This window comes from Lepidochelys kempii, chromosome 1, assembly GCF_965140285.1.
Source record: "Lepidochelys kempii isolate rLepKem1 chromosome 1, rLepKem1.hap1, whole genome shotgun sequence".
Taxonomy (NCBI): Eukaryota; Metazoa; Chordata; order Testudines; family Cheloniidae; genus Lepidochelys; species Lepidochelys kempii.
Window position 1 is genome coordinate 64,851,171 of NC_136380.1, and position 72,089 is coordinate 64,923,259.

Sequence of the window (72,089 nt, forward strand, 5' to 3'; positions counted from 1 at the left end):
ACAGGTCCTGAATCCAGTACAGTAACAACTACACTTAGTTCAGAGATAGAGGACTAAGTGTCAAATGGTCCTCATATCCAGCACGTTTTTGAAGTTTCTTTCTTCTCTTTTCTTTTTTAAAATTATTTTTAGGAGGAAAATTAAATTGCCCAAGACCTATATCAGTATTAGAGTCTTCACTTAGCAGATCTGCAAAAACGGAATATAACAGTAGGTGTGCTGGGTGATTGATCGTCAAAATGAGAGGTAGGTTAGCATTTCCGTCCCCTGCCAATGCATGAGTGCTCTCTTCGGTATATTTGGTGCTTTTCCTTGCCTAGTAGCTACCAATGTGTCCTGTGGTGGGATCTATGAAGAAGTTGAGGCTTTGGCTCTTGTATAACTGTGTTTCAGCAAATTCACATTGTAAATAAAAACTCCAGTTACAAAAAAAAAAAAAATTGAACTGCTCAAGCAATGGGGCTACTGCTGCCTCTCTAGAGAGAAGATTCCATTCGTACTGGGACAGATTCTCCTCTTCATTTTCATGAGTGGAAGGGAGCCCAAACAGTGGGAACACAAGTGGGAGTGCAGAGAGGAATAGTGCGGGTTATGCAGCATACTCCCTTGCTTCCTGGATTCTGCCCTGCTTGTCCCACAGAGGTCTGTGAGGTCAAGCCTCCGTGGTTATTAGGAACAGAGGCAGGGGCTGGAGCTGGAATGCAGCTGGGCCCAGATCCTCAAAAGGTATTTAAGTATATGAAATCAAATGAAGTAAGGTGCCTGAATACCTCTGAGGATCTCAGCCTTGCTCCCTGCAGCATGCCCCTCTTCTGACCCTGCAGCACTGCAGTTGGATATCTGGAGTTAATGGTGCTTCAAACAGAATTAACACACTTAACTACTCTCTGTAGCTGTAAGAGGAAGTCAGCCAAGGGCAGTATGATTTCTGCTGGAGCCCTGCTATGGGCGGGGTGGGGGGAGAGAGGGGAAGAAGCACAGATGTCCTTGGGCAATCTGCTGGTTTAAGGGGCTTGCCCATTTTCATTATGACAGGGCAGGGGCACACACTGGAGTAATGAAGAGGTAACTCTGTCTGCTGAAACTCATAGGGTTTCCTTCCCTAGACGTGAAAAACTGCATAGGAGAGAACATGACCCATGGTGGTGAAATTCTTTTCCTCGTACTCAATCTTAATTTTTCCTTGCTCATTTTCCATTCACTTCTCTTATTTAAACGGCCAGGGAAGATGAACAAGGATGAAGGGGTGGGTCCCACATAAGTAAAAATCAGGGAGTATTCTGGAAGCTTTGTAAATGGAGGATGTGTGTTTACATATCAGAAACTCATGCTTCCTCTAACTCTAATATAAATGTTAATGAAGAGATTGATTTTAAAGGGAGTTTAAGGGCTCCTCATTCCACAGACACACACATCCAAATCAGACTGCAGTGAATGAGAGCTACATCTGCCTGTCTGGGGGATGATTGGGACTCTGATTTCTGATATAGTGGGTAGGACTGCGTGGGGATAGCTGTTCGCTTCAACACTTAATCACTGCTTAAGTAAAACAATACAGTCCATGTTTCTGTCTCCAACGACAAGCCATTTTTCAAAGACATTGCATTAGTTCACTCATTCTTTTCCTCCTTTTCTTATATCCTCCAGTTATTTTTATTTTCCTTCCGTCTTCTTGCTGCCTTCTGTGTCCTCTATTTTTCATTATAGTTGCTGTACAATTCTGATTCTGAACACCGCTCTAATAATTGTACCAGCTACATCTTGCTATTAGAATTTGCGCTCTGTCTCCTCATCTGTTTCAGTAATTGACCTCTTTATTTGTCAGTTTAACATTTTCATTCCTTGCTCATTGTCATTACTCCACTGATTCAACCTCACTAATGTTTAACGCTATAACCATTATATGGAGAGTAAAGCTTGGAAACAATTTGGAAACTCTAAGTTCGTCCAAAAATGCATTAAAGCAATTATCTTCCCCCCTCCCCCAAAGGGTTGTTTTTCAAAGGTAATCAGATAATACACCAGAATGAACCACTATGTATTGTGATTTAATTGGTGGCTCTTTCCCCAATGAATCAGAAGTGAACTGTTGCGAATGTAATGTGGGAAACTAAATCACAAGTCCACCCAATTTAGGCTTAATCAATTTTCGCGTTTATTTATACAATTTCAGACAGAATCATTGTCACTTATAATGTTTGAACACATATTTATGTGAAATGATAAACAGATAAGATGGAATTGGTAGGGCGGCCCAAATTACCACATTCTGGAGCACTGGGAAATTTTCCTATACTTCGTGGTGGTCATCCATGCCTCTGAACCCTGATCTGCTCCTTCAGTCCTATTCCTTCAATTTGTGGTCCATTGTTTCTCTAATCTGGGGCCTTGTTCACTTGGGTCCTCACTACACATTTCTTTCCCTTTCTCCAATCAGCTTCCAGCATGGTAAGCATTTTTATGGAACCCTTACAATACATAGGCACAAGCTTCCATTTATTCAATTTTTGCTGTTGAAACAATTTCTCTGTCATGTTCCATGTTCCTGACTTTTCCCAGTAAAAAAGGACTTCTTGTCACCAACTTTTGCATTTGTTTACCACAAAACTTCCAGCAACTTTGTCTTGTCAGCAATAACATCATCTTAAGCAAATCAGCAAACCTATATGAAAAGGGAAGAACTGGCAACACCACACTCACGCTAGCAAGGCTGTGGGCCAAGTATTACCGTATCTAAACTCATTTACTAGTCATAATTCTAAATTATTAAATGATAACTAACAGAACTCTTAATCTTACCATTCAGCAAGTCATCATGTTTATCTTTCAATCTGATGTTAGTATATCATTACAGTATGTAATACTACCCCTTACTCTGTTTGGGGGGGAGGGGATTGTAGAACACATTATGACCCTTCAATGTCAACATTTCTTTTCCATCTGCAAACAAGGGTTTTTCAGGGGCCTTTTCTCACTCAACGTCCAAAGCCTTATATTTCTGAATACTTTGTTAGTAATCTTCCCTGTTACTATTTTGAAGTGCATGTGTTTTAAGGCCTTGATATTTAGTTGGTTTTAGTGGTACCCCAACAGAACCAATGATCCAAAATGATATCAAAGAGAATGTTCTACTGGATCTTCCATCTTTGGGTTAGAGACTAATACCATGAGCACAGCTGATCATGAAAGAGCCTGGCAGTTTACATGGGAGAAGTGGTACTAACTTTGGTGTCCCGACCAAATTCCTTTAGAAGTACATGTAATCTGCTCCCCCTTCAGTTTTAATTAGATGTTATACTTTTGCTTTCCACCTAAATTGTTGTATGCTATTAAAGAACTGCTGTGTTCCAATTCAGAGGCAGCTGCATTCTAGAGATGAATGGAATGATTCCTATAGATACATGGCCTGTCCTGCTCTCAGATCACTGGGAGTTTCCTGTGGGTACCGAAGATGGACCTGAATCTATTATTTGTAAAATACTTTGGGAATCCCAGGTACTACATACTTGTAAGATGATATTTAAAAAAAAATCTGAAAAGGTAATTTCTGCTTTTATTCCCTTAGAGCAGGCATCATCCCTATTTGTTCTGCTAGAAGCATATGGCTTTCCATGTGGCAGCCCAGTGCCTGTAACCTCTCCCTGGCTCTTCGTAGGGCTGTGCTAACAGGACTTCCCTGGCCAGTACTATATCTGCCCTCAAAACCCTTTTTATATGGATTTAGTAATTCAGAGATGGCTCCTCTCAGAAGTTCATACAGCCACTTATTTAATGGGTATCATTTAAAAATGTGTATGTTCTTCACAGCTTATAACCCATATAATAAAAACATTTGTATAGAAGCTAGAAATAGTGTTCACAATTCATTAATTTTTTTTCAGTATACATTTGACTTTTTCACTATGCAACTTTCTCAGTTATGATTACTGTTCCTGAAGCCAGTCTTTCAAGCACTCTGCACACAGAACTCCAGCTGAAGTTAACAGTAGGTCTGTACGCAGAACTCTTCCCGGTTCAAGCCCTCTCTTGAAAACTAGCTATCCTACTCTGCATGGAAACCCTGCAGATTCTGTAATATCATAAAAGCCTTACTGTGGGTTGCTTTCTGCCTGAAAACAAGATCAAAGACAGTATGCTGCAGGTTTTCCTTTTGTTTGCTGTCTAGCTGCTGTCACCTCATTCTGTTCTGACTTTCCATATATTGTATCTTGAACATAATCTCTCACAGCACTCCACAATTTGGTGCCACTCTCTCTGTGTGGTAGATGACACCTTCAAGTACTTTTCCCTATCAGTATATCACACTTACTCAGCTCAGCTAACCAAGACAGGTCACAGTTCTTCATTCATTACAACTGTCTTTTTCCCCAAAAAACTTCACTTATGAAAAAAGTATGATTCCATACTTCCTCAAGGGTAAATTCAGTTTTTTTTCTAATTGATATATTTGTGATCATTTGCGAGAGTAAACTTCGTTACCTTTTTCCCTGGACAGAAAATATAATTTTGTCTTCATGGGTATTATCAAAATTGCCTTGAGTTGCCTGTAATATGGATGAGAAACTTTTTGTCTGTTTTGAAAGTAACTAAAAATCTGTTTTGTGAATCAAACAATAAATGCTTCACTGAAACTGTTCAGGAAATTTTAATTATTTCCAAAAAGTTCCAACGTGATGGATCTTAGACAATGTTGATTTTTTAATCCACAGATTTTAGACAATGTTAATTTTTTAAACATGCTAAGCAGATAAGTGCAATAAAAACTATGTTGAGCTGAGAAACCTTTCTGAACACCAAATTCCACTAGAATTATACTCTCAGTTCCATACAACTCCAGTAACATAATTGAATCTTTTCAGCCAAATAGCATAAGCAGATGTTTTTCAAAAGAGCTACCCTTGCTTCCTCCATGTCTGAATTTAGACCATTGTCTTCAATGCTGCATTGGAGTAGCTGAGGGAAGAATTTAGCACAAGATTAATTTATTTTTAAAGTATTGATGGAGTTGCAGCTGCTTACAGCAGGGCTGAATTTGCTTCTTTCGGAGAGAATCATTCTGACCAAAGACCAAGTTGACAAGCCAGGTCAGATAATAAAAATATTCAATCAAAAGTACAATATTGAATCTACTTTCATCTTAAAGCAACTTACAATTTGCGCTTTTACTTATATTTTTAATACATGGTATTTATTCACCTCTAGCACAGATGACTAATAGAGCAATAATAGGTAGAGGAAATCTTTATTCTGATTAGAAAAGAACCCGTTCATGAAATAGCCTAAAGAAAACTTTTATTAAAATTACAATGTGGGCCAAATTCTGCTTACGATTACATTTGGACATTCTGGGGTCACTATGTTGCACAGGGGTAACAGAGAGCACAATTTCTCCCCAAGCATCTTAATTTTTCACTGATTAAAAACAATGAAACTAGGAATTAATATTGACACTGCCTTTTTAAAATGTCTCTGTGCTTAGGCAATGAGAGTCAGGGTTAAAACCCTATGAGGGGAGCAGAGGTATTCTGCTGATTCAGCTTGGTAACCAGATCAGATGGGTCTCATAAGTGCTCTCTCAGCGAGATAAAGGGAAAGTGCTCTCTCAGCAAGTCTCCATTGCTTTACATTTGTTCAAAGGTGTGGAATGCCACTACTAGTGTGACTGGATGAGTTTGATTTAACAGTATTGTATACTCACTTTGATCAAATGTGAGTGACTACATGAGGTGCACAGAAGTGGAGAATCAGATCCTGAGAATCCATCTCCCTAAGTGAATAACTTGCCTTGGAGAAAACTGGGACTAAAGTTGATGCTGAGCTGTTTGTAAGTGGAGTCCTGCCTCAGGGCTTTGTTGCTGAATTTAAGCCTTTTACGCAACAGAACAAAAGTAGACCCCAATAGGAGGGTGAATTTGAACAAGAATCCAGATAGCAAGTCAATGATGTGTGGGGGATGAAACAGGTGGGTGTGTTAGTTTACGCACTGTGGTAAACCCAGGACAAACAGCTACAAAAGGGGGATAGTAATTAGTCCCACGGGATTAAAAGACCCCTCCCTATCCACTGAGGAGAGAGAACCAGGGGGCAATAAGGTTCAGCTGGAAAAGGGGTTGCTGGGGAACCAATTAGGTTCAGCTGACTCCAACTACTTGGGACCTTTTAAAACCCTCCCCTGGGTGGTAGGAGAGGGAGGGAGAGGAGTAGAGAAGTTGTCAGTAGGCTGTTTGCAGCAAGACACTAGACCTTCCCAGAAGGGAAGGAAAACAAGCACAAGGGACTGACAGAGAAGAGGAGTAGCAGGACCCTGTGCTATCTATAAGGATTTGCCTTGCCCCAAACCTGAGTCTCTAAGGCTAAAAAGGACTGAGCCTACTGAAGTGAACAAGGTATTTTGCCACTGCACACATTACTAAGAAATGCCAACTCTGTGCCCCATAAGGATTCCCCTCTGTTAAGCAAATCCTTGGCTGCCCATGTAGGGTAATTTTCTGCCTGCTTTGTGCTGTATCAGCTTCTTTAAGCCACTGTAATGCTCCCCAAACACTTGAGCTATGGGAGTCTGCTCAGAACCATGGTGTTTTGGAGAACCCTATGCTCTGTCTGGCTGCAAAGGCCTCCTGTGGCCTGTCAGTCACCCAGAGAGCCAGAACACAGCTATCAAACCTCCTCTTGCCCCTCCCTATCCTCCCAGGATATCTCTATGCTGTGATGGTGTGTGGCATAGAGCCTATTGCAGAAGATATGCCACACAGGGAACCCTTTCATGCTGGGAGTATTCTCTGGAGGCCATTTCTGACCTCTTTGTGCTGCTGCAGTGATATAGGGGGGGTGGAGGCAGAAAGGGGAATTGGATTCCTGTGTTCCTGTTATTGTACTTGTTGAAAGGAGCAGCTGGATTAAGACACCTCCTTCTCTTTTGAACTCGTCTTATCCTTACTGAAATCACCCAGGCTGTACTACGCTGGATATCTGAGAACTTCAGAATAGATGTGCTATTTCATTCTTTTATTTTGTTATAATGCATGCGACCTTCAATTGCTTTCACATACTTTGTACTCTGTCAAGAAAATACTGTGTTGTATGGCTTAGCTGTGACTACAATAAAAAACAAACCAACACAAAGACTGTTTGGGACAAAAGGAGCAGAGCTGGCAATAACACCCAGAAGTGTTAGATGTAAATCTGACTGCACAAAGCACAATTCAGTTAATGTCACTGCCAAAACCCATAAGTATGTTCTCTATACAATTAAGTTAGAATAAACCTAAATAGAGTTAGTGAGCCCCACCGGTGGGTCTATATCCCTAGTTATGTGTGTTAAGTGAATAGTCACCTATTATGCAGGTACAGACATTTATCAGATGCATAAGACTTCTCCAGATGTGGCCATGGGCCAGGATCTCAGCTGGTGTAAATGCTGATTTGCATCTGCTGAGGATCTGGGCCATTGTCTGTGCACAGTTCTGTTGCGAATTAGTCAGACCTCCATTCTTTACCTGTTTGTGAATTTGTTTGACTGTTTCCAGTTTAAAATAAACATGGGGGGGAAAATAAATAATTTTCTTTAGTTTAGTTATAAGAGTTTGTTTCCTCATATTTATCTGGTCTGCCATCTCCATTTTGTTTTCATTCAGATTAGGTTTAATCCTGCATACTGCTGCTATGATTAGCTGGGTGTAAATGGGGATTTCATCCTTCATTGAGGGAGGCCGGGGAGCAAGGGTCTCCTGATTAGCACCAGGAGCAAGGCAGGAATGCAGAACTGAATGCCTTGTTTGCATGCTGTGGATCATGCTGCATGCAGCTCATGACTTGAAAACATGCTCATTCTCCACTGACATCCCACCAGTGTGGTTGCATTTTAAAAAATGTTTTTTTCTTATATTTATTGTTGTGTTTCTTTTCAAATTTCCTAGTTTTTCTATTAAAAATGGACTATTTATGTATTTTGTATTTGACACATCAGAAGCTGAAAAATGCTTGGGTTCTGTTCTTTCATTGAAAATAATGGAAAAATTGTAAATAAGTTAAACACACACACGATTCTTTCCTAAGAAATATCTGATAAGGTCTAGTGAGCAGGAAGCTCACTACTGAGTAGAGAGACTTATTTTGATACAGGTGACGCTGCCCAGAACTTAACTTTACCTTTACCCTTGCGTGTTCTCTGCTCATACTTGCTCTTGAGGGCAACTTAATTGCCCCCTGCTGTGCACCGTGCGTGGATTTTCAGAATTGCGGCCTTTGTGTGCGACACTTCATGTGGAACATTTGGCAGACTCCTATCATGCCGCCCTTTTTGTCTGCACAAATAGACAGTCAAAGGAGCTGGCCCTTGTCTGATCCGTTTCTTGCATTTATAAAAGCAGAGATACAGAAAGGTTTTAATCATGTTGTGGGTTTAATACTGGCAGAGAAGGATGCATTAAAATGTCACACTCTCTGCAATAGTCATATAGGGGGGTTAGGGGACTTGTGGTCACTATTCCAGTCAACTTCATTCCTGCTTATTTCCCTGCACAAAGCCCACATAACTTACAGTGCAAGGGATAATTTTTCCCAATGTGGAATGCATGAGATTGAGGAAGAATATGGTAAAAAGCAGCAATCATTCAAAAAATAAGCGTTTAACAATAAGAAGGTATTGAAATACGTTTTCCAGGTATAACTCTGCAGCTGGAAATGAATATTTATTCCTAAAATGTTATGTTAAACCATTCTTCCTTAATATGTATTTATATATTTCTTCCACAAGAAGCCTGCCTTCAAAAGCAGCAAGAACTGACACACTGTCTTGCAACAAATGTGACGCCTCGTCAGATGCTTGGAAGGAATTTATACTAGACTTTGTGATGTGCCTAACAAATAGCAGGCATTCTACTGAGGAAGGCATCAGCATTTCAAGATGTAGAGGTAAATCTGTTCAGTTCGAAAGAGTCAAAAATGATTTTTTTTAAAATGTAGACTCATAGTCTAATGTTTCTGTTGGATCCCTCTAGCTAACAAATGATTTGTTTATAACCTTTCTAACTGGAGGCCCATATAGCTCAGATTAAATCTCAGACACATGTAAGTTTTATTTATAAAAGTAAAGTAACGAAATTATGAGCATTTTTTCTGCATAACTCTATTGACACCAAAGGATGCCAATGATAAATCCCTTCTTAAAAACAGCCAACAGGCTTACAGCTCAAAGAGTGAATACATGAATATTTGCTCCCAGCCTCATTCCATGCCCAGATGTCCAGCCTCATACCATGCCTCCCCAGCTCTGCTCCATGCGGATAGAGCTAGAGCCATGCACAAAAGTCCCATCCATCCAATCGCACAATATCAAATGCACCACTTTAACTCTCACCATATAGTTTTTGCTTTAATAAGCTACAATGCTGACACTACCAATACAAACCTCTCCATCTCTGAAACACGTTGTCTTCAATCTTTCATCTAATTTTTTACACTTATCTTTTTACACATTTGCTATAAGCAAACAGTCTATTAATTTCTATTAAAACAGAGCTCATTATTTGCTTCCTGTTCAAAATACTTCCTATCTCTTGTATGGAATTTGAAATAGATATTTCCCAGAAATCGGAGGACTTCAAGGTTGGAGTTGAGGTTGTGCTTTTGAGAAACAAGATGTGTGGATGTTGGATAGGTGTCAACTTTTATTGGAAAGGAAAACAATTGTGGTGTAGGATGAGAACATGGATATATACTTTTGTGTGAAACTGTGAAGACAAGAACTGTGTGGATGCTTTGGATGAGAACATTTCCTTACATAGGGATTTCCTAGGTTTTTGAGTGTGTTGATGGGAAAGTAATTGTGCAACCTTAAGTGTAAGTTAGAAAAGTTCCCAGTTGGGATAAAACGTTATAAATATAAAACCCTCTTCAGCTGGAAAAATATTAAGAACACATTGCACAAGCGCTCTGTATTAGGCCTGGTCAAACATTATTTATCAAATATTGTAATTTATTCCTGGAGTTTTGCAATTTGTTTGACAACATATTCTTTGCAGTATTTAGCAGGCTTTGCTCTACATACCCCACTGACTTCCAGTTTGATTCTGGTGTTCTTCATCTTTAAGGTCTTGATGTCTTAGGATCCAAATACACCCAAGACAACAGTACTTCTCTGTTGCCCAGGGCAAAGGTTGCAAGAACCAGATCTAAAGATCCAGGTCAAGGACAAAACCCCAGCCTAACAATTTTCAGAGCACACTGTGAAACTAGCCATTTTGCAAAAGCCTTCCTGCAGTACTGGTGACAAGGAGCCTAATACCAACCTGTCCTTGCTGAGATTTTTGACTAGATAATCTCTAATGTAGCAAGAGCGGCCATGCTAAAGTAAATACTACCAAAGATCCCAGATGTAGATCCTGTCTACATTAGAGAAACTTGCATCCATATAACTCTGTCAATGCAATAACACTGGTGCCTCTTACCCTTGATGTGGATGGTCTGCACTAACATAAAGTTGGGTTTACACCAAGGCAACTTACTCAAGTAAATTACTTTGATGCACCCACTTTCCTATGGTGCAGCCCTGTTGATGACTGCAGTTAGTGAGCCTTGATGTAGTTACATCAATGTAAATCTCTCTAATGCAGACAAGCTGTAAAAACAACTTGTTTTCTGAATACTTGATTGAACTGAAAAAAAAAAAAGTGATAGAGAACCTGCAAGCAATATGTAAAACTATAGAGGCTCAATATATAGTGGCCACTGGATCAACATCAGCTGGTTTTGACTGCTATTTTCTGGTGGTGCTATGGACTTCAGACCCGGTGCTGTTCAAAAGTTAGCTGTTTGTTGAAAAAGGACTTGGTGAATCTATCCCTTTGTGGTGTTAATTAGCTGTGAAAAACTAGAAAGAATACTGGAACAATGGGCCTGAATTCAAGGCAGTTCAGCTGTTTGATTCAGAACAAAGGACTTGTCTACACTTATAACACTGCGGCTGTGGTGCTTAGTGAAGACACTACCTATGCTGATGGGAGAACTTCTCCTGTTGGTGCAGGTACGCCTCCTCCCCAAGAGGTGGTAGCTATGTCAACAGGAGAAGCCCTCCTGTCTACATAGTGCTGTCTACAACAGGGGTTAGGTCGGTATAGCTATGTCAGTCAGGATCACCCCCTGAGTGACGTAGTTATTCCGACATAAGTTGATAGTTTAGACCAAGCCCAAGTTATTTGTTGAATAAACAGAAGGAGCAATATGTGGAATGCCATCCTGGACTGTCCAAAGTTTTCAAACGTGACCAGTGCTGTGAATGATAATGTGCAAGTACTAGGTTGCAGTAAAGGATGATGCAAATGATCAGAACTGAGGGAGGCACAGAATTGCCCAAAGTTTCCTTACTCGCTAGAATGGTGGTCTGGTTAACAGTGAGCACTGCTCATGCTAAAGAGGTATTCTCTGTGTTTGCAGATTTGCTATGGACAGATTATAGGAAAAGTCTCAGAGAACCTGACGCAAAGCTATTATGGATGCTCTAACACAACAAAGATTTTGAACATGAAAAGAAAATACTAAAAGGATTTTTATACTTGACAGTTCATTTCATTGTATCCTCTTTTTATAGTTAATAATTAAATAGAAAGCTATCATTGTGCATAGTTTTTGATGCTTTCCCCCCAATTAAGCTGTATTGGAGAAGTTAAACATTTCCCAACAAAGTCTTCAAAATGCCCTACAAATTTAAGATCTTTTTTCCCTGAAAATTTTTATTGGTCTCCCCCTTTAACAATCTACTGTCCCCTCAACAAATGAAGTTTCTTTATTATTATTTGTTTAGCACTAACACTGGTGCGCATAATACATATGGTTCACAATCTAATTTAGCCACTTGATCCCGCTCAGGTTTTTTTAGGAAGTGCCTCGCGCCATGGTAAGGAAGTGCCGATACCTCAACTTTATGCCACAGTTTAAAGACCAGGGAGTTTTGCCATTGAATTCAGTGGAGCCAGGATTTCAGCTGAGGTCCTTTCTCCCCAAAAGGTTTACCATTAAAAACAAGAAGGAAAGAAACATCTGATTGCAATTAATTAAACCCCTCTATCTCATTCCAGTTCCAGAAGGTGTTTGGAGAAGCTAAAAGTAAAGGTCCAGATTTTTAAAGGTACTTAAGCATTGCTCCACTCGGCACTGCAATGCTTAACTGATTTAGAAAGCTAATCTCATTTTCAAAAGTGATGTAGGCATTAAAATCAATATTTATAAAGGTATTTAGGGGCCTTCTTCCCACTGGAACCAATGGGAGTTAGGAACCTAAATTCTTTTAAAAATCTTGAGTTTAGGAGCATAAGTTCCCTTGACTTTCAATGAGACATAGGCTCCTAAGTGCCTATTTCACTTTTTAAAATAGATTTAGGCTCCTAAATCAGTTAGGCAATGCAATGCTGAGAAGAGCAATACCTTTTAAAACAATTGGGCTGAACTGACCAGATTACGTAGCCAATCTATCAGGACAAGCAGCCCTAATAGGGAAACCTTACAGTGATGCATAGTGCTGGGGTATCTGTTTTCCAAGATTTATTTTTAATATATAATCTGGAACTTGGGGGTAGAAATGTGTTATACAAGAAAGCGTTCACATAGGTATCCACACACTCTTTAGAAGGTAAGCTGCTATATAATTCTAATCAACCCAAGTTACCATGTGATCTTATTGTTGTAAATATTGTCCTCTCTTCCCACTCTGCTGTCACTTATTGTCTTATGTCTAAATGCAGACTGGAAGTTTTGCAAAGGAGGGCTCAGAACTTTCATTTGACTCTAAGGTGCCCTGCTCTATTATGGCCCTATAATAATATGCAAGGACTAGAATACAGCTGAAATCTGCTAACAAATATTCTAAATTCTTTGTATGAAATCTGCATAGTTTCCTCTTGTACTGGCTGTTTTCCATTTCACACAGATCTTCAATCTTAGCATGGCTCTAAGCAGAACCAAAAGGACCTCATTTTAAGTTTAGCTTTTCTTCTGATGGCATTCAGGATAATAGCTGCATCTTCTGTTTACACCTGTACAAATCCTTGGGGTCTCGGAAGAATTGCTAGCCTATCAAAAAAAAATCTGGAAAGGTTGGACATTATTGTAGCTCACAACATGAAGTGTTCTCCCTGCAGGTCACTGCTCTCAAGATCACAATAGAGATTTTGGAGTCTGTAGAAACTATATTATTTTTCCAGGGAATAAGGAAATTACAAGATCTCAATCAAAATCCCGACTGTCTTATGTGAGAAGTATTGCTAACTTCATTGGGAATTACATGACTAAGATGAGCAGAATTTGTCCCTTATTTTTGTAATTAAACCACCTGCACTATAACTACCAAGAAGGAATATTATTATTGGCATCCTAGTAGAGAAGCCAATGTGCATAAAGACTGAATTCACTTCTCACTTCTAGACATCACCCCTCCACAACTCTGTTGCTGTACATTGGAGAGGCGATGTGCAAGCCCTTTTATTGATGTTTTTACTCTGGGACTGTTTCTGCAATCTTTGCTTAGACCGAGTAGCTCTATATTCTGTCGAAATTGGGGGAACAGCCACTGAGCAAATGCCTACTCCATAGAAGTTATGGGGGCAGAACTGGATCTTCTCTAGGGATAAATGCTAGGAAGATCACTTTGGCATACTTTCACAGCATCCTTTGGTATCCCTTCACTATGTTGCACTTTGGAAAGCAAAAGCCATGAATGTTTGCACAATTCTGCAGCTAACTGCAAGAGGTGATTTGCTCCAAGAAGTTGTCCTTTTTTTTATTGATAAGATTTGGTTTTTAAAGCTTTTCTGGGGGAGGGATGCAGGGAAGGGATTAGAGAGAGCATCCCTGCTATATTTACTACAGCTATTTTTTCTTTTAAAAAAATCCTAGTTTCTTTGGTAAACAGTTAATATGTCTGAAAAGAGATTCAAACACTTTTTCAGCTTAATATTTTCCAGGAAAACTGAGTAGTGAGGAAGGTGCAATTTTTTTTACACACCCATCTGGGTGGGTATTAGTTGAATCTATATTTATTATTTTATTCTGAAATCTGTATTAACTTCTTATTTAGCCAAACCTCCCATTGAAGCCAATGGGAGACTTGCCTGGGTAAGAAGTTGGGAAAAATTGAATAAGACCTTCAGGATCTGACATGCTAATAATTATAATTTAGCACTTGTATACTGCTTTCCAGCTTCAAAGTGCTCCATGAACATTAACCAGTCTAATTAATTTCATTTAGAGATGTTCTTATTGCATCTCATCCTCTGCTGAACATTGTGATACACTTACTACTGTATTGTAATTCAAAGGCTGTTATGGTAAAGATTTTGACAAGAGCAGAGAATCCCTTGTGAAAATCTGCAATTGTGCTAATTACATCAGAGGTGGGATGTCAAGATTATTCCTGGAAGCAAGCCTAGTACCTCTGAACATACTGTAGGTCTACCAAGTCTACTCAGTGGAAGTTTTATGCTTATAAGAATCACACAGGATCTTTCTCAGGGGAAAAGGCAACACACCACTTTTGTTGAAGATATAACAATTAGCATATGCATTCAATCACACCACACACTGTCCCACCAGTCGATGTTATAGTTACCAGTCCAGAGTCCGGATCAACCTAATGGCCAGCTAGATTGGTCACGATAGGGAGGAGCTGGGTTCCGTCGGTCGCAACACGATGCTCTGGGGAAGTCTTGGCAGGATGAACCCAAAGTTTCATGGCAAGGCACCCTGTTTACATAGTAATTTTCCTTCATTGGAATCAATGAGTTTTGCACCATTATGCTGTAATAAACTGTTGTTTGACGAGTGCTTGTTTTCTTAAATTGTCCTTCTCATTCTTTATCACGGTTATCTCATTGATGGGTGCCTGTCTCATCTTTAGAGTTGTCAATCTGCCCTCCTCTGATGCTTCAATAGGGGTGTGTTGCAGCCTCTTGGCGCCTTTGCCTCTGTTTCTGGTTCCTCCCTCCTACATCTGGTTCAGCCATGGCCTTCACACTTTTCTCTTTACACACACATTCCTCATTTACACACAAAACAGAATTAATTTACACAGAACATTTTGAACAGGAACATCAAGTTGCAATGCAAAAGAAAAACAATCATGGCATTCTTTTACTGATTTTAAAATGCTAAGCCTTCAATAAAATAGTGACCTTAAAACATCTGTTACTGCCTTGAAATCAGCCCAGACACAGATTCCAGCAGATGCATCTTTACCAAATGGCCCATTAGGCCATTCCTTTCTGCTATTCAAAAAGAGTGGCTGGCCGGATATGATCGAATCATACACCAATTCATTTAATACAGGCTATGTTATTATCTGATTTATTCTTTATCCTTCATTCTAAATCATACAAATACAAACATAAAATCCTACTACTACAGAAGGGCAGGATTTGCCTACATACCATTGCTTCTGGTAGTTTTCAACAATGGGGAACACAGATTTTATAAAATTGCCAGGGAAAGTAGAAGTCATGTTCTAAAAATTCACATGAAGGAACAAAGCTGACTTTGAACTTACATGGCAATTATACCACAACCTCACTCATTGCTAGCTTGTCACAGGTATTGCTCATTCTTCACAGAATGAGATGACGAGGGAGGAGTCTGTTTCACAATCTACTTACCCCAAGAGACATTTATTCATCTGTTATATGTTTAGGTGTTTTTTAAACTGGTACCACCAGAGACATTGACACAGAGAAGCATCAATAGCTCGGGCACTGTAGGAGACATGTTCAAAATGCAGGCGTAGCCAAATCACTCGCAGCTACTGGCAGGTGGACATTTGCATGCACCAACTGGCATTTGTGTGTGGAACTTAGTGGTGCAATTAGTATATCTAGGGATGAAAAGTCTGGATTTTGCAGGTGCAGTTGGTGTGTGTGCATTCAGCAATGCACCCTTTTATGTGTAGCTTTGGAAACTTTGACTTTATTATTAAAGAAGGATGGGTGATTGTCATGGGGGCTGGCCCTCTGAGGGGTCAGGCATCCAGCCTCCCGGTGACAGGCTCTGCTAAGGGGAAAGAGCCAACCCAGATCCACTTGTGGATAACTGGATAAGTAGCTGGGTGGTGGTGAATTAATTAAGGAAAACGTGGGCCATTTCAGTCAGGGAGACCTGGAAAATACCATGAGTTAGTAGGGTAGAGAGAGCAGAGCTTCAGGCAGTGAAAAAGTTCAGGGACTTGCAGCAGAAGGAGGTTTGCTTACATACAACGTTTGGTGGTTGATTAAATAAACTAGACCACTGAAGGGGCATTGTTCACTGTATACAAGCCTCACTGAATTTCCTACTAGGAGAAAATGAGGCACAGTTCCATACTAGCTTACCAGGAGGCACTCTAAGTGTGAGTGCCTGCCGTTACCATGATAACATAGCAAAGGTGGGAAAGTGGGCTCAGACTGTGTGGTAGCTGTGGGAATCCACAGAAATGAGTGGGGATGTTTAATGAGCTAATTCTCTCTCTTTCATTCAGGCTCCCATGGAAACTTGCCCATGTATTACACTGAGAATTGTAAGTAATATCCAATGTTCCCTCTAATTTTTTCCATCCACGTGCGGAATGAATTTTGTTATGTGCACCACTATCGAGGTAATGTGTGGATGTGTGCCACCAGTAGAAACAAAAACCCTAGATATAATGTATTTTTAAAAAGTTCCCATAGGGATAATTACTCCAGCCAGGACAGGTTAGACATTTTAGATCTCACTACTCGAAGCACTAAATTTAAGTGTAAGAGAAAAATAAAAATTATGAAGTGCACAGACCAGTCAAAAACTCAGATAACAGCACTTTGAAAGAATAAAATTACAGAAAATATATGTGCATTGCAGGAAGTATCAAGAAGTAACAAAAACTACAAGTATGTATTGGGAGGTGAGTGTGAAAGACTGTGTGTATGAGAGACAGAGACACATACTGTGTGTGTGTGAGAGAGAGATGTGCTGCCCCTTTAAGTAGATCAGCACTCACTAGTCTGAAGCTTGCTTGTTCGGACACAGCAGCAGCTACCAGCAAGCTCCACCACCCCCAGCTCTGTGGAGATGAAGTACAGGGGAGGGGAGAAGGGGGACACCCTGACATCAGCATCTCCCCTCCCCCCCCCCATGCTGCACAGCAAGCAGGAGGCTCCCAGGAGCAGCTGCCCAGGGACTCCAAGGCAGAGGGCAGGAGCAGTGCGGCAGTGGAGGGAAGGGCACCTGAAGTGCATGGCACTTGATAGACTGCTGGGTGGCCACACGGCCACGCAACTTAGAGGGAACTTAGTTAAACACTGATAAAAATGCTATTGATTTCAGTGGTGTTGCACTGATATATAATTAGAGTAATACCATGGAGAATCAGTCCCTAGGCATTTTTCTTTGTACCCAGGATACCAGATATTTAGTAGCCTATAGCTTTAATTCATAGATGGTCCTTCATCTGTCTCTATTTTTCTTTTGAAGAAGAAGTAAGGGAGTTTTCTAGGATCCCCAGAGAAAAAACTGCTGCTGAATTTAACAGACAAATCACAACCTTGCTATTTTTTTTAATCTTCCTGTAGTAAGAAACTATCCCTGCTATGGATGGTCCAAAATAAGGAATAACTTATTTCATTTTATTATTTCCTTAATCATTATTCAATTATACTGACTTTTTGAATAATTCCTACAGAAGTCTATTATATTTCTATAGAACCTGATTAATTTAATCTGTGAAGTGCAGAGAATTTCTCTCTTTACTTGTTCATCCCCATTAAAGTCCCCGACTAACAGTGACCATTCTGGTCACGGAATTTTAGACAATCCTTTCTGGAGCCAGTCAATGCTCTCTTTGCTTCTGATTAAACAACACAATGGATGTTCCTTCTCCTTTTATATTAATGATTCTCAGTCTGTAGTTTGTGACTAAAATGCTGGTGTGGATCTGCATTTATATAAACATATTGGTATATCAGCTCTTCTCTGTCTACTCCAAAGAGGGGGCTGCACAGTACAACTGCTGTAAAAGTGCTGGCAACCTCATATGGAGAGTTTAAAGAGGGCTTTGAATAATAATGTGTAGGTCTTCCATATACAAGCCAGTTAACAAACAGTATCTAATACAGGGGCGGCCAAATTTACTGACCCTCTGAGCCACATACAAAATCTTCAGAAGTTCAAGAGGTGGGGTGTGCCTGCGGGGGCTCAGGGCTTCAGCCCTGCAGGAGATGCCTGCCAAGGCTTGGGGTTTCAGCTCCACTCCTGTTGAAGCCCCAAGAACCTCCGCACCACTGGGCAGAAGCCCCTACGCCACCACTCCGCTGCAAGGCAGAGGTCCTGAGACACCCTGTCCCACCCAACGCTGGTCTGGTAGGTGGAGAATGGGGTGGGGGGGGCCATGAGCCACACTTTAACAGTAAAAGAGCCACATGAGCCACAGTTTGGCCACCCTGTTCTAATCAATGCACACTGGAGGGAAAAAAAAGCCCAACTGTACATACCAAATGACGGGCTAAATTAACGATGACATTCAAGATGACATCTTGGAGTCATTGTGGATAGTTCTCTGAAAACATCTTCCCACTATGCAGTGGCAGCCAGAAAAGCTAACAGCATGGTAAGAACCATTAAGAAAGGGAGAGATAAGACTTTGAAAATATCATAATGCCACTACATAAATCCATAGTTTGGCCCCCCAATCTCAACAAAGATATATTAGAATTGAAAAAAGTACAGAGAAGGGCTATACAGATGATTAGGGGTGTGGAACAGCTTCCATACGAGGAGAGATTAAAAAGACTGGGACTGATCTGCTGTGACTAAAAGGTCTATAAAATCATGAATGGTGTGGACAAAGTGAAGAAGGGTTATTAACCCCTTCAAATAATACAAGAACCAGGGGTTACCCAGTGAAATTAATATGTAGCAGGTTTAAAACAAATTTAAGGAACTACTTCTTCATACAATATACAGAAAAACTGTGGAACTCATTGCCAGTGGATGTTGTGAAGGCCAAAAGTGTAAATGGGTTAAAAAAAGTTACTTAAGTTCATAGAGGATAGGTCCATCAATGGCTATTAGCCAAGATGTTCAGAGATGCAACCTAGTGCTCTGAGTGTCCCTAACCTCTGAGTACCAGAAGCTAGAACTGGATGCCAGGGGAGGGATCACTCAATAATTGCCTTGTCCTGTTCACTCCCCTGAGGCATCTGTCACTGGCCACAGTCAGGAGAAAGGATGCAGGGCTAGATGGACCATAGATCTGACCCAGTATAACCATTCTTATGTTCTTATCCTCACAGCCTTCTGATCCAGGTAACTATCCACATTTTCCTCTGTGGTAACAGAGGTTAAAGGCTAGATCCACAAATTGATTTAAAAATCTAATTGCTACTGTAGGCTCCTAAGTCCAAAATTTAGATCCTCAAATGCTATGCTTAGATGCGGCCTTACCTTCTAGGCATCTAAATTCCCTAGGTGATTACGTTTCTGCAGGTAAAGTCTCCAAGGAGCCTACATTTCCTTTGGTGGATGTACGCACAGCCCCTTAAGTTCTGAACCTTGTGCCTAAGCCCCAGTGGAATTCTCAAAATAAGTGTTCCCCATTCTATCTCACCAGATCTGACTGGAGTTCTCAAGGCTGCCTTAGATCATGCCTACCAAATTGGGGCCTGCGCAAAACACAGCTGAGGAGAAGATGGTGGTGGTGTCCCTACTCTATTTCTCCTGTGAAACTTTTGCATTTTGTATGAAATACTTAAATTTTCATTTCAGCCAGAGAAAGAAAGAGAGGAATTGACTCAATAGGCCAGGGGTTAAGGTGCTCACCTGGGATATAGGAGACCAATTTCAAATCCCTACTCCAATGAATATTTAAGTACAAAGTAGAACAGCTTCAATAGGAGGCAGTGAGAGATACCCTGATACAGAATGCCCTGTGGCTAGGGGACTCCCATGGGAAACCTGAATTCATGTCTCCTCTTTGAATCAGGCATATTCCTACATCCCAAGTATATGTACTAATCACTGGGCTACTGGGCATATCTGACTGAGATGCCTAACTCTAGGAAAGGGTTCACAGCTATGAATCCAGAGTGGTTGGAGGTGCCTCCCTCCAGCCCAGACTTCAGCACGGAACTTACTTTTAGGGGCAGGGCTTAGACCCCAGAACTCCTCTCTGCATTTTCTACAGGCTAGCTTAGCTGGTCCCCTTCTCAGCTTGCTGGCTACTGTGAATCCCATTCTTAGGCACCTAATTGTTCCCAGGCATTGTATAAGTAACCTGGGTGCCTAAATTAGGGCTGTGGATTGCAATGGATGGCAGAGTGCCTACAGTTGCAATACTGAGACGAAGTCCCTTTGTGGATCTAGTCCTAATTGACTTGCTCAAGGTTACAGAGGAAGTCAACATAGGACACTAACTCAGGGCTGAGATCTGAAATCCAGAAGGTTCAGCACAAATGGAGTTGGGAATGAAGATGTCTACAAGCCACCTTTATATACTTGGGATCCTGGGACACTCTGGATGTTAGTGCTCTGGTGAAAATTAGAGCAGCCTGGGGTAGCAGCGACAGTTCAGAGCAGTCTAAAATACCCGTATCGCTGTGGGTCTGCCCTCTAGCAGTCCCCTCTTTACTGTGCCCCCTATCATGCTTCCTGCACAGAGGCTGGTGGAAAGTGGAGGCCAACATAGGACCATCTACAGAAGTCCATCAAATTGCTTGTGCCAGGGAAATTCTCCCCTCCTTGAGGGCTGTTTATGAACCCTATATGACACTATCCCTCATGGGAGTCATCAGTCCAGGGTTGCTACCACCTCTCTTCCTCTTCCCCAGTGGGTTGGCATTTTAATGTTTTGCACTGACTCCTCTCTGATATAATGATTTAGTACAGTGGTTCTCAAACTTTTTTTTTGTGGACCACTTGAAAATCGTGGAGGGTCTCGGCAGACCACTTAATGATCTTTCCAAATGTTGTTTGTACCGTTAGCTAACTATTGTAAAGTGCTTTGATAAAATATAAATAATATAAAAAAACCTTAATATAATTAACTTTTTTTGTTCTACAAATAAAAGCACACAACTCATATTTTAATATCAGTAGCTTTACCTTTCTAATGTGATGGATGTGCCCTCTCTCCCCTGCCTTAGCAGCCCCCAAGCTGGGGCTGGGAAGGAGGGGGAGTCTCACCCCCACCACAGCAGCCACAGAGCTGAGGCTGGGAAGGAGGGCCATCTCTCCCTGGCAACCGCAGCCCTAGAGCTGGGGAAAGTAGCCCTACACTTCCCAAATTCTCCCCACCCCTTCTTCTCACCCCACTGCCCCCTCCCACCTACCTCCTATTCCCCCTGACATGTGCATCTTCTTCAGAGTCCAGGAGCCGGCACAGCTCCACTAATTAGGTGGGTGGCCCTTCATTCTCTTGTGTGCAGCCGCCCAGGTGCACACTTTAGAGGGAACTATCCGTGGACCACCAGAATGGAGCTCACGGACCACTAGTAGTCTGCAGACCACAGTTTGAGAACCTCTGATTTAGTATATAGAAAATGTAGGGGAAAAGTATTGTAAAATTAAAAAAAGGTGTTTACTGGACTTGGATCTGGAGGATGGTGTGGATTGCACCCTCAGCAAGTTTGCAGATGACACTAAACTTGGAGGAGAGGTAGATACGCTGGAGGGTAGGGATGGGATACAGAGGGACCTAGACAAATTAGAGGATTGGGCCAAAAGAAATCTGATGAGGTTCAATAAGGACAAGTGCAGAGGCCTGCATTAGGATGGAAGAATTCCATGCACCGCTACAGACTAGGGACCGAATGGCTAGGCAGCAGTTCTGCAGAAAAGGACTTAGGGCTTACAGTGGACGAGAAGCTGGATATGAGTCAACAGTGTGCCCTTGTTGCCAAGAAGGCCAATGGCATTTTGGGATGTATAAGTAGGGGCATTGCCAGCAGATCGAGGGACGTGATCGTTCCCCTCTATTCGACATTGGTGAGGCCTCATCTGGAGTACTGTGTCCAGTTTTGGGCCCCACACTACAAGAAGGATGTGGAAAAATTGGAAAACGTCCAGCGGAGGGCAACAAAAATGATTAGGGGACTGGAACACATGACTTATGAGGAGAGGCTGAGGGAACTGGGATTGTTTAGTCTGCGGAAGAGAAGAATGAGGGTGGATTTGATAGCTGCTTTCAACTATCTGAAAGGGGGTTCCAGAGAGGATGGATCCAGACTGTTCTCAGTGGTAGCTGATGACAGAACAAGGAGTAATGGTCTCAAGTTGCAGTGGGGGAGGTTTAGGTTGGATATTAGGAAAAACTTTTTCACTAGGAGGGTGGTGAAACACTGGAATGCGTTACCTAGGGAGGTGGTGGAGTCTCCTTCCTTAGATATTTTTAAGGTCAGGATTGACAAAGCCCTGGCTGGGATGATTTAGTTGGGGATTGGCCCTGCTTTGAGTAGGGGGTTGGACTAGATGACCTCCTGAGGTCCCTTCCAACCCTGATATTCTATGACTTGTCATAAGTCATTCTCTTAAGCTGTTATGGAGTATTAACGAGATATGATAATATCATCATATATAGTTCATATACCTTTTTAACCATGTAAGATGTGTTATAATTATTTTATAGCTGTGTAACTGGTTAGGCTTGATAATTAAGGTGGTAATTAAGGTGGTAAGGTGCTCGTGGTAAGGAGATGTGCTGTTACTATGACTAGTTGGAATAGACAGAGTAGCTTCAATTTAAGCTGTTAATTATCCACAAAACTAATCAAGTGGCAAACATACAGCTTTTCCCCCACTCACCCACAGGAAGCAAACATTAAGACAAAACTGTTTCACAGTTTCTGGACTTGTTTATTGCTTTGCCTCTCCAGGCATATGGATTAGATTCCTGCAATGCACTCTATTTAGGGGCTATATTTTAAATCCATTCAGAAGCTGTAGCTGGTGCAGAATGTTGCAGTTAGATGGTGTTACTTTGCCTTGAGCATAATAAATTGGTGGCTCATAATCTGCACTGCCAGCCTGTTTGTTTCAGGGTGGTAGTTACGGTGTTGGTTCTGACCTAGAAAGCCCCGAGGGCCAGATTTTCAAGAGTATTCAGGTGTCCAAAGATAAAAAAACAATAAGAGTTAGGCATCCTAGGCATTTCTGAAAATCCCATTAGGGCCCAGATCCTCAAAGGTATTTAGACACCTAGTTCCAGATCCACAAAAGGGACTTACTTAGGTGTTGCAACATCTAACTTTTAAGCGTCTAGAAAAATCAGAGGAACAACGCTGTGATCTACAAAGTTAGGCCTGTAGGCTCCTTATACAGTGACTGGGGAGAGATCGGTGCTTTAGAATTCCATATGTCAAAGCCGCATGCTAGGTGGGGAGCCGCCTAACCTAGCCAATGAGAGGTGCTGGCAAGAAGGCTGCGCCTTTCCTAGAGTTCAGCACCTATCTCTGCTAACAATCCATGAGCTGGAGAAAGATAAAATTTTGGCTGCCAAAGTTGTGCGTGGGGCTGATCCAATGGGTGTGCTCAGATGCCTCTTAACTCCACAAAATGCGGGCGGAGGGAGGAGGACTTCCCTCATAACTTTTAGCCCAGTGATTAGGGTACTCACAAGGATTTGCCACATCCCAGGTATAAATCCCTTCCTCAGGCAGAGGGGGGACTAAATACCTTTAAAAATCTAGGCTTAGACACTTACGCACCTTTGTGGATGCTGTCCCTAATTCCCAATGAAAATCCGGCCCTAAATGGCATAGGACCTGCCTATGTGAAGGGCCACCTGTCTTCCAGTGTTGTTCTGCTGCACTTGCACTTGATCTGGAATTCCCTTGACAGATAAGCAAGGGCGTGGGCTGGCCTGGCCTTCTCTGGGAGAGTTCCTTAACTGTAGCACTCACTCCTTACTCTATCCCTCTGGTTCAAAATTGTCAGGATTGAGCACCAAGTGGATAAGCAGCTTCCAAGTGGATTAATGAGCTCAGCTGGGTTGTGATAGGACTGCCTTATTGGGCTGAAGAGAGCTAGCAGGCCTGCTTTTAAGCTGAGCAGCCATAGCAGGTCACTGGCTGCTCAACAGGTGGCCTGCAGCTATGATCACTGTTTTAGTCTTGTTCTTGCTCTGTTCTAGTCATTCCTGGCTACAGCTCTGACCCTTGGCTCTGACTCCTGTCTTTGGTTCTGACCCTAGGCCCCCAGCTCTAGTGCCTGGCCCCCTTCAGTCTGGTTCTAATCACTGAGGTAGACTTAGATTCATAGAAGATTAGGGTTGGAAGAGACCTCAGGAGATTATCTAGTCCAACCCTCTGCTCAAAGCAGGACCAACCTCATCTAAATCATCCCAGCCAGGGCTTTGTCAAGCCGGGCCTTAAAGGATGGCAATTCCATCCACCTCCCAAAGTAACCCATTCCAGTGCTTGCTGGTGCCTGGGCCCTTGACAAAAATAGCCTGATATTGTTGACCTCCAGGGCATGCTGTAGGGCTATTTGGGGGAAAGGCGCTTTTAGAGAGAATAGGATCTTTCCCCTCACTCTTTCTTTTGCTGTAAGATCTAAGTGGTGGCTGCTGTCTAGGGTGGAGGTCACTCTTGGTTTTGACTTTATGCTTAATTGTGATTTTAAATAATCATGAAGGTTGTCTAGCATTTAGAATAGGCATCTATTTTGGTCTGCTGTGATCAGTCTAAGTAAATAACAGCTGGTAAGTGAAAAATTGGGGACAACACACTCTTAGGATAAAAACCTATCCTCAGACACTCAGCTCTATGCCACTATGTTCTGTAACTGACAGAAGGCTCATGCCCTTCAATCTAATGATTTCTTTCTGCGACAGGCTGTTCTTTTTGCTTAGATCTTGTTTTTTTTTTGTTTTTTTTTTTTAAAAGAGCAAGTTTTGTCCTGAATTTCTCATATGAAACCCTATCAAAGTCACTAGGGAAAATCAGGACAGAATTTTGACCAAACGCTTTAAAAATGAAGGCCAGAAAACACGCATACTATTCTTCAGGAAAAACAAGGTGGGTGAGGCAATGTCTTTTATTGGACCAACTTTTGTTGGTAAGTGAGAAAAGTTTTCAAGCTCTTCTTCAGCCCTGTGTAAGCTCAGAAGCTTGTCTACCTCTGAACAAAATTGGTCCAATAAAAGATATTACCTCACCCACCTCGTCTCTAATAGCCTGGGATCAACACAGCTTCAAGAACACTGCATTCTTCAGGAAAAAAAACAACACATTGGGTTACATTTATCCATGGTGTAACTCATTAACTTCCTAAGCATTACATGTGGGATAACTTTGACACCTTTCTCTTTAAACTGATTGAAGAGTTGCACCCATGATTAAAGAAGGAGGGGGGAGCTCTCACCATACCAGCCATGGAGGCATGGGCATTGCAGGGGAGTGCTGCTTATCCAAGCCAGGGAGAGGAGGTGGGAGCTCCGTCCTGCTTTTAGCAGAGGAAAAGGAGATGAGCTGTCACCTCACACCCCCTTTCATTAGCCGCTAGGTTACATTGTTGAATACCTTGGATTGAAAAGTAACATTCTTGCCTGTGAACAAACAGATGAGACTTTAGAATTTGAAGGTAATTAGGAATTAGATGTATCCATATGAATAAACTCTGTCATTAGCTTCTCCCCTTCCTGTGTCTTAATCCCAGAAACATCCATACAGGGCAAATCCCCCTGCATGGTGGCAGGTGCTCATCAGCAGAGCCTATATGGTTCTGCTACACTAGGATGGGGCATGGGCTGGCTTTGGGGACAGGGTGCATACCCTCTGCACAATGACAGGTTTCAGAGTAGCAGCCGTGTTAGTTTGTATTCGTAAAAAAAAGGAGTACTTGTGGCACCTTAGAGACTAACCCATTTATTTGACCATAAGCTTTCGTGAGCTACAGCTCACTTCATCGGATGCATAAAGTGGAAAATACAGTGAGGAGATTTATATACACACAGACCATGAAAAAATACACACTGTAAGGAGAGTGATCACTTAAGATGAGCTATTACAGCAGGAGAGTGGGGTGGGGGGGAGAGAAAAACTTTTGAAGTGATAATCAAGGTGGGCCATTTCCAGGAGTTAACAAGAACGCCTGAGGAACAGTGGGGTGTTTGGGGGGGGGGAAGCAGGGGAGGAATAAACAAGGGGAAATAGTTTTACTTAGTATAATGACTCAACCACTCCCAGTCTCTATTCAAGCCTCAGTTAATCGTATCCAATTTGCAAATTAATTCCAATTCAGCAGTCTCTCATTGGAGTCTGTTTTCAAAGTTTTTTTGTTGAAGAATAGTCGCTTTTAGATCAGAAATCGAGTGACCAGAGAGATTGGAGTACCACCCTATACCGGAAACCTACTGACTGCTATTCCTACCTACATGCCTCCAGCTTTCACCCAGACCACACCACACGATCCATCGTCTACAGCCAAGCTCTACGGTACAACCGCATTTGCTCCAACCTCTCAGACAGAGACAAACACCTACAAGATCTCTATCAAGCATTCTTACAACTACAATACCCACCTGCTGAAGTGAAGAAACAGATTGACAGAGCCAGAAGAGTACCCAGAAGTCACCTACTACAGGACAGGCCCAACAAAGAAAATAACAGAACACCACTAGCCGTCACCTTCAGCCCCCAACTAAAACCTCTCTAACGCATTATCAAGGATCTACAACGTATCCTGAAGGGTGACCCATCACTCTCACAAATCTTGGGAGACAGGCCAGTCCTTGCCTACAGACAGCCCCCTAACCTGAAACAAATACTCACACACCACACAACAGAACCACTAACCCAGGAACCTATCCTTGCAACAAAGCCCGTTGCCAACTGTGCCCACGTATCTATTCAGGGGGCACCATCATAGGGCCTAATCACATCAGCCACGCTATCAGAGGCTCGTTCATCTGCACATCCACCAATGTGATATATGCCATCATGTGCCAGCAATGCCCCTCTGCCATGTACATTGGTCAAACTGGACAGTCTCTACGTAAAAGAATAAATGGACACAAATCAGATGTCAAGAATTATAACATTCATAAACCAGTCGGAGAACACTTCAATCTCTCTGGTCACGCGATTACAGACCTAAAAGTGGCAATTCTTCCACAAAAAAACTTTGAAAACAGACTCCAACGAGAGACTGCTGAATTGGAATTAATTTGCAAATTGGATACAAGTAGCTTAGGCTTGAATAGAGACTGGGAGTGGTTGAGTCATTTTACTAAGTAAAACTATTTCCCCTTGTTCATTCCCACCCCCCACTGTTCCTCAGACGTTCTTGTTAACTCCTGGAAATGTGCTGGAAATGGCCCACCTTGATTATCACTTCAAAAGGTTTTCTCTCCCCCGCCCACCCCACTCTCCTGCTGGTAATAGCTCATCTTAAGTGATCACTCTCCTTACAATGTGTATTTTTTCATGGTCTGTGTGTATATAAATCTTCTCACTGCATTTTCCACTTTATGCATCCGATGAAGTGAGCTGTAGCTCACGAAAGCTTATGGTCAAATAAATGAGTTAGTCTCTAAGGTGCCACAAGTCCTCCTTTTCTTTCCTCTGCACGATGTGAAACCACATTCGCAGGGCTCTAGGGTGAGTTTTATGGGCACTGGAGGCACAATCCCTTATACCACATTGGAATGATCTTGGGAAAGCTCTGTGAGAGGGCATCCCTATGGAGTTATCTATCTGCTACCCGCTCATTGGCACCCCCCACTTGCCCCTAAGCCACCTCTTGGGTCCCAGTCATTACTTTAGCAGGATGTAATTTCTATATGGCTGATAAATCTGCCAGTTATAGCTATCTAAGTGAATAATTAATATTGTTTACATTAAGTTATTCAAAAATATCATGAAGTAAAGGAGTTAATTTGTTTTGGCACAAAAGGTTTTAGAAGCCTTTTCTATTCTTCTTATTATTTTCATAGATCTGGTTTCTGGAAATCTCTGAGAAACCAATATACTTAGAATTATTCCTGCACTGATTCTGTGCCTTCAGCCACCACCAGTATTTTTATTGTAATCAGAAACCACCGGGTCTTTAAAAATATGTTTCCCTCCTGAGTTGTGTTTGTTCTGCAATATGTATTTATTGCAGAACATTTGGTTTATTAAGGGACAATTTTTGTTGTTGTTGTATAATATTTTTGAGACTATACAGTAGCTGGAGCTAACATTTAGCTGTTTTTAAATCTTCTTAATATTTCTGTCAAACCTTTATTTACTTTCCTGAGATGCACATTGAAGCCCCTGGGTGGTTTTGTAACGTGCAAGAAAGCAGACATCCACTTCTTTCTTCTTCTTTAGCTACAGTCCTTCTACAGAAATTCTCCTGTACTAAATATATAAATTGTACTTGTCTTTTATGATACATTCAAAGGCTGTAGTGACAGTGCAGATGCAGGAAAATCAAAGTCAACAAAACACAAGGCCGGATCCTGCTGTCACAGTAGTGTAAATCTGAAGAGCTCCATTGGCTTTAATGAGAAGATTCCAGATTTAGATCTTGCTTCTGCACTGTACTCAATGCAGCGGGGACCCTGTAGTCAAGAAGAGCCCAGTTAAAATCAGTGAGGCTCTAGACAGCTATGGAAGTCGGCTCATGTGGAATTCAGTGCAGAATAGGTGGGCTAAGAAAGATGTAACTAGAAGAAGAATTCAGCCTAAAGACTCAAATTGCTGATGATTTTAGAAGAATCTTTTCACATGTTGTTCCTGTCATCTGTGAACAATGAACCTAGTTCTGTTCTTTGTAACACTGGTGTAAATCTAATGTAACTCAAGTGAAGTCAGTGGGACTCTGCAAAATAGTGGAGAGACAAGGTCAAGAGTGGAAGATGGCAGCATTTTGTGGGATTTGCAGCCCACACAAGGAGTTACACAGAAATGTGATAAAATGGTAAATGTCCATTTGTGTGGGACGTAATGTTCTACACCAGGCCCTGAACAGAGCAGAAGAAATGGAATGTCAACATCATGACCAGAATAGTTGTATCTAACTCTCAGGCAGTGTTGATGAGATTATACAAATCTTCCGCAAGCATTCACTTAGAATACAGGGTTTAGCACTGTTACCTTGTCATAAAATTGGATGTCTGAATATAAAGTACAGAGCGGAGCAATATAGCTGATCCTGGGACTAAAAGGTGAAAACTAGAGCAGGTGAAAGATTGGAATCCATCTAGGCACAAAGCTGATAGTTAAGAGGGAATTTATTGAAGCTTATAAAATCTTCAACTTGCACACATAATGCCACTGTAGCTTATGATTTCCCTTAATGTAAACTAAAGAGTGACAAATTCGGAACAGATGGTGAGAAACACATTTTCCATACAGAGTATCATAAGTGGATGTTCTGCAGGAAGACCATTGATGAGTTGTCAGAAACCATTTCTAGGGGACTACAACATTCTAGTCTCTTATCCACCCATGAAAGTTACAGATGGAAAGTTGTGGGTTAGGAAAATTTGCTCTTGTTTCTGAGAGGTGAAGGCCTGCCTCAGTTTCTTAAATCATTTGAAATAATTCAGTAATGCCAGCTGGAGAGAAGATCATTCTAGAAGTACTTCATCACTGAGTTGTTTGTGCAACTTTGAAGGCTGAGGTATTTCAAGTCTCTCAATCAAGTCAATGGGAAGTGCACTGTGGTGGATCCAGTCTTAAGTGCAGACTTTTAAAGTCCATTCTTTCTGTTCTTTCTTCAATTATGAATTCAGGTTTTCGTTAACACCTCTGTAACTTATCCTACAATGTGTCTGGAATTCCTCTCTCACAACTCCCTACAACTTTCTTCATAGGTGCAGAGCAGTGGTTGTACTGGTCTATTGAATGTCTAACATGGAATTCCCCAAGCCATGGAATGCTAGCTCTGAACTACCTATCCAGCCATCAGTCTTTCCCTCATTTAAAATCCCTCCTCAAGACCCACTTCTACTGTGCATTCAGCACGGAGGTCTACTTAAAAATCAATTATTTTATGGCCTTTGATCACAAAGGGACAAATCTTGAGCTCATTTACATTGAAGTCACTCCAGATTTACAGCAGAAAGGAGGCCAATTAATGTGTAATTGCCATAAAGGTTAATGATCTAACTCTGCTCTCAGTTATGCCAGAGTCATTCCATAATGATTCTGAGGGCATTACTTTGGATTTGTAAAGGTTTGGGGGAGTAGAATCGTATATTTCAGAAGTTGGTGTTATATTTTCTTTTAATAAATAAGAGGACGAAGGAAGGCATTCCACAGTCGTTTGGTTTGCAGTAATGGCACATCACTGTTTCTGGATCATTTTTTCGATAGTGTTGGAAATATGAAGAATATGCTGATGCTTTTATTAATCTGAAAAATAAACATAGACATTTATTTATTGCATTACTGCTGTGCTCCAAATATGTCATGTGCTGTACACTCATGTAAAAGGAGACAGCTCCTGCCCCAAAGAGCTTGCAATCTATTAAGGCAAGCAACAGACAAAGAGTGGGAAGAGGGATAAAAATGTACAATCATTAAAAATATATATCAACTCTCCTTTTACATAACCATTCTTAAATGGGTGATTTCTTCTTCTTTATTATTTGTACTGCAGTAGTACCTAGGACTCCAGTCATAGACCAAAGTCCCATTGTGCTTGGCACTGTAGAAACAGAACACAGACAGTCCCTGCTGCAAAGAGCTTACAGTCCAAATAGAAGACCAGAGACAGCAGATATAACAGATAGGGGGAGCATAAGGTAACAATGAGACAAAATTGCTAAGCATGAAAAATAGCAGTCTCCACACACCATCTGCATAACCGTTCCTGTCGGCATTATGGAAGAAAGTGATCTTGAGGATGTATTTGAAGGATGAGAAAGCAATAGAATTATGGGCCATGCACTAGCGTGAAAAAGCTGAAAATGCGTTATTTTTCTCTATAGCAGTTGTCCAGTGTTTTTCCCTTAATGCTATCTCCATTTACTTCCATGATATAATCCTCTTTCTTGTCCCACTCTCTCTATTTATTAGCTAGATAATCCATCTTTACCATACTGCCAGTGTCATGATTACAAATCCTGTAGGTTCTCAAACTGACTATAAAGCAAAACTCTTTTAAGAGCCTCAGGATGGTGACTGCTTGCATAAAGCAGATTATTCCTGTCCGGGGTTTCCAGAAAATTGTTGTATTCTACTTATTACCTGCCCTGGAAATGAAAACATCAAGATAGTTTATCTCTGAAATACTACACTTTACAGTATATGAGTCCAAAAACTTAATAGTATCATGAATTTCATATAAAATAACAATACATTTTATCCAAGAGAGCTTTCTCCCTATTCCACATCATGAAAACATAGTCAATAAACCTATACACCATTGCACCATATAAACTTATTAAAATCCTTGATTGACTGAACTAATCTTTTTTCAATATAGCCTAGAAATAAGTAAGCACGGCATAGGAAGGCACCACATAGGGAACCATGTCTATGTCCCCCTTCTGAAGAGATAAGCCAGTTGGTCTTTTATAGCTATTGACCAGCTTTGGCTGTCCTTTATATCTATGCAATTGCATGGACTACTGGGGAAGAATTACATGATGTATTATTTTAATCAACAAAAGAAGGTCTCCCCTAGAGATCATCGTAAGAGCCAATGGTTAGATTTAATCCATACCTTTAACTATATATATATATATATATAAAATTTTATATATGTGTATGTATATGTATGACCTGAAGACTTCTGTACGTATGCTGGGGTAAATAAGGAATAACTATATTGAAGTCAATGGATTTACATGGAGTTAAAACACATGTGAGTGAGAGGAAAAATTGGTCCATAGATTTTTTTTTTTTTACATGCTAAATGTAACTAATGAAGTCTCATGGTTTATGCTCTATGGCTTATTCATGATCTTTATTTTTAAATGCTGGTTCAGAGTGTCCTCAGCTACAGTGGGGTTGCACAGCGTAAAACAGAGCAGAAAATGACCCACTTGCTTTAACATACTAATTTAGTTTATCCAAAAATTATCCATTAGCATTGTCATAATGCCCTCCTTCAAGTCCCTCTGACAGTTCACTTCTTCAGGCAACCCTTGTATCTCTAACCATGCCCCCTTGACTTCACACCTCATCTCACTAACTCAGCTCATATTGTAATGTAAGCAAAATTTAGAACAACATCCAATACTTCCCATACAACAAAAATAAAGAGTGAAATCCTGACCCTGTTGCAGTCAATAGCCAAACTCCAGTTGACTTCACTGAGGCCAGGATTTTGCCCAGAGACCTCACAACAAACTGATTCCCTACTGTTATTTTGCATCCCTTCTGCACTCTGCCTGCTTAGAGTGTAAGCTTTTTCAGGTAAGGATCTTGCTTGTTATCACAGAATAATAGAATATCTGGGTTGGAAGGGACCTCGGGAGGTCATCTAGTCCAACCCCCTCCTCAAAGCAGGGCCAGTCCCCAACTAAATCATCACTGCCGGGGCTATGTCAAGCTTGATCTTAAAAACTTCTAAGGAAGGAGATTCTACCACCTCCCTAGGTAACGCAGTGTTTCACCACTCTCCTAGTGAAAAAGTTTTTCCTAATATCCAATCTAAACCTCCCCCACTGCAACTTGAGACCATTACTCCTTATTCTGTCATCTGCCACCACTGAGAACAGTCTAGATCCATCCTCTTTGGTAGTTGAAAGCAGCTATCAAATCCCCCCTCATTCTTCTCTTCCTCAGACTAAACAATCCCAGTTCCCTCAGCCTCTCCTCATAAGTCATGTGTTCCAGTCCCCTAATCATTTTTGTTGCCCTCCGCTGGATGTTTTCCAATTTTTCCACATCCTTCTTGTAGTGTGGGGCCCAAAACTGGACACAGTACTCCAGATGAGGCCTCACCAATGTCAAATAGAGGGGAACGATCACGTCCCTCGATCTGCTGGCAATGCCCCTACTTATACATCCCAAAATGCCATTGGTCTTCTTGGCAACAAGGGCACATTGTTGACTCATATCCAGCTTCTCGTCCACTGTAAGCCCTAGGTCCTTTTCTGCAGAACTGCTGCCTAGCCATTCGGTCCCTAGTCTGTAGCAGTGCATGGGATTCTTCCATCCTAAGTGCAGGCCTCTGCACTTGTCCTTGTTGAACCTCATCAGATTTCTTTTGGCCCAATCCTCCAATTTGTCTAGGTCCCTCTGTATCCGATCCCTACCCTCCAGCGTATCTACCTCTCCTCCCAGTTTAGTGTCATCTGCAAACTTGCTGAGGGTGCAATCCATACCATCCTCCAGATCATTAATGAAGATATTGAACAAAACCGGTCCGAGGACCGACCCTTGGGGCACTCCACTTGATAGCAGCTGCCAACTAGAAATGGAGCCATTGATCACTACCCATTGAGCCCGACAATCTAGCCAACTTTCTACCCACCTTATAGTGCATTCATCCAGCCCATGCTTCTTTAACTTGCTGGCAAGAATACTGTGGGAGACCGTGTCAAAAGCTTTGCTAAAGTCAAGGAACAACACATCCACTGCTTTCCCCTCATCCACAGAGCCAGTTATCTCATCATAGAAGGCAATTAGATTAATCAGGCATGACTTGCCCTTGGTGAATCCATGCTGACTGTTCCTGATCACTTTCCTCTCCTCTAAGTGCTTCAGAACTGATTTTTTGAGGACCTGCTCCATGATTTTTCCAAGGACTGAGGGGAGGCTGACTGGCCTGCGGTTCCCAGGATATAGTTATAGCTGTATAGCACCAAGTAGACATAGGTGTAATAATAATAATAATAATTAATAATGACAAATCATGGGTCCAATCTAGAGATGCTGAACACCTGCCACTGCCACTGATGTCAGCCGTCATCAGGAACTGACTAATAATAAATAATACCATGAAAATAATATCACAATCTGTTTTTTTCGTTACTGTAATTGTCATTCTACTGCAGTACTTCTTTCCCTTTACTTATTACATGCATATGATTCAAAATGTGTTAGGTATTCACATATGATATATATGTACAATCAGAATCATTCACATCTCTTACTGTTCTACACAAGTTTTGGGTCACTTTCTTCAGGAACTCAAGAATTTTAGAATTCCTCCACTTGACAATAATGCAGTCAGGTGACCAAGAATGTAGGTGTCCCTCAAAATATTAATGTGAAAAATAACAAGAAAGCATATTGCCAATTTTATAAGGTTATTTTAATCTTGATTTGTGGCCTATGTGTAATGAGTTAGTGGTTTCATTTAATTGTTAAATGGCCCAGTATCCACATCACAACTAATATTATCTTCTCACCCCTGGAGGTTCATAGAATCATAGATTTTAAGGCCATAAGGCACAATGATAATCTAGAGTGACCTCTTGCATCACACAAGTTATAGAACCTCACCAGGTAATTGCTGCATCTGGTCCCTCCAGATCAGATTTGAGGCCCAAGTGAGAGGGGGGAGGGGTGGGGGAGGGAAGAGAAGGGAGTTTGCGCCACCATTGTCCATGGTGAACCTTCTCTGTGGATACTTCATTTTCCAAGGCTGTAAATCAGGCCTTTCACAAACACAACATTTACTTTTGTAAAAACTGGGTGATAACCCCATGATTATCTGCCTTTGCTAACTGCTATTTCTCTGAGTCCCTCATGTGAAGTTATTACATCACAGTCAATTGAAAGAAATTAAATTGCAATAACTTGGTTTTTAACATTGTTGGAAGCTCAAAGGACTGTGTTACTTGGAGTTACAGCATTTTTCTTTAGTTTGTTTGGAATCTTAGGAGACAGTGCTTTCACTGATACCCATGGTTTATCTGTCTGTAGAATAACTTCACTTCTTCAGCCCATCAATTTCAGTAATTCTAGCCAATAAAAAAACAAAACAGAGAAACTGCACAATAGCTCCCCTGCCATGTAGCAAGATGTGTTTTTTTTCGATTGCTGAGAACTAGTGAATTCCTAGGGGATTCATGTATAAGTGTTTACAAAGATGTGTCAATGAACTCATTGTTGCCTGAATTATTAACAGAGCTGGTATTGTTCTAACATGAGGATAATGAGCACAATTAAGAAAGGAAAATAGAGAGGTGTATGAATATACTAACAGGGTAAAAGAAATATGAACACTTGTTTTAGGACTTGTTTAATACTGTTTCATTTTTGCCAAGGCCCCTAAAATAATAATGTTAAGGAAGAAACAATGACATTACTTGAAATACAGTAGGGGAAATAGAATGGGACTTCGGCAACAATGCAAAATTCCCTCAGAATGTATTCATTTGGGAATCAGGGGAACTTTCCTGTGTACAGTGCTATTAGCTTAGCAACTAAATACTTCTAGGTAAAAATGGAGGGAGATTCTAACTATGTGCCCATGTTTTAGTGAATCTTTTGGAAAGATTTTGGCACCCAGACTTCAATTGCATGGACCTGATTGTGATCTCACCCTCATATTCCTCTGGTATACATATTGCTACCTTTTCCTAGAGGTAAGGAGAGTGTAGAGAAACATGTTTTTATTTGTGTCACATTACTATTATGAAGCCAATTAGGTTGGCTAAATCTGTAAAGGTTTAGCACATGCTTAACTTTACTCACTGCAGGTAGTGCCACAGACACATGTGTAAGTCCTTTCAGAATTAGAGCCTAAAATATGCTCTCAAACTTACAGGGCTGTCCCTGGGGGCTGCATGGCCTGAGACAAATCAGCCTCCTCACTAGTCTCCTCGCTGTCCACCTGGCGAGCCCAGCTGCCACTTGCCTCCTCAGCCCCCTCCCCCGCCCACCCACCCTCCGCTCTCCTCCTCGCTGGCCGCCTGCCCGCCTGCTGCTCGCCTCCCCGCTAGTCTCTTCGCCATCTGTCCGGTGAGCCCCTTCCCCCCCGTCTGCCCGACCACCGCTCTCCTCCTCACTGTCGGCCTGCCTGCCGCTCACCTCCCCATTCGCCTCCTCACCCCGCTCGCCCACCCGCCTCACCTCCCCGCCTGCCTCCTCACTGGAAGATCGGGACAGATAGCTTCCCAATAGTACATCAGTCGGGATGTGGGACAAACATCGGGACAGTCCCAATTTTTATCAAAGTGTGGGGCCCAGGGTGGTCGCCCCAATTCGCTGTACCCAAGGGATGGCTCTGAAAACTTCTTATAGTGAGAGTGGACTTTGGCCTGTGGTTTTTTGGTTTTGTTATTCCTGAGAAGGACAATGCTGAAGTATGCAACATTGTTGTAGCTGTGCTGGTCCCTGGATACCAGAGAGACAAGGTGGGTGAGGTAATATCTTTTATTGGACCAACTTCTGTTGGTGAGAGAGACCAGCTTTACACTCTGTAAGCTTGAAAGTTTGTCTCTCTTACCTATAGAAGTTGGTCCAATAAAAGATATTACCTCTTTCCCCTTGTCTCTCTGCTGTTGCAAGAGGAAACTTCTGTTAATTATGTTTTAGTTCCTGAAATGATTTACTTGTAATATCATTCTTGGATAAGAGGGGGGCTTGGGTATGTCTACACATCCAGTGTCAGTGAGCCTCCAAGCCTGGGTTGATAGACTCGGCTTTGCCCTATTGCATTAAAAATAGCTGTGTAGACCCTGTTCTAACATTGCAGTGCAGGTTCCAATTCAAGCTACAGCACCCACACAACTGGTTTTTGCACAGTCGTGCAAGCCCGAGTCTGTTGCCTTGGGTTCGGAAGGGCGCTGCCCAAGCTGTGTAGATATACCTTTAAGAGTTTTCAGAAATATTATCAGAATCACAGCAGATACTAAAAAACCCCACAGAAATGTTAGTTTACAGTTTTTTTCTTTTTAAAAGATTTAGTGTTAGTAGCCCCTAATTGCTGACTCTAGCTATGCTCTGTGGTTGATGTGTACAATATATTTGAAATGAAGTTGAGCAATGAAAGAAAACTGGCAAAGCTAACACAAAGAACACTCTCTTATATTTCAATATTTAGGAAGCTAAGGCTATACTGAGCAAAATATTCAAACATTTGTACCTAAAGTTAGGCATGTTTGAAGAACAGGTTGCTTATCTAGGTGCTTAAATGTGGATTCATATACTGGGTTTACTTGCATTTCGTTCCTGATTCAGCAAAGCACTTAAATATGTGCTTAAGTTCTTTGTTGGATCAGGACCTATATACAAGTAAAGACTGATTTTATTGAAGGGCCAGAGCAAGAAGTTCTTACACAGGCTGGTGAACACTCTGAGCCAATCTGAGCTTTCTTCAGAATACTTCAGTACGCCTCCACTGACGTTGGCTCTATATGTTGTGTATGGTCCTGAACATGAGTGTGATGCTGATATGCTTCTTTCAGACTGTGCTTATCAAATTATGGGCTTTGTAACAGAGTGGCTTGCCCCTTTAAGGGCTGGAGGCCTGAGGCCAGCCAAAGCTAGTTACTAACTGGAACACCTGAGCAGGGATCAGGTTATTCCTCTCTAAAGAGCTGCAGAGAGTTAGAAGGCTCCTGATGGCTGCAGGAGAGTTTGGGAGACAAGGAGGAATTAGACTCCAGCCAGGGAGGGCTGGATGTGCCCTGCTAAAAACAGGTTTACCTAAAGTTAGGCATGTTTAGGGCATTGAGTTGGACTTTGTGGAGTTTATTTTGGGACTTGGAGTTTTGTTTGCACCATTGCTAGTCAACTCAGTCCCTAAGGATGGGTGTTTGTACAGAGAGAAGCTGTGTGGAGTTCATTACGGAGCCAAGAAAGAAGACAAAGTGAGGCAGGGTGCCACAGAGCCACTCTGGCCATAAGGGCGAATGCAGATGGCGGCTGATCCTATAACAGTCTTGAACCAGCAAACTTACATGAGGGACAGTGTGTCTGAGGCAATAGGACTGCTGGCTTGCGACTCAGAAGACATGGGGTCTCTTCTTGCATCTGCTACCTGCTTGCCAGGTGACCTGGGACAAATCACTTCTATTCCCTATGCCTATTTGCTTATCTCTAAAATGGGGATAATAATGAGATTGAGCTATAGAAAAAATGATGTAAGAGTGCACAACTACTTTTGTGAGGAAGCTTGCAGCAGTCAGCCCCATGCTATGAAACGCAAACAGCAATCAAGTATTCTTTTTGATTATTTTAGCTGGACTGCAAATCATATAACTCCTACAGAATCAAATTCAAGGAAGCCACCATAAACATTAAATAAAAGCACTTAAACAGTTTGCTTGAAACTCTTTGGGCCAGATTCTCTACATGATCATGGGACCTTTCTGCTACTCTTGTTGTGCAAATGGATCATACTCATTGGTGTATCTGGGGTGGGGAAGGGAGGGAGCTGCATGATATACAGGACCGGCTCTAGGCACCAGCAAAGCAAGCACGTGCTTGAGGCGGCGCAATTCCAGCGGCGGCATTCTGGCCGCCCTCTTTGCTTGGGCAGTTGCGCTCTCAGAGCTTGGGGTGGCAAATTTTTTGCTTGGGGTGGCAAAAAACCTAGAGCCGGATCTGATGATATAGAAAGGGATGGTCTCATGGTAAGGGTGCTAGCTTGCGATGAGAGAGACTTCCGATTCCCTGTTCTGGCACAACCTTCCTGGCTGACCTTTGGCAGGTCATTTAGTCTCTGCACCTCAGTTCCCAATCTCCAAAATGGGGATAATACATAGTGAGGATTAATACATTGAAGACTGAGCTGCTACAGAATGGGAGTGGGGGCACAAACATACCTGAGACAGAGAGTGTGTAGGGTTACAGACAGTTCATGTTGGAGTTCCACTATACCTATCCTCCACTGATATAGGGAACATTATGATCCCAATGCTAGTAGCGTAAACTAGAACAGCCCAGTGCTGTTGGGGTTTGAGCCTGCTCTGAGAATCAGGGAGCTTTAAATGGTCCCTTGATGTCCCTCCCTGCCTTTCTTCTGTAATTAGCAGAGGAAAAGTTAGCCCAATCTGGAGGAGAATCTAGCTCTTTACCTTTTCTCAATAATCAGACAATCCCTTCTTCAAATCTTTTTTTAAAACACATCTTTTTTCATGAAATATTTCAACAATGACCACTGCAGTATGTCTCCATCACCTTCAGCTTGCACCATCTCCCAAAGTATGACGTGTGTCTGAACTGTTTCTCTGTGTTTGAGCTAGATCCCATAAGCCTACAGGCAAGAGCACTGAGTTTTTAAATGTTTGTGCAGAGCCAGACATGCCATTGGCGCTGATTACATACTGAATGATGAGAATAGTTGTCCTCTAACTGAGATCCTAATTATACTTCAGTTACACAAGAAAAATTAAGTCAGCTCTTCTTTGTATGGGCTTGGATAAGTCCTAGAAAACTCTCAACCTAGATCTTCTGGAGTGTTGCCTTTCACACTCAGCTGATGACTTTATACTCTGAATTTCTTCTAGAGAATCTCAACATTGTAGAGCATCCTTGAAGATATCAGTCCCTCGGGCTTCCCAAGCTACAAGGTTATGCAGCACACCAGTTTTTTTTGAAATGTTAGTTTTATAGTTATTTTATTGCACTTATGACAGTTTGTGAGGGGTTATAGTATTCACTTTACGAGAAGAATAGCTTCCTGCCTCCAGCAAATACTGTCAATAGACACCGCATGAAAATATACAATGAACATCACTGTAGTGTCTCCAGAAATGATGATGGAGAGCTGGCTTACCAGCGTGAGGGTATTTTAGTGAATAGTCACAGGTTCTGGTGAGTGGTTTATAATTTACTCTGCAAAATCAGTCCATTAAAAAAATCCACTACAGTATTCTATGCTACTGATGGGAATTATGGGGGGGGTAGTGAAAAGGGGGGACATTGAAATACTACTCAATTATATAATCTAAAAATGGAAGGAGATTCTAAATGTGTGCCCATGTTTTAGTAAACCTTTTGGAAAGATTTTGGCACCCAGACTTCAATTGGCTGGCAGATTGTGATATCACTCTCATTTTCCTTTGCTGTAACACTAACGTGAGAGGAAGAATATAGGCTTGTGTGTGTCAGTCAAAGGTACCCAGCTACCTGACAATAATTTGTGAAAATAATGGGCCAAACTGCAATTTAGGAAAAGAAAAACCAACAAAACCTATGCTGGTACAATGCCTCTTCAAGTGGCCCAATGTTCAGATGGACTCTTCAGATATACCATATTAAACATGATTGTTTTTTGAAGAAAAAGTGGGAGGTGTGTCAGTTGTCTCAGGAAATTTTTTAAGGGTGCAGGCGTTGTCAAAACTGTATTGTAAAACCCTAGTCACTTGAATTTCAAGCACTATCCCGTGTTGTACGCAGTGTTATTGTATCCGTGTTGGTCCCAAAATATTAGAGAGACAAGATATTACCTCACCCACCTTATCTCTCTCTAAGCACTATCCAGGTTTGTTAGCTGAAATATGGGACCCACAAGATAAAGGAATGTTGCAAAAACAATACTTTTTAAGCAGTAAGTTCTTGTCCTTGCAAAGAAATGGCCTTGAGAGTCTGGCAGTGGGGCTGAGTAAAAAATCCTAGTCTGAGGAATAATGTTGAGTTACGTTTTGATGTTTGCCAGTTGGTTTCTGTGACCAAAAGATAAAGTTCTACCTGGAAAAAGGGATTTGACTGGCAGACCCCAATGTTTTTGTGCTACACCAGCTGTCACACCCAGTCCTGCCAAATTTTACTCACACAGTACGTCAGTGTGTAAATTGTGTGCCTGTGGACTAGTTGCATGAGGTAAGAGCAACCAGGATCAAATGCTTTACAATATTTCGCTCTTGTTACATTGCTGAATTCTGAGTGATGGAGAAGCGCAACAAATAATGGCATAAAGTAATTACTGCTTAAGTGCAACCATCATTTGAAAGCATACACTGCTGTAGTTATGGCAGAAGACTCAGCTGACAAGTTGTCCTTAGACGACAGAAAAATGGAAAGTTTAACACAAAAGGATTGAGTCGTTGACCCAGCTTGATCCCTGTTTCAAAGGCAAATCTGAAAGCATTCTTCAGTGGGCTTCCCACATTGATCGCTACAAGGAAGCTCCCATGAATGACACTGCCCCACCCATGTCATTGTCCTCTCTTACTTTTCCTTTCCACCATTCCTCTTCTGCTCTGCTTCTAGATACAAGCCAGTAATTTAGTCATCTAAAATAGATACTCAAAATCTGCACAAGTTCCTCAAGAAATATATACATTGTAGTGGGACTATTTCTTTCTTTAAACTTTATTAGATTTTTACAGAGTAAATATAAAGAAGAGAAGTAGAAAAAATATGTGTATACACCCCCAAACGTTCCTTGCAAAATTTAAATGAAATCATACCGCTTCACAAACAATCCAAACTCTCCATTTATGATTCTTGTGGGAGTGATGCTGATTTTATCATGAAAGAAAAGAAGAATAATGGTACAATATTGTACTCAGTCAAAAATATACTTGTCTTAAGCATGGCTGAGTGAGTACAATTTTACATGGTGATTTTACATATAGGAAATTTAGGATAATTGTGGAGTATTATCAAAGTTTTAATGGCATGGAGGTGGATTGGTAATATTACTCACAGAGCCACAACTGAAGTACATAGGTCAACCTACATGAATGCTGATAAAACTTTTATACCACACCATGCCTTTGTGTATTATGGATATCCCACTTACATTACAGAAAAACTAAGGCCTGGGAGTTTTTTTGGGGGGTGAGGAATATTTAGTATTCTCCAAATAGAGTATTGTATGCTACAATAATAACTATAAAGCCATGTGCCTTAGTTACCAGAAGTTCCATTCTACAGGGCTGAGAGAGAGAAATTAAAACTAAAAAATGTAAAATGCCTCCTGAAAATGAACTATAGAACTGGTCAAAAATTTTCATCTGTGGGAAATGTTTGTCTTCAACATATTTTTTTTTTTTCAATTTTTGGTTATTCAATGAAAATCCAAAGTTTTTTGTAGAAACAGTTCTATGAAAATGAAAATTGTCTTTATGGTCAACATTTTTCATGGGGAAAATAAATCCTTGACTCACTCAGCCAAATAGCTCTGTTTATTACATAAAAATGGTATAAATTAAAGTTCTTTATCCTGTCGCCCTTCCAGGCCTTGAATCAAGTGCATGTTCCATTTGGGAAGCTGGGAATCCCTTCTTCTCAGAGGTATACAGCTCTGTTTCTAGCCCTGAAGAGCTGTAGGATTTGAAAGTTGTGAGATTTCTATGCATTTCATTTCATTTGGTTTATTACTGACATGAGAAATTAAGGTATTTATTTCAGTCATTATTAAAATATTGCTATTAATTTATCCCTGATCGGCTAGAACTTGCTAGCCTGTCTGTGTATTTAAAATGCCTTTGTATCTTATTCTTATCTCGTAGGCATGCAATTTAACGTATGTACAGTGCTTTGAAGATGTACATTGATATATACATATTATGAGTGCCAAATTAAGGCTTACACAGGTGAAGCCATGGGACTGCAGATAGGAGCGTCAATACACAGGTAGCAGTACTTGCAGGTATTATTCCTGCAGAAGCTAGGAGCAGGGATAATACCTCCAGAGTTACTGAGAGGACCCTGAAAAACATAGCCAGCCATTTAAATAGTGCCTGGTTTTTATCATAACCCAGAGCTGAGGAATCTCAATCTTGACACTGTTCTGTGTGCTGGTTCTCCATAAGTAATATGGAATGGAATATTTTCATGTTGACATCAGCATGCAAGTATGTAGGTTCTACTAAGGCTGTAGAAGCTTGAGTCATCCTAGGAAGGGAGAAGAAATACACCACTGGGGGCATTATACCTCAAAATTTAGGCCCCTTTGCTTACACACATGAATAACTTCATGCACATAAATTCACTGAACCCACTACATTTATGTTAGTAAAGTTAAGCACATCTGTATTTGCCAGCTCAGGGCCTTTATTAGGTCATTAAGAAGCTGGATTGAATCATCTTGTTCAGCAAAATTTTGAGTACCATCATAGCTGTTCAATAACGAAATACCAAGTAAAGCAGGGCCAAATTCTGCCTTTACATGTGTCAGTCTAAACTAGCATATGGCCCTTAATTATAATCAGTAGACTTCTGCTGGTACCACCAAACAAACAGAAGTTTAGATCGATGACCTCAACTCTGATGCTTTCTTAGATTATGCAAATCCACTGACCGTTAAGAGAAATACATTATACAGATTTGGGATCCATTACTCGGCCAGGTCTCCTTGTATTTTACTAACAACTTTTGTACCATTAGAAATTACTCCCAAACTTCTATTAATTTCCCCCACTTTTCATGTTTACATATAAGAGAAAAAAGACTCTGGACACAATTCACATCAACTCATCATTTTTAATCGTACTCTTATGTCCAGTTTTACAGTATATTTGAAAAATTGGTTCCATCCAATTTCTATATATTTAAAACATTATATTTCCACTCTAACAACCCATTCTAGATGTCAGATGCCAATTCTTATTCTGCTAGTGAAATCTGTATCCAATGCCTGGATTTGTTCTATGATTTTGGCCTTCATGCAGTGGCAGCCAGACCTTAATATGGAATACATTTGGTTCAAAAGCAGCCCAGCTTTACCAGCTGATCCAAAAAGATACCACACTCTGGCTGAGCAGTAGGGGCAGCGCTAAGCTTATCTCAGCTGGAGATCATTCTTTGCAGATTTGATACTTGTCTTAATTCTTGTTACCTGGTATGGGGACATCCTTCTCATATGTTTTTTTTATCTTGCATTTAGGGGAAAAAATCAATAGTGCTCAGTAAATCAGCACATTTATCTTTCTGACTGACATGTTCACTTCTGACTTGCTTCATCTGGCACGTTTATATTATTCACAACTGGATCTCTGTTATAAAGTGGATGAATGCTACTGTTCATTCAGAACAGATGCACTTTAAATGACAGCCTCTGAATCATTGCCTTTTATACATCAAGCAATTCAGTACAAAGTTGGCTGTCAGTTGACACAGTTACATCAGTCACTGTACAAAGGATTAGTATCCTTCAGTACCAATAATAACTTCTTAATTTTTTTTATAAGAACAGGTTTAAAAATTTTATTAAGATGATGTTAAATTAAAAAGAAAACGGTACAGAGTTTAAGCATAGATACTATATCTGTTGCCAGACTACTCTGTTTTTGCTTTTTGTTTTTAGGGGCATCAGACAAGTACAACTCATTAGCAGCTCACTTAGGCCTGGTCAACAGTACGCGATTATATAGAAATTAGCTGCGTTATATCAAATTAAAACTAAATCCGTCCACACAACCAACCCGGTTTTGTCAACTTTAAGGTCTCTTAAAACCGGTTTCTATACTCCACCTCGGCAAGGGGAGTAGTGCTAAAATCGACATTGCTGTTCCAGATTTGAGGTACTGTGGACGCAATTCAATGGTATTAGCCTCCGAGAGCTATCCCAGAATGCTCCGTTGTGACCGCTCTGCACAACACTTTCAAGTCAGATGCACTAGCCAGGTAGTCAGGAAAAGCCCTGGGAACTTTTGAATTTCATTTCCTGTTTGGCCAGTGTGGCGACCTGATTAGCACAGGTGACCATGCAGAGCTCACCAGCACAGGTGACCATGCAGTCCCAGATGCGCAAACAAGCTCCAACATGGACCGAGCGGGAGGTATTGGATCTCATCATTGTTTGGGGAGAAGAATCTGTTCAGGCAGAACTCCGTTCCAAAAAAAAGGAACGCAAACATATTTGCGAAAATCTCCCGGGGCATGACGGACAGAGGTTATTCCAGGGATACACAGCAATGCCGTATGAAAATCAAGAAGCTGAGGCAAGCCTACCAAAAGACTAGAGAGGCAAACGGGTGCTCCAGGTCACTGCCCCATACACGCTGCTTCTACGATGAGCTGCATGCAATTCTGGGGGGAGGGGAATGCCACCACTACCCAACTACTGTCCATGGACATGAGCAAGGGGGGATGCTCACGGAGCGGGGAGGATGATTTTTTGGAGGAGGAAGTGGAGGAGGAGGAGGACAGTGCACAGGCAGCAAGTGTTGAATCCGTTCTCCTCAGCAGCCAGGAACTCTTCATCACCCTGGAGCCAATACCCTCCACCCCCTCCCAAGGCAGGCTCTGGGATCATGATGCTGGAGAAGGCACTTCTGGTGAGTGTACCTTTGTAAATACGATACAGGGTTTAAAAGAAAGTGTGTTTACGGATTCATTTGCCCTGAAGATTTGGGATGCTTTCGTGTCCAGTACAGCTGCAAGAAAAGTTTGTTCACATTTGGCTTAAAGGGTCAGAGCCCCGCGGTGGGGGTAGGGGGAAAGCCGTCCATGCTGGCCTGTTGGTGTTTGGCCTAAAGGGCGCTGTGTGGTGTGTGTGTGTGAAGCGATCATCCCAGAGAGACCACAGGCCCTCCTTTTCAATGGCCAACCCACCAGGCATTGCTTGGTATGAGAAAGAAGGGCGCTGCATTTCGAAAGCATTGTAAGTACTGTGGAAGAAGGAGAACCCTGCATGCCTGTAGGGCTTACCATGACTGCCTGAAAGCTGAATGCTGTTGCCCAGCCACGTGTGATGCAGTCACACCAAACTGGCAGGCACTCAGTATAAAAGGCAAAATGCGACCTGGTACAGAAATAACATGTGCTAGGTACTATGAATTGCTTGTTTCACTGAGAAACAATCTCCTCTTTGTTCTCTAAAATGTATCTTTTAAACTTCTACCCTCCCTTTTTCTCCTCTCGCAGGCACAAATGGTTCAACGCACCCCTTATCAACTCTGTCCCAGAGGTTGGCCCAGATTAGAAGGCGGAAAAAACACACTCGGGATGACATGTTTGCAGAGCTTATGCAGTCCTCCTACACTGATAGGGCACAGCTGAATGCATGGAGGAAACAATGTCAGAGTCCCGGAAAGTGTTCAATGACTGCAATGAGAGGAGGGAGGATGCCATGCTCAAGCTGATGGGGGAGCAAACTGACATGCTCCGCTGTCTGGTGGATCTTATGAGGGAAAGGCAGCAAGAGCACAGACAGCCGCTGCAGCCTCTGTATAACCACTCTCCCTCCTCCCCAAGTTCAATAGCCTCCTCACCCAGACACCCAAGAACACGGAGTGGGAGGGAGGCTCCGGGGACCCACCCACTCCACCCCAGAGGATTGCCCAAGCAGCAGAAGGCTGGCATAGCCTAAATTTTGATTTGTAGTGTGGCCTTGTCCTTCTCTCCTCCCTCCCTGCCCCACCCCACCCGGGCTACCTTGTGATTTATCTCCCTGTGTTTTTAATCAACTAATAAAGAATACATGGTTTTGAAATAATAGTGACTTTATTTCCTTTGCAAGCTGTGATCAAAGGGGAGGAGGGTGGTTGGCTTACAGGCAATAAGAGTGAAGAAAGGGGGAGGATAACATCAAGGAGAAACAAATACAACTGTCACACCGTAGCCTGGCCAGTCATGAAACTGGTTTTCAAAGCTTCTGAGATGCGCAGCACACCCTGCTGTGCTCTTCTAATTGCACTGGCATCTGGCTACATGAAATTGGCCACCAGGTAATTTGCCTTGACCTTCCATCCCACCATAAACATCTCCCCCTTACTCTCACAGATATTATGGAGCACACAGCAAGCAGCAATTACAATTGGAATATTGGTTTTGCTGAGATCTAACCTAGTCAGGAAACTGCACCAGCGCGCTTTTAAATGGCCAAATGCACACTCTACAACCATTCTACACTTGCTCAGCCTATAGTTGAACTGCTCCTTACTACTGTCCAGGCTGCCTGTGTACGGTTTCATGAGTCATGGCATTAAGGGGTAGGCTGGGTCCGTGAGGATAACTATAGACATTTCAACATCCCCATCCCCAAAGGCGTCATGCACCTTTCCTTGCCATACCATGTTGATGTCGGTGAAATGTCCCTTGTGATCCACTAGTGCTTGCAGCACCATCAAGAAGTATCCCTTGCAGTTTATGTTCTGGCAGCCCTGGTGGTCCGGTCCCAAGATAGGGATATGTGTTCTGTCTATAGCCCCACCACACTTAGGGAACCCCATTGCAGCAAAGCCATCCACAATGGCCTGCACATTTCCCAGAGTCACTACCCTTGATAGCACCTGGTCAATGATTGCGTTGGCTACTTGGATCACAGCAGCCCCCACAGTAGATTTGCCCACCCCAAATTGATTCGCGACTGACCGGTAGCTGTCAGGCATTGCAAGCTTCCAGAGGGCTATCGCCACTCGCTTCTCAACTACGAGGGCTGCTCTCATTTTGGTATCTTTGTGCTTCAGGGCAGGGGACAGCAAGTCACAAAGTTCCATGAAAGTGGCCTTACGCATGCGAAAGATTTGCAGCCGCTGGGAATCATCCCACACCCGCAACACTATGTGGTCCCACCAGTCTGTGCTTGTTTCCCGGGTCCATAATCGGCGTTCCACAGCATGAACCTAGCTCAACGCCACCACGATGTCCCAATCACCACATGCTGTGCTTCTAGGAATGTCTGTGTCCATGTCCTCATCACTATTGTAATGGCGCTGTAGTCGCTTTCTTGCCTGGTTTTGCAGGTTCTGCACATACTGCTGGATAATGCACAAGGTATTTATAATGGTCACAACCGAAGTGGTGAGCTGAATGGGCTCCATGCTTGCCGTGCTATGGCACCTGCATGGGTAATCCAGGAAAAAAGGCGTGAAACAAAGGAAAGCAGGAGAGCAGAGTTGCAGCGGAAGTGGAGGTGTATGGTTTATGATGGCATACTGCATGAGTTTCAGGACAGCAGAGTTTTGCAGACCTACTGCACTGTCTGCTGTAGGAAAGCAGAAGAGCAGAGTGGCAGCAGAAGCGGAGGTGTACGGTTTACAGTGGCTTTCAGGCCTTCTGTATGAGTTGCAGGACAGCAGAGTTTTGCAGACCTACTGAATCGTTTGCTGCAGGAAAGCAGGAGAGCAGAGTGGCAGTGGAAGCGGTAGTGTATGGTTGACGATGGCAGAAAAAAGGCGTGAAACGATTGTCTGCCGTAGCTTGCACGGAGGGAGGGGCGACTGATGACATGCACCCAGAAACATGGCGGAGACTGCGGGAACTGTGGGATAGCTCCCACGAGTTGATGCTAGCCTCGGTACTGTGGATGCACCCCTTGGACTTCATGTGCTTAGTGGGGACACACACGATTGATTGTATAAAATCTCTTCTGAAAAATCGACTTATGTAAATTTGATATAATTTCATACTGTAGACGTACCCTTAGACTGGAGCACTATATATCTCTATACATTTCCCTTGCTGATAAAAGGTGGACAGATAATGATCTTTTTTCATAAAGGTGTGAAAAGCTCTAGAACAGGCAGGCTCCCAGTTTTTACTTTCATTCTAATTACCCTGAGAAAATAATGTATAGACTTTAGCTCCCTCCCATCCAAGAGATGTTTAATTTCCCAAATTCAGTCTTTATAATTTGTAGGCTCCTAGGCCAGAAGGGACCATTGTGATCAGCTAGTCTGACCTCCTGTATAACACAGGCCATAGAACTTCCCCAGAATAATTCCTAGAGCACATCTTTTAGACAAACATCCAATCTTGATTTAAAAATTGTCAGTGATGGAGAATCCACCACAGCCTTTGGTAAATTGTCCCAATGGTTAATTACTCTCACTGTCAAAAATTTACGCCTTATTTCAAACCTGAATTTTTCTAGCTTCAGCTTACAGATATTAAACAGTGTTCTACCTTTCTCTGCTAGAGTAAAGATCCCATTATGGTTGTCAGGGTTCCCTCCCCACTCTGAACTCTAGGGTACAGATGTGGGGACCCACATGAAAGACCCCCTAAGATTATTTTTACCAGATTAGGTTAAAAACTTCCCCAAGGCACAAATCCTTCCTTGTCCTTGGATGGGTACTGCTGCCACCACCAAGTCAGTTAGACAAAGATTCAGGAAAAGGACCACTTGGAGTTCCTTGGAGTTTCCCTAAAATATCCCCCCAAGCCCCTTCACCCCCTTTTCTGGGGAGGCTTGAGAATAATATACCAACCAAATAGGTAAACCAAATTCTTAAAAAACAGAACTTTATTATAAAGAAAAAAAATGTAAAAGAACCACCTCTGTAAAATCAGGATGGAAGGTAACTTTACAGGGTAATCAGATTCAAAACACAGAGGGTTACCCTCTAGGCAAAACTTTAAAGTTACAAAAAACAGGAATAAACCTCCCTCTTACCACAGGGAAAATTCACAAGCTAAAACAAAAGATAATCTAATGCCTTTCCTTGCTTTACTTACAATTTTTGTAATCCTAGATCTTATTTCAGGCAGGGTTTTAAGAGATGGTTTTTCCTGCCCCTGGTCCCTCTCTGGCTCCGAGAGAACCCACATAAAGAGACAAAGCAAAAACCTTCCTCCACAGATTTGAAAGTATCTTCTCCCCTTATTGGTCCTTTTGGTCAGCTGCCAACCAGGTTATTTGAGCTTCTTAACCCTTTACAGGTAAAGGAGGGATTTTATGCTACCCTTAGCTGAATGTTTATGACAAGGGTATATTTGTTGCCCAAGTAGGTACTTATAAACAGTGATCAATTCACCCCGTAACCTTCTCTTTGTTAAGCAGAATAAATTGAGCTTCTTGAGTCTATCACTATAATGCATGTTTTCTAATCCTTTAATCATTCTTGTGACTCTTTTCTGAACCCTTTCCAATTTATCAACATCCTTCTTGAATTGTGGCTACCAGAACTAGACACAGAATTCCAGCCATGGTTTCACCAATGCCAAATACAGAAATAAAATAACCTTTTTACTCATACTCGAGATTCCCCTGTTTATCCATCCCAGGATTGCATTAGCCCTTTTGGCCCCATTATCACACTGGGAGTTCATGGTTAGCTGATTATACATCACAACCAGAAATATTTTTTCAGAGTCACTGCTTTCTGGAATAGAATCTCCCATCCTGAAAGTATGGCCCATATTCTTTGTTCATAGATGCATAGCACCCCCTAACACAGAGGGGGGACCATGGAATGGGATAAGCTGGTCAGATGGTGGGCTGAGAGCCAGCAGCAGTAGCAGGTCGCACAGCTTCAGCAACAGCAACAACTGCTGCAGTAGCTAGGGACCAAGCAACAACTCATTTGGGAGTTGGGGACCCAATAACAGGAGCAACAGTGGCAGTATGCTCAGGTGTGATACCGGTACTGGCTCCCAGTCTGCTGCTCTGACTCACCAAGATGGGGTCGGGGGATGACCCTGAAGCGTTCCTGATTACTTTTGAATGTGTTGCCTCTGTGGCTGGGTGGGACTCGGCTCCAAGGGCCACTCTCTTGGCTCCCTACTTGACAGGGGCCACCCAAGCGGCCTACCGTACCCTCCTAGATGAAGGGGCCTGGGACTACCGGATGGTGAAGACCGCCATTCTGGATGCACTAGATATTATCCCGGAGACATTTCAATGGTGTTTTTTGGGGAAAACGTACCCACCAGTTATGGGTGTTACACGAGTGGTTACACAGGAACTGAAAGACGCCCGTTGGTGCTGGTTACAGCTGGACTGATGCTCCTCTGCCGAAGTCGCGGAGCAGATAGTGCTCAAGAAGTTCCTGCACATTCTCCCATCCCAAGGCCGAATGTGGGTGATGAGGCATCGCCCTACCAACTTGAATGCCGCTGTGCAGTTGATGGAGGACTTCACGGCAGCAGAGAACTCAGTGATCCCTGGAGTGACCCCAGTGGTTCAAAGTTCTGTCTGTGCCATGTGACCATCGAGCCCCTGGACAGACTCTACCCAGCGAGGAGGGCCAGATACACAAGTCTCTTCCAGGATCCACCCCAAGAATTCCCAGGCCACCCCCACAGTCAGGAGGTTGGGGGGTGGATGACAGGACCCGAGGCAAGAACCTCTCAGGCCCCAGTGCCACAAGGAGGCCCGATAAGGCCCTACTGAAGTAGGGCTCTGTTATGCCTGCGTCCAATTCGGGCATTTCCAGAGACAGTGCCCCAAGATGGACTGTTCCTATGATCAGGTATGCAGTGACTTCTATTCTTTCTTATTTACCACTGCCCCCAAGATTTGTGTCATCTGCAAACTTTATCAGTGATGATTTTATGTTTTCTTCCAGGTTCTTGATAGAAATATTAAATAGCATAGGTCCAAGAACTGATCCCTGTGGGACCCCACTAGAAACACACCGACTTGATGTTGATTCCCTGTCTATAATTGCATTTTGAGACTTATCGGCCGGTTTTTAATCCATTTAATGTGTGCCATATTAATTGTATAACGTTCTAGTTTTTTAATCAAAATGTTGCAGTACCAAGTCAAATGACTTACAGAAGTCTAAGTATATTACATCAACACTACTTGTAGCGTCATAAAAAGAGATATTTCTAATCTCATAAAAAAGATATCCAGTTAGTTTGACAGGATCTATTTTCCACAAAACTATGTTGATTTTTATTAATTACATTACTCTCCTCTAATTATTAATTGAGACTCAAATCAGCTGTTCCATTATCTTGCCTGGGATTGATGTCAGAATGATAGGCCTGTTATTATTTGGGTCATCCCATTTACCATTTTTAAATATTTTCCAGTCTTGCAAGTTGCAAGTCTTATTGAAAATCAACATTAATGGTCCAGCAAGCTCCTCAGCCTGTTCTTTTAAAACTCTTGGATGCAAGTTATCTGGACCTGTTGATTTAAAAATGTTTAACTTTAGTAGCTGTATGTAATGTCCTCATGAGATACTAGTGGAATACAATCATCATAAGATATGACTACATCATCTGTTTTTCTCCGAGTACAGAATAGAAATATTTATTGAACACTTCTGCCTTTCCTGCATTGTTGTTCATAATTCTACCATTTCCATCTAGTAATGTACCCATATCATTTTAGGACTCTTTTTGTTCTTAATATACTTTTAAAAGTGCTTCTTATTGTCCTCAACTCTGTTGGCCAGAAATTTTTCCTTGTGTCTCTTTGCTTCGCTTATGATTTATATTCATTACTATCACCTTCCCTGTTCTTCCATTAGTTATATATACATTTTGTATAGCTGCCTTCACTTCCTGTGTAAACCATGTCAGTTTTTTATCCAGTACAGCCTTCTTTTTTGACTGTGGCCTTTTGGGCGTATAGTAAAGTTCTTAAACAATTCCCAATTTTTCTTCACATTTTTATGATTAAATTCTTTCTCCCAGATGATTTGACTTACAGTTGTCTTCAGCTTTGTGCCACTGGCCTGTTTAAAGAACTAAGTGTATATACATTACTGGCTTGGACTTGTTCGCACAAAATGTGATCAAGTCATGATCACTTGTACCTAAACTACCAGTAATTTTTAATTCTTTGATCAATTCTTCTTTATCTGTCAAGACAAGGTCTAATATAAAATTCCCCCTCTTGGATGCAATGCTTTTTGAATTAGGAAATTGTCACCTATAATATCTGGAGATTCTGACAGAATGAGATCTCCAGCACACGTCACTCAGATTGAAGTCCCCCATGATCACACAGCTTTTCCCACCTACACTTTATAGTTAGGTGCTTAAGGAGCAGTTTATCCTATTCCCCACTGTGCTTTGGTGGTCTATAGCATACACAAGAAATACCCCATCTTGGGCTTTATCTGTTAGGACAGTGTTTCCCAAACTTGGGATGCCACTTGTTCAGGGAAAGCCCCTGGCAGTCCCAGCTGGTTTGTTTACCTGCTGTGTCCGTAGGTTTGGCCGATTGCAGCTCCCACTGGCTGCGGTTTGCTGTGCCCGGCCAATGGGGGCTGCGGGAAGTGGCGGCCAGTACGTCAAAATATTCATTTTTCCAAAGCAACAGAACAACAAAATATTTCTCGAATTGCAGTCAATGATGACAGCCGGGAAAGTGAGTTTGTGGAAAAGCCCACTTCTAGAATCATATATTTCTTTTTATTTCTGCTTCAGTATATCTTATGTAGATGAGTCTATATACATAATCTCACTTTCCAAAGAGGTTTAAGTGAAAATAAGGAGATGCAAGACGTGTTCATATCAGCAAAAAGTATAGATTTTTCTAAAAGAAATTCATATCATATTCATGTCATATCAATATCATGTCATATGCATGTCAAATCAATGTAGCGAGGAGGCATGACTCCCATAGAGATGGAAGCGGAGGGAATGCTGCAAGCCACTTGGTGGGCGGAGCCAGGGAGGACCACATCCTGAATGCTGGAAGCAGAAGGGTGGGACAGGTAGTGGAAGTATAAAAGGCTGGCCCAACAGCTCAGTTGGGAGGGAGCTGCTGAAGGAAACAGATGTTTCTTCCCTGCTGCTGGAGTGGGATGCTAAGGAGAACTGCTGCTGCCCCAGGGATCAGCCCCAGCCTCTAGAGAGCCCTGCAATGCCTGAGGAGCTGCTACCATGACCCTTGGCAGTGTATCCCAGGAAGACTGAGGATGATTCTTGGATGCAGGTACATCCTATGAGGAGAGTAGGAAGCAGCATAGTGGAACTGGGCAACAGTCTGGTTGGGAGCTGGCCTGAAACAAGGTTAGCGTGTTGTGGGTGAATCCCTGCTGACACAGTGGCAGACCACTCTGCTGCTGCTAGGGCATTGAGCTAGGATGTGGTGGAGTTGGGAGGGCCCACCTCCCTCCTGCCACGCCACCCCTGAGGTGGCAGTACTCCCCTTCCTTAGGCTAGGAGGCCTGTGCTCCTTGGGCATCCCTACCTGAGCCCCATATTCTGTGGCTGGTGCTCACCCCTGCTGGAGCCCTGCTTAAAGGTGGGGTGAATAAACTGCTACAGCTCTGCCCAACAGCAGGCGAGAGCCCTGCTTAACAGCTGGCCAAATAGACTGCTATTGCTCTGCATAGTTGCAGGCCAGAGCCCAGACTGTTTAGGGCCCTGCCCAGCTTGAAGACTGGGGCCCCCTGAGAACCGCTAATTCCCCCCTTTTTTTCTTTGCTTGGAAAAGACTCTAACAGACCAAACTGTAAGGAGGCATGGCCTCCCTCAGAGATGGAAGCAGAGCGACGGCCATGCCAGCTTACAGTCTGCTATTACAAAACTCTGCATTGCTGTTACTTATAGGCTAAAATTTGTCTCTGGAGGTTTAGAGCATTCAGATTTTCAATTTTGTGTTTGTAGAAATAAACACCAAAAGCATGTATATGATATAAAGGTAATTCATTGATATACCCCCCCCCCCCCCCCATTCATCATAGATAGTAGAATAACTGATGATTACCAATTTTAAATTTATTGGGGCAATTTCACCCCTGGTATAACTAAATTGACTTTTGGCTCCACTGTGTATTACTCATAGGTAGTCAAATAAGACTGAACAAAGACCTAGTAAATTTACTCTCGGGAAAACTCTTACATTAGCAGTGTGATGGACTATTATTTATTAGTTATTTAAGTGCTGCTAATGTGATAAATATGACTACTAGGTCATGTGGGGTTTCTAATGGTGGGAAAAGAGGTCAAAGGAAGCCTACAAAAGGAAGTCCCAAAAACCTACAAAAGGCTCAGTCAGAATATGACTTTTAGCACTCCTCAGATAAAATCCTAGTTTCACTGATGTCTGTGGGAGCTTTGCCATTCACTTTAGTGGATCCTTTAGAGGGCTGAGTGCAATGCAGGGCAGCTAGTGAAATTAATAATGGTCTGTGTCCCAGAAATGGCAGGTCCAGCTTGGTTGGAAGAGTGGTCATCTCTGCATCTGCTAGAGTTTTGCTGGAAGCACAAAGGAGTGCATATTACTCCTTTTAAAAGGCCCAAGGCTTATAGCAGACCAGCATAGTTCCTCAATTTATCTAAATTCCCCTCTCTACAAGTAAACTAAACAATTAAATGACATTCACTTATTTTCCATGCACTGGACATATGAGTTTTTCATTGCATTGCAATTCACATCATTTAAGACTTCATCGACTGTCTAATGTGAACTTTATTTTCTGCATGTTCTTTTGCTTTACACATCTCATGAGGGGGAGCATTTTTCAAGCGTTTCCTCACCATTGTTCTCCTTCCAAGTATTGCTATTCTTCTTTGAAAGGACTAAAGGTAAAATAAAAGTGGTGTGGGTGGGAGAGCGGGGAATCAACAACCTGAAAAGAATATTTCTGGTAACATGTTACCAGTGTGCTGTAAACCAGGCCTAATGAAATACTTTAAATATAAGAGTTTCCAATAATTTTTGCACCGTCTTTTTTTTTTTTTTTTTTAAACAAGCACTCCACTTTCAGCATAGATGGAGCCTGGGTAACAAAAGTATTTTGCTCCAAGTAACAGCACAGTTCTCTGAGGTTATTCTTTCAATCCAGGATCAAAGTGACAAGCTCAAAAGAGCTTATTAAAGACAGAGTTGGAGCAGATAGAGTGGTGGTGGCATGGCTGTTTCAGGTAAAAAGGCAAGATTTGTCAGAGGTTCCTCAGAAGGTGGATAATAAACTATTGGGGAGCTATCCCCATAGTGCCCAGCTGCCTAACTCAGATCTATTGCAGCAGTTCAAGGATGAAATGTAGTGTGACCTGACCTGATTAAACCTTGACAGTGCCCTTGTATGAACAATGCACATCTAAGCACTGCCCTCATTCACAAGAATGCTTGAGTGCTGTTAATATCTTGGGCTGTGTTTACAAAGTCATTCAGACAGCATGATGTTGGACAGTGGCAGGAACAGTCTATTCCAATCTGTGGCACAAAAAGACTGTCACACAGGAGGAGAAAGATTACATTTAGTTGCAGTGTAGCAGCAAAAGTGGACTATTAACTTCTAATGGAACCCTTTTTTCTCCTGAAAAGCTAGAGAGAGAGATGGCATTAAATTGCTACTGCCAGAGAAAGAGTGAGCGGGGCAGATTGGCTAGGTCTCAGGTCAGGATGTTATGCTACCAGCACAGGCCTCCTTCTAGACCAGGCCTACAGACCATATAATGCAAGTACTGTAGAGGCTTCTCTCATGCAGGCAAACACCTATTTTAAATCCTGGATGCAAGTGAATAGTGGTAATGGAAGGAGGTTGGGAGAGGGCAGGAACTGTAGCTACTGCAAGTGAGTGGTGGTGGTACTTATGGTGAGGCTATGGCACTGGCGTTGGGCCTTGGAGATCAGACATTTTACTTTCTGCGCCTCAGTTTGGAACTACGGCATGTGGTAAATTGGGCAGCCTCAGAACGACAAGTTATAGACTTTCTGTGCTGAAGTATTAATGTGTTTTTAAAAAAAGTGTAATAAATTATGCAAAAAGACTCTCTTTTAAACTCATCTAAAACATTTTACAATAAAGAAGTCCCTGTACTCTCTGTGTGTGAGTGTGTGGGGGGGAGGGTGTGAAGGGGAGTGGTGGGTAGAGTGGAAGTCTCTCTAATCTGACTGCTGAAAGAGAAATATTTCTGAGGAATGCTTCTTTCGACAAAACTCCTGGTAACTCTCCCTCCCTGACCTCCCAAGATGAGGCTTAGCAAAGGAAATCAAAACCCAAACAGCCCACCAGTGAACTGACCCCTAGTACTACTTCACTCAAATTAGGCCTAACAAGATCCCTTATAAAACTGGATGCAGCTGCTGTGTTAGTTCCTTGGGCTCAGAGGTGGCAGCTTTGTTACCAGGGATCAGTGTTTAGAAAAAGTTGACTATTGCTGAAACCTTTTGCACTGGTCTCCCAAAGCTTCTCTATCCTGGCAAAGTCACAAAAGAGAGGGCTTTGAAGTGCGAGTGTCATTGATCTGTATTTAATTGGTTATGTTGCCGGCACCCAGTGCCGAGAGGCTGAACAACAGCTGGAGTGGTTCGTTACCCGGTGTGCTACACCCAATAATTACAACGGGGTGGAGAAGCAGAAAAGTTTATTTGCAGCTGCAAAAAGGTACAGGGAGAATAAAATCTCAAATCCTGCACAACAGAGCAGGAAGTTACACAGGCTTTTATACAACCTTTTTTCCAGCATACTTATCCAATAGCAAGCTGCTCCAAGTATCCATATAGCCAGCCAATCCACTTTCCAGCTAGTTCCCTGATTCTCTGGATCATTTGTTAAACTATACATAAAGCTGCTTTATTTAGCATTGTTCTTCCATATCTCCCCTGTTTGGCCTTGCTTAGTTTCAGGCAGTCTGACTCTGCAACATACTGTTGCAGATTCTCAGCATAACTGCTGCGAGTGCCTCCAGGCAGGGGGGCCAAGGACACTTGGGCCTAGCACACAGAGCTGCTGCGAGTGCCTCCAGGCAGGAGGGGGAGGGGCCAGGACACAGGGGCCTAGTGCGAGGGGGCTTCATTGACACTTGTGGTCTTCCATCCCCTCGAGTTACCTAGTGGCCATGCCCCAGTGTTCCCAACAGTTATCTTTGCTGATTTTTGGATGTTAATAATGTCAAACTTCAACAGTTTGATAAAAAGAAAAGTTAGTATTTGCCCTTCAAATGGCTTCCGCTTCCATTTCTTATTTGGTACATAGCATTGGCTGAAGCTTTAACTCTTGAGACAGAGGTCACTAAATGGTCAAATCAAAAACATCCTAAATGTTGTGTTATAGGGGTGAGCAAATTCAAAGGTTCAAGGCTTAGTTCAGTGGTGCCTGAACCTGTTACAGGGATATATAAGTGATGACAACACTGTGAGATGAATGTCCTCTGGCTTGCCCAGGAAAGCCTGCTTTTCAGGTAGTAGGAGAAGGCCTGCCACAGGGGTAAACTACTGGGATTCTCCTTTATTCTGCTTTCCTGGTGGACAGGATTGCAAAGCACAGGCCATCCAAGGGTGGATTGGAGTCTCCTGAACTGGAACTCATGATCATGATCTGCTTTAGTTTGACTTTTCTTGCAATGCCAATATGCACCAATTACTGAAAAGCATCTTAACAAATTTTTGGAGTTTGCTTATATTGGCAATGGCCTCTTTATTTTTGTTAAATACTAGTTGTTCTTATATAAGGGCTTTTGGTGTTTAAACATAGACTCTTACTCTCATCTGAACCTAATTAAGTCCAAGGAGACTGTCTGTCTGCTCTGGGGAAAGTCATTATGCACATTGGAGCAATCCAAGGGAGCCTGGGTGTTTAATCTAGGGCTGTAGCAAATTATTTCCTATTTTGGTAATATTTACAGTACCACCCGGAGATTAGAGCCTGATTGTGGTAAATGATGTACATAAATGGAGTCAGACAGTCTCTGCCTCAAAGAACTTGCAATTCAAATAGATGAGATGGGAAAAAAGTATTATTGTTGCCATTTTAAGGTTAAATGACTTGTCCAAGGAAGTCTCTAGGAACTGAATCCAGATCTTCTGAGTCCAGGGCCATAGTTCCTCACTAGTAGAAAGAAGATACACCTCTGATCATACTTGTAAAGTCACTGGTGCTCCTCCGCTATCTTCCAGATAAAAGGCAAACCTTAACAAAGCCAATATTTCAATATGATTCAGCTGTTCAGGGTTGAGAGAGAGTTTTCAGATTAATTAACACTTCTTACCTCTGACACTTTCAGGTATACCTAGGCACTGTGTTTCAACCTTATCTGGAATAGTTGCTATGCTATTACCATCATTAAAGTTCAGGTGACAGCTTACCATTCATGCAAATATTTGGTAACGGGTTCCCATAATGTTGTATTGCTCACAAAGGGCGGGCGGGGCAGGAGGGGGAATTCTACAAGTGCATTTGGGATGGGGAGAGGAAGCTTGGGAAAGCTTCCTCCCAGCTAGCGCAACAGCTGGCTAAGATTTCACTCTACCACAGCCTGGAGTAATCTCTGTACCTTGAGATTTTTGTGACTGACCAGGATGGTGTGATTTCTCCCACCTACCATGGTGTTCCCCAGGTGTAACCCAGGGCAGAATTTGTGCTGTAGCATATTTATTACTGGTAATGATGCTGGAAAGAATACGGCTTGGCTTTCTGATCCCAGGTTGAATTAGCAGACTGGCAATCAACCAAAAAAGCCCCATCTTATTTTATGTGTAAAATGAGCAAATTTCCTCTCAAGTGTCTGAGGGACAATTAACATGGAACCCCCTGCATTCTGATGCAATTTTTATAGTCCCTTTTAGAGCAATACCACACTTTAACCCCAAACTGATATAAAAGTCCATGCCAAATTACACATACACTATCTGAATATGGAAGTTGTACTCTAAGTGTTGGATGTAAGCTTGACTGGCTCTGAATTAACAGTTAAAGTTGTATTCATTAATCTGAACAGGGAAGAGCAGGCAGACTGTCACAACATACCTCAGTTCAGTAGTCATGTGGAGCAGGTGAGAGAACATTGGCCATTTACAAAGTGCAGCAGCTGATCTCCATCAGTCCCTATCACCCAAGGATAGAGAAAAAAAGCAACCAGCTGCAATATCCAAAAAAGATTTATGATTTTTCTAAAATTCCATGGTCGCAATGAGCAAGATACAACCACACAGAATGATTAAACTTAAAGCTTTTAAATGCTTTACCACCTCAAGTCCTGCTTAGGACACAATTCGTAAATATATTATAATTTATGGTCCATTTGCTATACGTACAGCTGCTGGAAAAATGTTTCCTTTGGGAAATAAGCATGAAGTTCATTACTTTTGAACAAAATATTCGGCATGGGAAAAACAATTCAGATAAAACACAAAATGACCTGAAACCAGAGATGGGACAAAGTCAGAGGCCAATTTTCGCAAAGCTGAGAGAGGTTATAGAAATTATTTGGGTCCAGAATTTTGGTTTGGGCCCACTCTCATCTGAAATCTATGCCAAATTGAGCCAAAACTTTTTTGAGATTAAACAAATTGTTATTACTAAGGTATCTGAATATTTTATCATATGGGTCATTCTTTTGGTTCTCTCTCCCACTCATGTAAACATATATATGGTGGTATTGTTGCATGTGTACCACAAGCATTTAAGGCCTTGATGTCGGTCTCTCTCCCAGTTGCTTAACGTAAACATTGAAAAGACTGGGGACTTTGAGAACTTCACAGATGAGAAATCTGTGTATTAAAGTGAATTTTTCAGTAAAATTCTCTGAGGTAGCTCTCAGAGGGAGCAAATTAGCAAATCCTACCATTAATTCTCTGAAGTGAACCAGCAACATCTCATGAAAGATGGTGTTACATGTGGAGAGGTCTAATAGAATGAGTATGGATGTTTGCCTCTTGTCTATGTCTAACAGAAGACTGCTGAGCAGCACAACTAGCACGATTTCTCTGACATATCCTTGTGTGTGTTCACCTGAAAAGGATCTAGGATACTGGCAGAAGTTATGTGCAGTGTGAGATAGCAATATACTGAGTAGCTAGCAAAAAACTGAGAAAGGGGTGATATCGCACTTGGCAGCAGTTTGATGGGATCAGTTATGTTGAGGCTCTACTTCAGTACTAGCCTATTGTGTTTTTATGTTTCCTCTTCCAGGAAGTCATTGTCAATCTGTTAGCAAACAGTTCAGGTCTTGATTGTCTTCCTTCTGCCAGAGTCTGAATGGCATGTGAGGGCTTAGATTTCCTTTAGTTTTGGATTCATTGATTCTAAGGCCAGAACGGACCACTTTGACCATCTAGTGTGACCCCTGCTATAACACAAGCCATAGAACTTTCCCCAAAATAATTCCTAGAGCATCTTTTAGAAAAAAAAAATCCAACTTGATTTCAAAATTGTCAGTGATGGAGACTCCACTCTCACCCTTGGGAAACTGTTCCAGTGATTAATTACTCTCCCAGTTAAACAAATTCAGACTGGAAATTAAGTGTTTTTAATCTTTAACTTCCAGCCACTGGATCGTGTTATGCTAGACTGAAGAGCCCATTATTAAATATCTGTTCCCCATGTGAGTACTTACAGACAGTGATCAAGGCACCCTTTAGCCTTCTCTTTGTTAAACTAAAATTAAATCCGGATGGGACTGGAGGTGACATGTACAAGGAGGGCAGGCTGTTTTTGTGTTCCCCCTACCCAACCTAACTGGAATAAAGGAGCTCCGAAACTCTCAAAAGAATCTGTGCTTTCAAGATTTTTTTCCACACAAGAGATTTGGATACATCTAAGAACAACTTCCTTGTTTCTGGAAGTTTTTCTGAACCAAAGCATAGAATATTTTTATGTTAAACCATCAAAATAATTACCTACAATGATCTTCTAGGGCATCAGTCATTATGTGCTCCAAGTAGATGTTGAATAGTGTGGGAGAAAGAAGGCAGCCTTGCCGGACTCCAACAGTGGTGCGAAACCACTCTCCTATTGTGCCATTGACAAAAACTGCACTGCTGGCCTTGGCATACAGTTGTTTAATGGTAAGAATAAGCTTACAACCAACATGGTACTTCTTCATGGTTGCCCAGAGAGTTTCATGCCATACTCTGTCAAAAGTCTTCTTGAAGTCAACAAAGATGTGGTAGATGTCCTGCTGGTGTTGCAAGTACTTCTCACATAGAACACTAAGATTGAAAATCTGTTCTGTGGTACTTCTTCCAGCATGAAAGCCAGCCTGTTCTTCAGCAATGATATTCTCTGCTTGTGGCTTCGATCTGTTCCATATGACTTTCAACATCACTTTGCTGGGATGGCTAATTAAGCTTATGGTCCGATAATTTTGACACAATTGCAGGTTGTCTTTCTTTGGCAGAGTGATGATTAGTGACTGTGTCCATGTGGAGGGCCACGGGTCTACCAGATCTTGTTGCAGATCCTGTGGTTTACATGACAAAAAAGGCTAATTTTAAAAATGCATATGTTGGATCTGCCAGGTTATTAGTGCTCAATCAGTATAACATTTTTTCTTTAAAATTAGTGACTTGCTTTGTAAAGACTCATAAGCAGGCTAAACTGGGAATTGACCAAAAATGTTGTTTATGTTGAATCTACAAATTATGTTTCTAGATTTTGTTTAAATTCTTCATGTAACGTAATTTTGTTCCAAGGCCAATTAAAGTTTTGCACTTACAAGTTTTGTGCATTCTGCTGATTTTATTTAGTCCATGGCAAGCACTTTTCTGTTCAGCCTATAACCTGCGTTACTGAGTTGGGTAATGTTTAAAATGGGGTTATAAAAACTGGCGTGAGTAGGATATGTATATATTAGGGCTGGATGGAAAACATGAATTCTGTTTTGTGAAAAATTTATGTTTTGATATTTTTCATTCCACTTCAGAAAAAAACTAGACTGTTTTCTGAAATCTTTAATGGGGCAAGAGATCTCAACCTGATCCAGAACAGCCAATAGCTTGATGGTTAGGATACTCAGCAGGAATATGGAAGACACCTATTCTGACTGCTCTGAGTCAGCAGAGAGTTGAACTTGGGTCTTGCTGGGCTGTTGGCTGGTCTGGGATGGATCTCCCTTTTTACCCCCACCAGAAATTCCATCTTGGATCTGAAAACTTGCAACAAATTTTTCATCAAAACCGATATTTGTGATGTTTGTTTCAACTAGTCGGTATTTTTTGGTTTACATCTGTGTTTATCAGATGTGTAAACATTTTAGGAAAAAATTCCCAACACTCTTTAGAAAATATATTTCTACTATGAATACAAATGTGGTGAGCATTCTGGGAGATACAATATGAAAACGGACTGGCACCCTTGCCAATCTTGTGAAATATACTTATCTCTGTATATGTATTTTGGTTTCTCATTCCTGAGCTTTGAGGATATATATTTGGGTCATCTATAAATTTCTAATATGAAGGAAAAAAGAGAGAGCAGCATATGTGCTCATTCATTTTGAAAGTAAAGGTGATGAGTCTGTTACTTAATTCGAACCTTTGGTACTTGGTTGTACGTCTTGGTTGTTCCTTTTGTTAAAGTAGATTAATATAGTGATGAGGCACACTTACTTAGACTTCAGATGTACTCCTTGGGCATAATGAGTGAGCAAAGCATTTAGCTGTGCCATTTGTATTCCTGTCAGCCAGCTGGAGTCTAGTACAAGGGACAGGAATGCTTATACAAAGACAGATGTGCATTTATATTGAATATTGTATTTAGAAAAATGGCAAATGTTAGTGGTATTAGTCAAATGCTTGCATCTAGTTGCTTGAAGATTTTAGAGTTCAAAAAGAAAACACATTGATGCAATTTTTTTCTTCACTTTCCAAAATGAATGGAGAGTGGATGAAGGATTCATGTTGTCCCTGGATATATCCCCAATTTCCTTTTACTCTTTGAATTGACTGCAACCATAGCCCCATCACATAAGGAAAACTTCTGTAGGAATAGGGCACATCACCACACCAGGAACTTGTAGGACATCTGGTAAATCAACAGCATTATCACAAACATCATGGCCAAGAATCTGTGCTTTAGCAACAGTGTGTTTATTTTCCAAACCTTCCAGCTGAGAGAGCTGCTCAGAGCAGTCCCACCAAACACCAGATGGTTGGTTGATAAGCCAGTATTTTCTATATACACAGAAGCCTTTTCTTCTAGCATTAGCCATCCTTCTGCACAGAGAACAAATATTTATTATAGACAGAATCTTCTCTTGCCCTATATTCTGCTGATGAAAGATATATACGATACAAATGCACATATCGCTCTATGGAAAACGGAGTTATGGAGAAAAGTTTCTCATTCATTTTTCTAGTCCTAGATTTCACCTAAATCCAAGCCTAAGTGACAGACTGCCTCCATTTCATGCTGAATGATGCTAAAATATTTTAAGGTGAACTACCACATACTACATTTAGTTCATTTAAAAGATAAAATGTATATGATATAAAATTAATCACTTTAGAATGCTGTGGAGTCAAACCCAGCATAAAGCTGCTCTAACAAGATGATAAACATATAATTACCATAGGCCAAATCCTGAAGCCCTTTTCAGGCACAGCTCTTGATGACCTCCATGAAAGCTGAATATGGACTTCAAATATGGCTCCAGAATAGAAAATCAGATTGTAAAGTAGCCCATGCATAGAATCCTAGTGCCTTGCAAACTAACTTTGTCCTCTTGTATGGAAAAAGGGAAAAGCCCTTACATTAGGCAACCTTAATTCTCACACTTAGCTTTTGAGTGCCTGACTTCAGATCCTCAACATTTGTTTCATGTAATATATATTTAAAACTGATCATTCTTGACTGAACTTGCCATGTTTGCCCTATTCTCCATTTACTTTCTTAGGTCCTGATCCTGCAAACACTTATACAGATACTTTAGCATGTGACTAGTGCCATTGAAGCCAACAGGACTACTCATGTGGTTTAATGCATGTGTACATTTTTGCACATGGTTTGAGTCTTAAACCTGAAGGCTGGGATTTTCCAAGGGGCCTGACTTTCAGTGGGAGTTGGGTGTCTAAGAACTTTAGGCCCCTTTGAGGCAGGAGGTTGCCTTTGTTTCATGTGTTGTACAGTGCTGAGCATATTGTTTAATAGAAGCTGAGATGTCAAGTAGTTACCCAATAGAATGTTAGCAAGCTTTGGCCCCTACAAAGTATAAGAACAAAAGCTGGATAACAGAGGTGACATGGAGTGTCCATTTGCTATGCCCAGATAGTGTAGGTTAAACTCTGGTCCCAACAAAGTGAGTGGATGTTTTGCTGAATGTCAGTGAAGAGAAATTAGTGTAATTGTGATGATCTGTTACTGAGCTGGTACTCAAGAGATTGCTTTTTAGTTTACTTGCATTTTACAATATTCCTGTAAATCATGCAAACAGGCTAATGTATTTGAAAGAGGATTCAATGGAACTATTTAATTCTGATCTTTTAGATAACTATTTTTTTAAAAGATTTAATATCCTTTTCTGTCAAGTGAAATATAACTTTCCCAAAATGTAGACTTGCCTACGTCTAGCACAAGGTAAACAATCTGTGCTAAAAGCATACAAGACTTATTTTCCCTTTATTCTTATCTCAGGAAAACAGTCCACTGACAGCAGCCTTTTGTCTGGGAGAGATTTGGACATGTTTCACCTTAAACCAGTGCAGGAAAAGAGGGGCGTATTAAAGAAGTTTTAACAACCAGCAGCAGTTACATTCATTTGGCAGTATTTTTGCCCTCTAACATATAGACACAACTTATAACTGCAACATGGTTTAAATGCTGGCTTGTAATCCTTTAAAAGTAACTTGTACCAGAGACATCAATCATTAAAAATGTTGGTAAAGAAATACACATACAGCAAAAATACAAACCAATAAAAAACCCAAAACAAACCATGACCCACAATCAACACAGCAAGAAACAAACAAATCCCCTATCTCCTCCCCCAGCAACAACCTCTGAGACTTCACTTTGACATAGCTGAGTCATATGGAGCACTGATTCTGGAGGACTCATCCATCAATCTGCTAAAAGGCCAAGACTGGAAGTGTGCGTGAGTTGCAGTGTATAAATTGCATATCAGAGTGAAATTATCTGAGTGACAGTGTACTGGTTTTTAGCACTCTGCTGGACCAGGCCAAGAACTAAATATCAGACTTCAAGAGATTATGCAGGTGAAGGGTAAAGAATATCGAATGTAAAATTGTCACATGTGACAGTTGGAATCTGATTGAAGTTGAGATAATTGGGATGACGTTTAATAAATAAGGAATTCCTCCCAGCAACATCTGGTGTAAATGAGAATTATTTATATTAACATGCCCAGAGGCAGCTTTAATTCATAGAACAGATTTGTGTGTGTGTGGCTTCTGCCAGTCATTTGCAAGAGGAAAATATGTTTACATAATTCCTTTGGCTAGTTCCACTCTCAAAACAAAACAAATCCTCTTCTGTTTTCTGGTATCTCCCCTCCTCCACACACACGACATGATTTCTCTATTGCCTTGCACGTTGCGCAGTCATTTTCATGTTATCACAGTAAATTTGGTAGCCTTTTACGCTTTGTGCAGGTTTAAATGGTTACACAATTGAAAGGTAGTGGTAAATCAGGGCCATAATATCCAAAGTACCTGCAATGAGCTGAAGTTTAAAGAAGCAGAATATTTTTGTCAGCATTTCTGACAAATGTGGATAAATCGCCTAAATATTTTAAGGAAAGTAAAAGTTCAAATGACATTCTGTGGTAGCAAGGAGAGGAAGTTTTACATTTTAAAATGCTTGCTTTAATTTAAGGTACTCAAATACACCAACTCAGATCTTGAGCAAAGTCACCCAGCACTTCATTTTCAGTTAATCAAGCCATGTGTTTTAATAATCACTGGTCTCTGAAAATGGCCTCAATTATCTTGCTATTCCCAGTAACCAGACCATTGTAAGGGACCAAACTGCATCCACTGTTTTTGTTCCTAGAATAATTGCTACCTTTGACTTCGTCCTAAAACCTTCCTCACTCCCAGCGTTTCTCCTTCATTGCTCTCATCTCAGGTCCTTAACACCAAACTCATTTCTCTCAACTTCTCTTCTGCTTTATAATACTGATGAGCACATCCTCCTCCTTAACATACTTCCCTCCATAGAGTTTTGATTGTCCATTCTTGGTTCTCCTCTCACCTCCTTAGCAGATCTTTCAATGTTTCATTCGATGGACCTTCCTTAACTCTTCCACTATTCATAGGATCCATTCCTAGACTCCTCTTTTCTCTCTTTACACTCTCTCTGGGTGAGATCTGTAATGGAATGCTAAAACTGTATGATGATGTTCAGCCACTAGGTGATGCAGTCTGTAACCTGCTTGCCTTACATGGTAAAAGGGCAATAGTCAGCAGCACATTAAAGTATCTCATAGAAAGTACATCTCTTTCTCATAGAAAGTACCTCTTTCCGTAGCCAGTCCAAATCCGGTACAGAAGCCTGTGTTGAGTGCTGAAGGTTGGAATGTCATTGCCTCTGTAATGTTATTCAGGGTGCTCAGGGTTTTTGTCCTTACCACTCCAGTGTTATCATTACTAGCAGATAGTGCAGCCTGCTAATTCAGCAGACCTCAATGTTACTCATAAATAAAGACCATAGGCATGGTTTGGTGACAAAGGCACTCAGCCAGATTTATTGTCCTCAAGGCCCTGTATTAGCATTCCACAGGAGCTACAGGTACACAAACACATGAATGCCGAGTGGCAAGGAACAGCTCAGTCAGAAGTGGGAATTTTTGTTGTCCCCTCAGCCGCACAAAGGGTTAAGGCGAGGTACCCCAAAATATATATATTTAATATATAAGGTCATGCCTGACTAATCTAATCGCCTTTTATGATGAGATTACTGGTTCTGTGGATGAAGGGAAAGCAGTGGATGTATTGTTTCTTGACTTTAGCAAAGCTTTTGACACGGTCTCCCATAGTATTCTTGTCAGCAAGTTAAGGAAGTATGGGCTGGATGAATGCACCATAAGGTGGGTAGAAAGCTGGCTAAATTGTCGGGCTCAACGGGTAGTGATCAATGGCTCCATGTCTAGTTGGCAGCCGGTATCAAGTGGAGTGCCCCAGGGGTCGGTCCTGGGGCCGGTTTTATTCAATATCTTCATAAATGATCTGGAGGATGGTGTGGATTGCACTCTCAGCAAATTTGCGGATGATACTAAACTGGGAGGAGTGGTAGATACGCTGGAGGGGAGGGATAGGATACAGAAGGACCTAGACCAATTGGAAGATTGGGCCAAAAGGAATCTGATGAGGTTCAATAAGGATAAGTGCAGGGTCCTGCACTTAGGACGGAAGAACCCAATGCACAGCTACAGACTAGGGACCGAATGGCTAGGCAGCAGTTCTGCAGAAAAGGACCTAGGGGTGACAGTGGACGAGAAGCTGGATATGAGTCAGCAGTGTGCCCTTGTTGCCAAGAAGGCCAATGGCATTTTGGGATGTATAAGTAGGGGCATAGCGAGCAGATCGAGGGACGTGATCGTTCCCCTCTATTCGACATTGGTGAGGCCTCATCTGGAGTACTGTGTCCAGTTTTGGGCCCCACACTTCAAGAAGGATGTGGATAAATTGGAGAGAGTCCAGCGAAGGGCAACAAAAATGATTAGGGGACTGGAACACATGAGTTATGAGGAGAGGCTGAGGGAGCTGGGATTGTTTAGCCTGCAGAAGAGAAGAATGAGGGGGGATTTGATAGCTGCTTTCAACTACCTGAAAGGGGGTTCCAAAGAGGATGGCTCTAGACTGTTCTCAATGGTAGCAGATGACAGAACGAGGAGTAATGGTCTCAAGTTGCAGTGGGGGAGGTTTAGATTGGATATTAGGAAAAACTTTTTCACTAAGAGGGTGGTGAAACACTGGAATGCGTTACCTAGGGAGGTGGTAGAATCTCCTTCCTTAGAGGTTTTTAAGGTCAGGCTTGACAAAGCCCTGGCTGGGATGATTTAACTGGGAATTGGTCCTGCTTTGAGCAGGGGGTTGGACTAGATGACCTTCTGGGGTCCCTTCCAACCCTGATATTCTATGATTCTATGATTCTATGATTCTATATAGACTGAGACAAACAACTGGGATAAACAACTTGTGTACCACCTTACTTGTTTCATAACATCTGTTTTGTTACCTCCTGTTCCTGATATCTTGGACAAAACATCCCTATTCATTATTTTGTCAAACAATCTATCTGTTCTAGCTGGAATATATTTAGGTAAATACCTAATGCCTAGTACACTAGCAGCAACTTTACCAAGTTCATGTACTGGCCAATGAACTTGTAAGCATCTGCTTGAATATATGGCCTGACTTTGGTTCACAGCCCCTAGTCAGGCCTCAGATCTTGCACCAGGCTGAGTACTCTAGTCTCTCTCTCTCTTCTATAGCCTGACCTGCTAGTAGCAGCCCTGCAAGCTACTGTATACAAGGAATACAGGACAAGGTGTCAGAAGTAAAGGTAGCCTAACAGGTGCCTTTTGATGAGAACAGAAACATAAGGAATACAAACAAGGGTTGAAAACAGAAGGAAAAACAAAACAAAAACCAACAAAAAATGCAGAAGTTCATCAATGCTCTCAGAACTTCAGCTTTGACAGATCTTCAGAATGGACAGACTGGAAGCAGCATTTTGCAAGATTTTGCATTGGTACTAAATCGCTCAAGGAAACTAGAGAAATTCAGGTATCATCATTAATGTATTCTATGGGGAAAACAGGCAGAAGATATCTTCAGCTCTTTTCCTTTACTGACCATTGTCATAAATATAAAGGGAAGGGTAAACCCTTTAAAATCCCTCCTGGCCAGAGGAAAAATCCTCTCACCTGTAAAGGGTTAAGAAGCTAAAGGTAACCTCACTGGCACCTGACCAAAATGACCAATGAGGAGACAAGATACTTTCAAAAGCTGGGAGGAGGGAGAAAAACAAAGGGTCTGTGTCTGTCTGTATGCTGCTTTGGCCGGGGACAGAACAGGAATGGAGTCTTAGAACTTAGTAAGTAATCTAGGTATGTGTTAGATTATGATTTCTTTAAATGGCTGAGAAAATAGCTGTGCTGAATAGAATATTCCTGTCTGTGTGTCTTTTTTGTAACTTAAGGTTTTGCCTAGAGGGATTCTCTATGTTTTGAATCTAATTACCCTGTAAGATGTCTACCATCCTGATTTTACAGAGGTGACTCCTTTACTTCTATTAAGTCTTCTTGGAGGAAAACTGAATGCTTTTTCATTGTTCTCAGATCCAAGGGTTTGGGTCTGTGGTCACCTATGCAAATTGGTGAGGATTTTTACCAAACCTTCCCCAGGAAGTGGGGTGCAAGGGTTGGGAGGATTTTGGGGCGAATGACGTGTCCAAACTACGTTTCCCAGTAAACGCAGATAAAGTTTGGTGGTGGCAGTGGAAATCCAAGGGTAAAATAATTTTATACCTTGGGGAAGTTTTAACCTAAGCTGGTAAAAGTAAGCTTAGGAGGTTTTCATGCAGGTCCCCACATATGTACCCTAGAGTTCAGAGTGGGGAAGGAATCTTGACAACCATATACACAAAGATAGGTTTCAGAGTAACAGCCGTGTTAGTCTGTATTCGCAAAAAGAAAAGGAGTACTTGTGGCACCTTAGAGACTAACCAATTTATTTGAGCATGAGCTTTCGTGAGCTACAGCTCACTTCATCGGATGCATGCCGTGGAAACTGCAGCAGACTTTATTTATACACAGAGAATATGAAAAAATACCTCCTCCCACCCCACTGTCCTGCTGGTAATAGCACCTGGATTTGTGCAGGAAATGGCCCAACTTTATTATCATGCACATTGTGTAAAGAGTTGTCACTTTGGATGGGCTATCACCAGCAGGAGAGTGAATTTGTGTGGCGGGGGTGGAGGGTGAGAAAACCTGGATTTGTGCTGGAAATGGCCCACCTGATGATCACTTAAGATAAGCTATTACCAGCAGGACAGTGGGGTGGGAGGAGGTATTTTTTCATATTCTCTGTGTATAAATAAAGTCTGCTGCAGTTTCCACGGTATGCATCCGATGAAGTGAGCTGTAGCTCACGAAAGCTCATGCTCAAAATAAATTGGTTAGTCTCTAGGGTGCCACAAGTACTCCTTTTCTTTTTGCATATACACAAAGATGACTATGAAAGTGTTCTGGCTATGGTTGATATATACTTTAGAGAAATGTGGTTTATGAAAGGGTGTGTTTTCGCTAGAGAATTAAAGAACCAGGGGAATCTGTTGAATCTGTTATAAGAGATTTGCATGCCTTGGCAGAAAGCTGATCTGAGGACTGTAAAACAGGACATTGGAGATAAGTCACTCACAGCTGCTAAAATTAAAATTAAAACAGACTTCACCCTATACACAGCTATCCAAATAACAAAACAGATTTGAGCTAGGGAAGCAACACAAGCAACTTGCCAACCCTGAACCAGCTTAGAAGTAGTACAGAGATACATCATGAGTGGTAATATAAATTATCATAAAGCCCAGAGATTGAGGGACAAATTCCAGGATAATTACAAAACCTTTCAGACTAAATGCACAAAACAGGGACGAATTCATAGCTCCAAAATGGGTGTCCAGCCAAAGGTGTAAGATGTAGTAAATACACAAAATATATCGGGGGTAGCCGTGTTAGTCTGGATCTGTAAAAGCAGCAAAGAGTTCTGTGGCACCTTATAGACTAACAGACATATTGGAGCATAAGCTTTCGTGGGTGAATACCCACTTCGTCGGATGCATGTAGTGGAAATTTCCAGAGGCAGGTATAAATATGCAAGCAAGAATCAGGCTAGGGATAATGAGGTTAATTCAATCAGGGAAGATGAGGCCCTCTTCTAGCAGTTGAGGTGTGAACAGCAAGGGAGGAGAAACTGCTTTTGTAGTTGGCTAGCCATTCATAGTCTTTGTTTAATCCTGAGCTGATGGTGTCAAAATTGCAAATGAACGGAAGCTCAGCAGTTTCTCTGAAGTCTGGTCCTGAAGTTTTTTTGCTGCAGGATGGCTACCTTTAAATCTGAAAAAAATCACAATCTTTAAATCACAAAATATAGACATTTTCCAGCTGTTTGCTGCACAAAGGCAGTTAAGGAGCTGATTACTCTAAAGAATAAGAGCATAAGAATGGCCATACTGGGTCTGACCAATGGTCCATCTGGCCCAATATCTAGTCTTCAGTGCCAGATGCTTCAGAGGGAATGAACAGAACAATTTCAAGTGATCCATCCACTTTCACCAGTCCCAGCTTCTGGCAGTTGGAGGTTTAGGGACACCCAGGACATCCCTGTCCATCTTGGCTAATAGCCATTGAGGGACCTATCCTCCACAAACTTACCTAATTCTTTTTTTTAACCTGTTTATACTTTTGGCCTTCACAACATCCCCTGGCAACCAGTTCTATAGGCTGACTGCATTGGATGAAGTATGTCTTTGTTTGTTTTAAACCTACTATCTAATTTCATTGGGTGTCCCCTAGTTCTTGTGTGATGTAAAGGGGCGAACACATTCTTATTCACTTTGTCCCCACCATTCACAGTTTTATAGACCTCTATCATATGTCCCTTATTTGTCTCTTTTCCAAGCTGAACACTCTGCCTTATTTAAATCTCTTCTCTTATAGAAGCTGTTCTATTCTAATAATTTTTGTTACCCTTCTGTGCATATTTTCCATTTCTAACATCTTTTTGAGATGGGGCAACCAGAACACCTTGCAGCATTCAAGGTGTGGTTGTACCACAGATTTATATAGTGGCATTATGATATATTCTGATTTATTATATATACCTTTCCTAGTAGTTCCAAATATTCTGTTAGCTTTTTTGGCTGTTGTCACAGAGAGTGGGTGTTTTCAGAGAACTATGTGGATGACTCCAAGATCTTTCTTGAATAGTTACAGCTAATTTAGACCCCATCATTTTGTAGAACAGTTGGGATTTTTTCCCCCAAGAGA